We start from the raw sequence: 72089 nt of genomic DNA on the forward strand, positions 1-72089 counted from the left end.
AGCATCTACTATAGTTTTTAAATACTAGGCAATAAGGTGCCATTCTCTATCCGTTTACTTCTAGGAGTAAACGCTAGCTATAATACTATTTAAGGTATCGGTTTCTAGTATTAAGGGCCATTTTAGGTTAAAGTGGGCGAGTAGTAGAGCTAAGACTAGCCGTTTCTTAAGCTCGTTAAAGGCCTGTCTATATATAGCGTAAAAGTAAAAGGGCTAGTCTTTTTAGGTAAGGCGGTTAAGGGGTTTAGTACTCTTACTATAGTTTTTAATAAAGCGCTAGTAGAGGTTATAGAAACCTAGAAATAATTATACCCCCTTTATAGTCCGTGGGGGTACCTACTAGGCAATTATAGCTGTTTTCTCTAGGTTAGTTTTAATTCTATCTATACTAATAATAAATTTTAGGTACTTTATATGCTTAATACTAGACTCTAACCTTTTAATATTAGCCTAAAGGCCAGCCTTTTAGAGCCGTTAAAGGACCCCATAGATATACTCCTTATATTCTAGCTTATTCTTAAGGTAGATTATAATATTATTTAGGTAGGCTATATAGGTGTTGTTAAGGTAGTTAAAGAGTATATTATTTATATACCGCTAGTACGTAGCTAGTCCGTTAGTTAGTTTAAAAGAAAGTACTTTATATTTATATATTCTGTAACGGGTCTAAAACGTAGTAAGATTTTTAGAGCTAGGGTTTATTTTAATTTACTAGAAGGCCTAGCGGATATTAAGCTTTATAAAGACCTTAGCTCTACTTATTTAGGCTAGTGTCTTATTAAATAGGGGCAGTGGATGGCCGTCCTTATAGGTTATATTATTTAGCTTATAGTAATTAATATAAAAACGGAGTCCTCTATTTAGCTTTTTAGTAAAGAGAATAGGTAAGTTAAAGGGGCTTAGCTAGGCTTAATAAAGCCCTTATTTAGGTTATTAATAAGGTACTACTTTAGGGCCTATAATTTAGTAATAGACTGCTAATAAAGGGGGCTAAAGCTAAGGGTATTTTCCTTATCTAGCTTAATCTTAATCTTATAGTTATATAGTCGGTAAGGTAGGAGTCTATTAAATACTACCTTAAAGAATATATCCTTAAACTTTTAGTGTTAATAGGGTAGTTTTATTTTACTAGCTCTTTATCTATAAGCTTATCTTCCTATCCGCTAAATTTACTTTTCTTTTCCTTAATTATTTAACTAATATTATATAAGCTAGTAGTAGAGGTAACGGTATTAGATTAAACTAAGTTCTAGTAAAATTCTATAGCGCTAATATAGTAGATATTAACTAGTAGAAGGTCTATAGGTTTTCTTATAGGCATTTATTAGGTTATATTTTATAGTATAGGGTTTATAATCCTCCTTAGCTTATATTTTATTTTCTATAAGTTATCCTTCTAGTTTATTAGTTTAGTATAACGTCTAGTATTCCTTACTTTTCTTTATAGCTATATAGGACCTAAGTTTCCTATTAGGGGCTTAGCTAGGTTATTACTAACTCCTTAGGTTTCTAGTACGGGTAGCGGGGTATAGGTAGTTTAGGGGTAGTATAGTATATAAATCCGTTATTAATTATACTGTATATCTTTCTTAAAGGCCTAGTCCCTATTTATAGCATTAGTCTAATAAATAGTATTTATTTAAGGCTGTATAAGGTTCATTATTATTATATTAATTTCTTTTATAAAGGAAGGGATTAAGGGTAAAGTTTTAGGCTAAATAAGACGTTTGTTTTATATATCTAGTTATAAGCCTAAATAGACTAGCTATTTTCTCTCTAAGATTATATTATAGCTTTTAAGGTCTGTAATAAGGAAGGGGATATTATATTACCTTTATTTATTAATATAGAGGTAGATATATAGGATAGTTATAATAGATAACCCTATCTGTCCGTTATACCCATAAATAAAAATTAGTTTAGGTAGGTCTTTAAGGGGTATATTTAAAAAATTAGCCAGCTTTATAGAGCACTAGGCATCTATTAAGGTAAAGGAATTTACTTTAGAGTTAGCTAAAGTAGAGGTAAAAACTTGGTATTTATTACGGAATAAAGTATAAGGGATGGTACAACTTCTTTTACAAACTAGCCAACCTAGATTAATATATAATATATAAATTTCTTTTAATCCTAAAGAGGAGTTTTTTCTAAGGTTCCTCTTTTTCTAACTTTATATTATCTTTTTAAATTAATAGAACCTTATTCGCTTTTGCCTTTATTTAGTAGTCCTTAGTAAAGTAGTCCTTTTAGCTATATAAGAAGCAAGCTCCTTAATTACTAAGGGCTTATTTATAGGGGTCGCTATATGTAGGCCAAGTATACACTAGGCCTATAGTAGGACTAGCTATATAGCTAGTGTTATGGGGGTTGTTAATCGTACTAGGGCACTATAGGCCGTTCTTAGAGTGTTTATAGTTTAGTTTAAAGAGCTTTTAGCTTTATACTGCTTAGCTTATACCTTAATTTAATAGAGGCCTTAGTTAATAGCTAGGTAGTAGTCCGTAAGTACCTTTAGCGTCTATATAGTAGTAAAAACTAGTAGTATAGCACGCTATAGGTCTAGGGTAAGCTTGTTAAAGAGGTCTAATATTAGGTCTTTATAGGGAATTTAGGCTTAGCTAGCTAGGTATAAAAAGCGGGTCTAAAAGGCTAAAAAGGTCTTTATCGTTTTTATATTTAGGCTTTTATAACTAAGGTAGGCGTTTTATACCTTAAAGGGGTCCTTATAAATAGAAGATAGGTAGTTAATTATTTCCTCTATAGAGAAAGGGTCTATTAAGTCCTAGGCGTATTACGGACGTAAATACGTCTATATATCCCCGCTAGTACAGCTAAAGACATAGACTATTTTAGCTTAAATAGTAGGGAAGTGGTCTATATTAACTTTAAGCTTATTTTATAGTTAAAGCTTCTAATTATTAAATATAGAATTAGTTCCGTCTATAAGCAATAGGGGGTCTATAACCTTTATGGACCGCAACGATACTAATACTATATGTTAAGCTAGGGCCTTAAGGACTATAGCAAGTCTTTAGGTGTTTAATAACCTATTACTAGGTATAGGGGTATTCCTAGTTTTAAGCAGCTCTTAAAGTCGTTTAATTTTGGTATTAGCTGCTATAAGCTCCTCCTAGGAGTTTGAGTTAGTTAATGTTTTACTATTAGAGGTAGTTAAGGGTCCTATAGCTGCTTTACCAGCTACTCTATTTCTTAGTATAGTAGAAGGGGTATTAGGTAATTTCTAGTAGTTCCTTTAAGGGTTCTAGTCCGTATAGGTCCTTTAGGTTATATTATATATATCCTTTTAATTCTGTCCTATCCTTAGGGTCTTATTCTATTCTTATTATTCTAGTAATATCCTTTAGGTCCGTTTCTGTATCCTTGTCCTATTTGTAGTTTATAGATATATTTAAGTTCCTTTTTAGGAAAAAGAGTAGATAAGCTTTAGATAATATTAGCGACTTAGTTAATTAAGGTATAAATACAGCAAAAGGGACGCGTAAGCCTATATAATTAAATTGTCTATAAACGAGGATCTAAAGCTAGAGAAAGGAAAGGAGAAGAAAAGTAGCGCTAGCCAGAGTAGGGTTCTTTTATGCGGTCCTTTAGTTATATAACCGCAAAGTTCTACTAACTTAGTTCTGCCGTTTTCTGCTAGTGGTATAATAGGTTATTTAGCTCTAATAATGATTATCTAGCTCTAGTAATAGTTATTTAACTTAGTAACGATTATTTAGCTCCGGCGATAGTTATTTAGTTTTAGTAATAATTATCTAGTTCTAGCGATAGTTGCCTACTAGCTATTATTTTAATATCTCCTTAAATAGGGAGGATATAAGAAAGAAAGGGTAAAATAAGGTAGCTACCTAGGTATATATAGGGGGTATATTTAATAGAGATACGTATAGAGGCTATTAGGAATATAGTAGGGACCTAATATAGACCCTTTATATGCAGAGCTTTATATAGAGCCTTATAGAGCCTATAGAGCCTTATATAAAGCTTTATATAGAGCTTTATATAGAGCTTTATATAGTTTTACAGTATTTTTATTATAGCCAAAAATTAGGGTTTAGCAATTTGCTAAATTTGTAACTTAAGCGAGTTATACAGACCCTAATTTTTGGCTACAATAATGTGCCTAAAAAGTTTCCTAATAAAAGCTATAAATCGCGCCGCTATAAACTCTATAGTAAGCTATAGCCTTTTTAAGTCATTACCTAAGCTTAGTAATATTATTTACTTAACTTTATTATAGATATCTCTAAGTCTAAGGCTTTAATAGTATAGAGTATAACTTTATCCTTATCTATATAGACCGTTTTATAAAGCTAGTGCGCTACTATCTAGTATATAAGATAATTAATACTATATAACTTATAGAGCTTTTATTTAGAGTCTTTATATAAATAGGGCCTTTAAATAATATTATCTTTAATAGAGGTAACGTATTTATAAGCGAGTATTAAAGTACTATATACTACTACCTCCGCGTATAATATAGGCTTAGTACTATATTCTACCTATAGATAGATAATTAAATAGAGCGCTAAAACTAAGAGCTTAAGGTATACCTATATATATTTATAAAGAGTAATATAAAGAGAGCCGCTATAGTAGCAGAACACGCCCACTAATTACCTAATAAAGAAATAACCATCTCTAATTAAATCTACGGCATATTATGCCCTAGAACTAATATATACAGCATAGCCGGAAAGGCTGCGCGATATAGGAGGGTTATAGTAAACTTAAAGGGTAGACGCTATATAGAAAACCGCGATACTATAATAAACCTAATAGGGGGCAATATACTCACAATAACTATAAAGCAGTGACTAGAAATGGCAGAAACTTATAGACCTACTAAAAGACATTAAGGAAGATCTAGGGAAGGGAGAGGATAAGTAGCTACGTGTAGGGATAACGTAGGTGGCATAATAAGTAGGCTATATTGCTTAGGAGCTATAGATAAAGCATAATAGGAACTAGAACGCGGTAGAGGATAGGCTTAAACGTATTAAGGACGCTATAAAATTATAGGGAATACTAATAGTATAGGTAGTAAAGCCTTTGTAGGCCAATATCGCTATAAATACCTAACTGGCAACTCTCTAGCACCTACTTAGCGTGGTACCAGTTAGAGCTATAGTTAGAGTTAAAATATTAGAGGTAGTAAGAACGTAACTAAAATAGATTTTTATATTAATTAAAGTATATATACTAAAAGCAGTGGCGGTAAGGGTCCTATAGAGCGGCGATATAGAGATTATACCTCCTAACTAGTAGGCAAAGGACCAGATTATTACCTAGGGTAACACCCCTAAGTGTAAGATCTTTTATTAGGACTACCCAGTTAAAGTAATTAAGGTACCCCTTAGTATATAGGTAGAAAGTGGATAAGGTGCTATAAATATATAACTTATTTAGAGAATTATAGAGGCTAAAAAAAAACTAGCCCTAGGGATTATAATAACTAGAGTTGTATAGCTTAATAAAGAACGTATAATATATATAGGGGAATTACCTAGGCTCTAAAGGGTTAAAACGCGTAGTACTTTAATAATTAGCCTACTAACCTAAGAGATGTAGGCAGCACTAGCCTATAAGGGCGTAGTTATAAATAGCCTTTAGTATAAGGCCTGGCTATACTATTATAGAGTCTAAGTTTAATAATACTTTAGATACTAATAGTAGGGACACACCTAGAGCGTATACGGGAGGTAGGTTAGGTGTGGAGAGTATACTAATACCCACGATACTAAGGAATGCCCTAAGGATAAGGGAACTAGATATATAAATTGTGCCTTCTAGGTTGCCTTCTAAATAGTACTCCAATCTAGCCGTAAGTCCTGCTTATAGTCCGTAAAATGAACTATACAGCCTTTTAACAGGCCGTAAACGTACCGTACGGCCTTCCGACGGGCTATAACTGAACAGTAAATACTCCGTTAGTCTCGCTCTACCCATTTTATAACCTTTAGGTTAAGCTTATTTATATTAATTAGGGTTTTAAGAGCTTAATACGGCTTTGCCTTAGTTATAGCGTCTGCTAGGTTATCTCCGCTACTGATCTATTTAACCTCCGTAATCTCGCGTCGTTTATAGGCCTAATATAAGCACATTAGGTCGACTATAAGCCTCTTCTCCTATGTCGTGCCTAGTTTAACTAGGCAGTTATAGAGGAACTTTAAATCGGTATATAAAACTAGGGGTAGCTGCTTTAATTATAGGATCTTCTAAATCGTTAATTTAATTACGGCTGCTATATTAAAGCTATAGGCTAGTGTATATAGTTTAAAAGCTAGTATACTGCGGGTTACTTACTTATATTTAATTAAAGACCAATACAGTATATTTGCGTCTTAATTATAGTCCGTAAGTATAATTATAAAGGCATAATAGGTCCCTATTATTAGCAAAGAAGGCGTCCGTAAATACCATTATACTAATAGAATTTAGGTCTAGTGGTATAAAAGTAAGTCCTCTTATCGCATTATTAATCTGCTATTAAATGCGCTTATTAAGCTGCTTAATATTTTCTTCTTATAGATCTACTACCTGGGCCGCAAAGGATAAGTTATAGGCAGATTTAGGTTAGCAGACTGTGGTAATATAGGCGCCTCTTACACGCTATACAGCGTATTAGTCCTTTATTAACCCGAGGTACGAATAGTCTATATTTTCGGGTCCTAGATTTTAAACTTTGCCAAGCCAGCTTTTGATTAGTTCAAAAAATGTTACGCGTGGTAAGTTATAGCAGAATCCACGTAACGAACATCAAAATATTATAAATATCAAAATATCCTAGTATTGCGCCTTCCTTTTTGTTAACACCTCTATTAATACCACTATATATATTATAAATATAGCAGATTCTACTGTAATTAAGTGCAGCAAGTGCCATATCTATAAGCCCCCCCTTAACTTTGTCAAAGACGGCCCTTCAAAAAAGCTTTTAAAGCTATACCAGTTATATCAGTCAAAGGCGCGTTTTCCCTATATACTACTTCTACCTCTGCTTACTTTTCTAGGCCTCTAAATATGTTTTAAATAAGCGGAGAGCTCTTATAGAGCCAGGTTCTGCTACTAAGAGTCGTCCTATAAGGCGCTAGCAAATTACTTTACCTAAAAACGATACCGAGAACGCCTTCTTGCCTCGCAGCCAGAATAGCCAAGATACCCCTAAAATAGCTTAACGGCGGAAGATAATTAGGGCAATATAAAGGGAGTACCGCATTTTAATCAGCGGGGTAAGGCTTACTCGCCTACTCCTCCGCTATATACTATAGACGAAGCTCCGTGCAGTAGAAGAGGCACTCTAGATAGCCTAAATACGTCCTTGCCGGGGCTAGCTCCTATGCCTACTCTACCGCTAATACCTACTCCAGCTACGGCCATACTACTACCCGTTTCGGCTGTTAATTAGGAGCGAATTAAGAAGTTTAGGAGTATACTATAGGCTAAATGTATAGAGACGTGTAGTTGTTATAAGGAGCGGTAGTTTTAAATAGGCCTAGCTACAGAGGGTGACAATATAGGTGTATATAAAGCCTGCATTAAGGACGCCGATAGCCTTAAAGATCTAACCCTTTTTTCCCTGTTTAGTAAAAGCAACGGGCTTAATCCGGGGCCTATTCCTGGCTTTCTACCTATACTTACCGCGGTAGAGGAGCTTCTAATTGCGCGCGTATATATTTATCTACAAGTCGTGCGTATACGCGGCCAGCAACATCGCTATACTGGCTACGTCTGCTGCTTTGGCTAGAATACACTAAAGACTTAGAGGCAGCTACTATAGCTACCTACTAAACTTAATATACTGGTCGTAAGGCTTACGGCAGTAGAGGGTGGCGAATACCTAAGTCGGCGGTTTACTAAGCAGTATACTATAAGGCGCTCTACTATAGTATAGTAGCTTTACTTTCTAAAGGTTAATTATCCTAATTATTATAATATTAAAATATGCAGCACCTGGCTTACCAGCTTACCCAAAAATAGCTCTATATTAGATTAGCTACCTTATATTAATAAGTTAGAGTCTAATTCTAGTGGCCTAACGGCTTACCCTACTGCTTCTATATAACATCCTCCTGCTATTAATCCTCTACCTACTAAACTTAGCAGTAATATACTGGACGGCGAATTTAATAATAACGTATTAAATACTTTGGTTCCTAATCTAGTGCCTAACCTTAGTAAATTAGAGCTTTTAGGCCGCGAGGTTTAATACTAATAAGACCTATAAGCGGGCCTAGAGGTTCCTACTATGCGATAGACACCTCTCTCTAAGCGATTAGCTAGTTTTATTATACGCGGCGCCTTTCCTACTCTATTTCCTTATAATAAAGCCGATTTTAACATGCTATAAAGCCGTATGGTTACCCTAGCTGCGTACGCTAAGTATATGCTTAAGTATTAAGACAGTCGGTTTAGCCACCACCCCTTATTCCGCTATTACGTATTTAATTAGATTATAAGAGAGTAAGCCCTTAACGCCACCCGCTTCCTCTGCAGCTAATTAAATAAAAATAGTCTGTCTTTAGATAAGCTTAGTAATCTTATAAATAGTAATAAGGGTGGCCAGTTACTAAATAAGATTGTACAGTATATACGGAACCTTAAGGGCACTAGACCTTACTAGAGGCAGAAAAGAAATAAGCTTATAGCTTATACTAAGAATATTAAGAGCGGGTCTCTATTCTTTATACTTAGCGCTACTAATCTATATTAGCATAATCTATACTCTTATATACCTCTATTTAACGAATATAAGGCTACTAATAAGGCTTAGCGCTACTGGATTGCTTCTTAGAATCTCAATAATAATCCGTATATTGCTGCTTACTGGCTACATCGCCGCTTTAATCTGTTTAGGAAGCACATACTTATAGGCCTATTTAATAGCACTAACTTTTGGTCCTAATATAAGTAGTAAGTATAAGGTAGCGGCTATATATATAGCTTCTTATAGAGTTTAACAGCCCTAAGGCTAGATCCGTTAGCTATTAAATTAAGGGCGGCTTTTACTAAGTACTGGGCTACTTTTATATCCGTAATTAATCCTAATTAATCTAGGCCTCCTAATCTCTAATATCCTTCTACTCTTAGCTATAAAGAACAGCTTAATACTAGTGAGCTTCTTACTACCTACCTTAATCGATTTTAACGGCACCGTAATTACACCAAATCTTACTGCTTATAATTAAAGAAAGGCTCCACTAGAGCAAAGGAGTGCCGCTTCTATTTTCCACGCTCTCTTTATAATAAGGCCGCTATATTAAAGGATTAAAATCTATATTACTAGATGTTCTGTCCATAGCGTAATAATAAGCTTCTTAATAGTTATAATACAGCTATAATATTAGCGTGGATGGCGAATATTAATATATTACCCGCTATAAGTATATTAGTAATAGTTAACTATATAGGCAAGTATTGCAGTAAGGAAGAGAAGAAATTAACTTCCTACCAGGAGTTACTCTAATTAGTATAGCCGCACGCCAATAGCCTTTATGCCTTTAGTTCGGTCGTGGCCAGGTTTATAAATAAGCTTATTGCTAAACGTAATTAGTTAGCGCAAAAGGTATACCATCTACTTCTTAATATTCCCCTTTGCGAAGGCTTTAGGAATATAGTAACTTTAGACTACTACTAGGAGGACGATTAAAGCGCTACGTATAAGCTTAATAATGGGCAACTAAGAGGGTGCGGACTATCTAACTATAAGAAGTATAAGCGCCGCCTAAATGGGGTAGAGGATATTACTTTCCTTAATTTTCTACTCCATTTTAATTACTCTACTTATAAGCGTCGGCTAAGAGCAAGGCCTTAAGTTATATTATACTTTCCGCGATATAACGGCGATTGTTCCTATCTATAGTATCCTAAGTTCTGCCGCGTAAAGCTCATTCTTTATCACCCGTAGAGGGAGTATAAGGAAGTAGCTACTTATACTAATAGATTTAGGGCTCCTAATTATATAGCTTCCTATTAGGCTTATGTTAACTCTTATTAGCATCTACCTAACTACTTCTATAATCGGAAACTAGAGGAAGGTCGCGAAATTATTAATAATATTAATAAGTTTAAGGGCGATTTTGCAGATGACTTAGAGCTATACCAGTCCTTTAAGGCCCTATATGCCCGCATTTAAAATACCAACGGAGTTAAAATTAAGGATTCTGACAGGCTTAGTAATAGGGAGCTTAATTATAACTACGACTAGAGTACGTATTAGGGTACGTACCCGCAGCTTAATAAGAGGACTTATTAGCAGGAAGCACGGCTATAAACTCTACTGTAGAGCCGCCTATCCTAAATAGCAACTCTGTCCTCCTTACAACCAGGTCAGCGTCATATCTATAATATTATAGTTAATTACTATAGGTAGATCTAATTAGGTCTTAGCCTCCCCCTACTATAGATTAATATTAATAGAGAGGCGGGAACCGGTAAGTTATATCTTATTACTATTCTGTCTACTACGCTTTATAATATAGCCATATCTAATAGCAAGCCGTCACCATTAGTTTAAGCCGCCCCTACTAGAGTAGCTGCCTTTAATATTAACGGTAGAACTATATATAAACTATTAAGGTTGCCAGTAAATCGCCCCTTTAAGGAATTGCCTGCTGCTAGTCTTACGCCTCTATAATAAGCTTTTAAGGATATTTACTATCTTATCCTTAATAAGAAATCTATAATCGGGCAAGTATATCTAGCCTAGATTAATCGCCGCCTCTGTTAGATCTACCCTATACGTAATAACGACTACTTTAGAGGCTTAAACATCTTACTAGTAGGCGATTTCCATTAGCTTCCCCCTATAGGTTAGGCGGCCTTATATAGCAATCTACCCACTAGGCCGTTAGAGCTCGCTAGCTATAGAAAGGGAGCCTATAAGGTAATTGACTGAATAGCTGTCCTAGATTAAGTTATGCGGTAGGGTAGTAATAACGCTAAGAGCTCCGTATTTAGGACCGCCCTTACAGAGCTACGTAGTAATTTTATAAGTAAATCGACCTAAAAGCTTCTTTTAACTAGGTGTAAGCAGGGCTTATCCACTAATAAGGTTGCGGGCTTTAATAACGTAATTCGGCTATATAGCACACGCGCTGCTATAGGTAAGTATAACACTACTTAGCTTCGCGACCTTTTACAGCTAGTAGTAGCTATTAAGTTAGTTAATACTGGTATAGGTGCGTAGAAAGTCACTCCTAATTAGTGCGATACTATAGAGAATCTAGCCCTATATATTGGCGCGAAAGTAATGCTAATATATAATATCTGGATTAAACTAGGCTTAGTAAATGGTACTACTGGTATAGTTAAAGATATTATATGGAAGGGACACGCGGATATTAAAAAGGATCAGCCTTAGTTACTACTAATTATAATAGATGGGTATAACGGACCTGCCCTATTTACTCAGTAAGATAATAAGAAAGTCGTCCCTATATTTTCCGTGCTTTATAAGTAAGAGGGTATAAGAGGCTCTTATTTACGGCGTTAATTTCTAATTACTCTAACTTTTACTCTTACCATATATAAAAGCTAGGGCTTAATACTTAACCAGGTAGTTCTAGATATTAAGAAAAAGAATAAAATAGCTAGGCTAACCTATATAGCAATCTTATAAGTTAAAAAGCTTTTAGGGCTTATGTTTAAACGTAGGTTTAATATAAAACGATTTTAGTTATCTATGAGTAAGACTAAAGAGGTATAATAAGAAGATTTTGCACAGAGGCAGCAGTAACTACTTATAAACGACTTTTCCTAATTAGGAAATTATATACTAGCTTGGAGGTAAGCGGAGAATACGGCATTTGCCTTAGTTTCCTAACTTTTAAACAGCTTAACCGCGAAATCCAATTTTCTAAATTTTAACCCCCCTATCCGTCCTACCTTCTTACCGCTTTTAAAGCTATTAGATATATATATAATGGTATATAGAGAGAATTAGCAGTACTGCCGGATTAATATTGCTACTATCTATAGCGTTAATCGATTTTTAGAAAATTTTGATTTTTTTTAAAGGGCGGAAATGTCGCTTATATAAGAAGTTACGTGACCTCTAAGAATACTTAGGACCCCATATTAGCAGCCACGACTTCTCTATACTATAGTTAAGATTTTATATATACCGCACCTAAAGCTACTTATAATAACTATTACCTATAGATCTACCAATTTATAAATTAAAAATTAGACGTAGTTAGAGCTATCAGTAGGGGTTATTAATCGCGCTCCTCATAACAAAATTTTAGATTTTGGTGATCTAAACTGATAAATTAAATTAAAAGTTCAGAACGTCTAAATAAGGTTCTGCTAAAACGCTAGCTAGACCCTAACCTAGACCCTTCCTAACCTATTAAATTCTAAAAATAATAACCTCTATTAAATTAAAAGTTAACCTTATCCTTAATAAGCCATCCGATTGGATTTAATAGTTCTTTATTATCCAAAACACAGCTAAAACTAATAAGGTATAGTAGTATATCGACCTATCTAAAAAGAAAGACAATCTTCCAAAGCTAGAACTACTAAGTCGGCCTACACTAAGGGATATACTACCTACGGCTACATTAATAGTAAAGCTAGACCTAAATTAGCTTACTGCTTATAACTAGCTCTACGCCAAATATAAGGACAATCTACACGTATACTAGAAGCAAAAACCGGCTATAAATAATATTAATAACTACATCGTTCGCACCATATCGGTAGCCTACCTTTTACTTATTAATAGCCTTAGTAGTCGGTTACATTAAATATTTAAGGCGTCTTTACTACTATAGTAGCCACTGCAGTGACAGAGACACCCCATATTTTAGTAAGTAATTAAGCCTATCTTATACAAGAATCTTATACTTATTAGTACTTACTAAATCACGTACTTATAGAGCCTCCTCCCATCTATAAATACTCCCTTCTCTATACCTTTCTCTCTTCTTTTCTTCTTCCTTATAAGAGCTAGAGGTACTCTAATACTCCTTAGTCTCCACTAAGGGATCTATTGGTTAATATAGTAATATAGATAGTATTAGACGAGGAAACGGGCGAGAGAGAAGATAGAAAGGACGGAGGGGCATCTAGTAGGTGTCAGCCGAGCAACATTAACGTCTATATTATAGCTGCCTAATCTCCTATTTACAGGCCTCCTCCCGTCTATAAATACTCCCTCCTCTATACCTTCCTCTCTTCTTTTCTTCTTCCTTATAAGAGCTAGAGGTGCTCTAATACTCCTCCCTAGTCCCCACTAAGGGATCTATTAGTTAATGTAGTGATATAGATAGCATCTAATAAGGAGATAGGTAAGAGAGGAGACAGAAAGGACGGAGGGGCGCCCAGTAGGTGTTAGTTAAGCAACATTAATGTCTATATTATGGCTGCCTAATCTCCTATTTACAGGCCTCCTCCCGTTTATAAATACTCCCTCTTTTATACCTTCCTCTCTTCTTCTTTCTTCTTCCTTATAAGAGCTAGAGGTGCTCTAATACCCCTCCCCAGTCCCTACTAAGGGATTTATTAGTTAATATGGTAATATAAATAATATCTAACAAGGAGATGGGTAAGAGAGAAGATAGAAAGGACGGAGGGGCGTCTGGTAGGTATTAGTCAAGTAACGTTAATATCTATATTATAGCTGCCTAATCTCCTATTTACAGGCCTCCTCCTATTTATAAATACTCCTTCCTCTATACCTTCCTCTCTTCTTCTTTCTTCTTCCTTATAAGAGCTAGAGGCGCTCTAATACCCCTCCCCAGTCTCCATTAAGGGATCTATTAGTCGATATAGCGATATAGACAGTATCGGACAAGGAGATGGGTAAGAGAGAAGATAGGAAGGACGGAGGAACCTCCGGTAGGTGTTAGTCAAGCAACGTTAACGGTGGTTTTCGTCACCTAAAAATTGCGTCACGTGACGATATTTGGGAACGTAAATATCTACCCACTATATCAGATCCTATATAAAGGGCTGTGTATTAAAGCTCTGCAGTCTAAATATATACTAGATTCGTGACTAATATAATCCTTAAGCCCAGCTTAAGTAGGGCGCCTCGGTCACTGTAGTAGATCCTTACCTAGCAGTAACTAAGGCGCCTTAATCTTACTACTACTTCTAAATTAAGTAAAAGCTCTATATAGGGGGGTCCTAGGGGGTCTCCCCCTAGAAAACCTTATCTCTATATATATTAATTAAAGTCTATATAATAAAGCTCTAAAATTAATTAGCTTATTACTTATAAACTTAGATTAAAATTTACGTTAGGGGATTAACGTTCCGTATATTATTTATAGTCTTATAAGTCTCTCTACGGGAACTAGTAAGGTCCGTAGGCTTTACTATAATAAGCTTTAGGTTTTAAGCTTAGCGTTCCTAGGTTAGCTAGATTAAGTTGCCCTTTTATATAATTAAGCCTCCGTTAAACTTAATTAGAGTTTACTTAGTTAACTGCTCTTACGGCTTTACTAGGAACTTAGCTTCTTATAGTTTAGTCTTTTTAGCGTCCGTAAATATCCGGTCTACTAAAAAGAGGGTATTATCTATTTAGAGTCTAATAATACTAAGGCCGTTTAATAGGGTGTATAGGAGGTAAGGGTTATAGGTTAACTGCTCTATCTTAAGTTTACGGACGTAGTGCTAGTGGTATATCTTAAACCAATAGTTTCTAGCTTCTGGCACTCCGTAGAGTGGTTTTATAACCTATAAAATTGTTCCTAGTTGCAAATTAAGCTCCAGCGGTAGTTGTATAAAGATGTTCCTGCTTAGGTAGGTATTAGATTATATATAGGCTTATAAGATGTCCCGTAGGTAAAGAGCTACGGGTTTGCTTTGCTATAGGCCAGGCATAAGTACAAGTATAATCTATTAGCTAACTTATTAGATTATAGGTAATTGCGTAAGGACTAAGTTCTTTCCTTAGTCGTTATAAGCTTATATAATAAGCCTTAACTTTTTAAAGGCTTTATTAGTACTAGGGTGCTTAATTTCGTTAATAAAGCGCGAGTTAAATATACAGACGCCTTGCGGAATATCTCTCTCCGTTATAACCGCAAAGACGCCCTTTTTAAGTAGTCCGTTAATCTCTTTACGTTATAAGTCTGTAAAAGGGGTTTTCTATACTAGAACTAATATATCTATAGGCGGAGATTGCCTTACGGATATACCTACGGAGGTTAGATAATTCTCTATTATAGGGTTCTTATAGGGGCGTCCTCGGCCACGCTTTACGGTAGGTTTAGTAAGTTTAGTAGGTTTTTAGGGGACCTCTAGGGTAGGCAAGGGTGCTTCTAGTTTATTTAATTCGGCGGGTGTTTCTAGTTTACCTAATTTGGTAGGTGCTTCTGGTTCGTCTGGCTTAACATTATAGGTATTTTTAGACCGAAAATAGGGTTTTACAGACGTGCTTCTGAAGCTTGTCGGTCCACTAGGGAGCTATATATAGTAGGTCTTGTCTTCTACAGCTAGTAGACGGTAAGGTCTAGTCTAATTACCGCTTTTACGCTATATAAGGACTTTAGAATTAAGCGGGAGGTTATATACTAAGGTTATATTAGGTCCGTTACGGTAGTATAGGGCGTTATTAACAGTTTGTTTAGCCCGTAATTTGACTATTTCGGCCATTACTTTCTATATTGCAGCTACTTAATCCGTAATAAACAGGGTAGGAGGGTCTAGTTTGCTTATCCTTAGGTAGGCTCCGTAGACTAAGAGGGTAGGTACTAGTCTATTAGGGCCAGCGGTGTTATTAATAGCTTTTATAGCCATCTGTAAAGCTAGTTCTTTTTAAATATTCTTACACTTATCTATAATAATCTAGTAAGCTCTCCGTAAAGCTAGGTAAGCTCGCTTAATAAGCCTAACAGACCAGTACGCCTTAACTAGAACAGCTTTTATTAAAATAGCTATAGCTATAGCGTACTATTGGAATTCCTTACTAATAAAGTTCCTACTGGCGTTGTGGGTAATATACTTAGGAGGTCTAAGGTATGTGTTAATCTAGTAGGTCCGTAAAATATCCTAAGTATATTTTACGGATATATTTTGCAACTAACGGGCGGCTTAATAGCGGGTTGCCTTGTTAATTATATATAATACTAAACTGCCGTTAATATACATAATGTCTACGTATACTAAGTGGTTGAAGTTAAAGTCCTTATAAAGGGTAAACTTAAATCGGCCTAGGGAACGTCCGTATTTCTAGCAAAAAAAGTAGTATTTAGTTAGGTGGTTAATTGCCTTCCTATTAACGTTGTCGTGTCTAGAGCGTTTAAGGACTCTATATAGCTTTTCAGCTAACGGATAGCTAAAGCGGCGGTATAGGCGGTAGATCTTAGTACTGGTAAAGTAGCATGGGTTATAGTTAAAAGATTCCTAAATATAGGTTTATAAAGTCTCTCCCTATATAAGGAACGGGTGTCCAAATTGTCGTACAATTAGTAAGGTAATATACTTACTTCCTAGGGCAGTTACGGGGCCAATTACAGTATCTATAACATTGTTATAGTAAACCTATAGCCTATCTATATCCGCAAGACAGAGTAGAAAAGGGGTGTCCGCTTTTACTATATGGAAGTTAACTAGGCTAATTGGGGTCTTAACTGCAACTAATTTAATTAATGTGGTTAAGCTAATGCTAAATTAGACGTTTACGGCCCTAGTTTGCGTAGTATTAATATCTGTATTATTATTTACGGTAGTCTTATATATAAGGTATTGTCCGTAACCTATAGTAGACTTCTTAAAGGTACCTATATCGATTATAACGCTATAGAATTCTTTGGGGGTATAGCGTTCTATAGTAATATATATAAATAGGTCCTATTCGCGGTCTATAACGTCCGTAATAGGTCTAACAGCTGTACTTACGGGCCAGTTTTTAGGTGTAATTGAGTGTGTAAAGGAGCGGTTGGCTAATAAGGTTGTAATATTAAAGGCTTAACTGTCCGTAAAAGGTCTAAAAGTAGTTAAGAACGTCTCTAAGGTCTTCTGTTCCTAAGTGTCTAAGTTAAAGTTAATTATAAGGGCTTCTATTAACTCGTTAAGAGACTCCTCCACCTCCATTCCTTTATAGTTTAAGATAAACTAGTTAATCCGATTGTTAAATCTCTTCTTAGACTTATTGCGTTCTTTCTAGATATGCCTTATAAACTAATATCCTTCCTTACCGCATATAAAATACTTTTAGCTGGTTTGTCTATGGGGGTATGCTTTTGTATAGGAGTTACTATAGGGGTTATGGGTAGGACCTGGTTAATATAGGTACTGCTAGCGGTAGCGGCGGTCCGTAAAGTAGGCATCTAAGTTAGTTTACGGATTTTGTAGGTCTGTAATAAAGGCTTAAGTACTACTTAGTGGGTTTAAGGCTTTATACGTTATAATAGAGGACCGTAAATCGTTAATAAGGCCAGTTAAGGTATCTGTAGGCTTATAGCAGGTATATTTGCAGGGCTTTACTTCCTAGCAAGCCGTAATAAGTTTATTATGCAGAAAGTTGTCTATTCGAAGCTTAATATTAAGGCCGTGCTATAGGTGCTGAAGGTCTTTAATAAGGATTTGCAGGCACTCTATAGTTGATTTTTTGGTATTCTTATTAATTACGGTCCGTAACTTAGTCGCATTTTATTAGGTAAGGATGTTACGCCTATATTTTAGTCCTTTAAAGTAGTTGCGTATAGCTTTATATAGCTTATTAAAGGAAATACTAAGGGGGTTACTCTTAAGGTTAGTGTAGTAGTGGTTAAGGGCTAGGCCGCGCAGTATAGTGGAATAGGCTTGGCTGAATTCCTATTTAGGAATATTAGCCTTCCGACAGAGGTCCGTAAAGATAGTAAGTTTAAAGTTAAAGTTATTGTTTTTACTGCTATACTTAGATTTATCGGTATAGAGCTTAGCTAAGTTAGCTAGCTCCTTACCGTAGGTTTTTACTTAAGTAGGTTGTGGATCTGTAACTTAGGCAGGTTATAGATCTATAACTTAGGCGACGGGAGGGTTTTAGTCCGTATTTTGGTTTACGGGGGTATTACGGTCCGTAACTTAAGTACTGGGTATGCTTTGGCCCGTAAGATTAATTCTAAAATCGCTTAGGTTTATAAAACGAATTTAGTTAAGTAGATTAGGTATAAGGCTAGTAATGCTATTAAGTTTGGGAGAAGTAAAGAGTTTATTAGTAGCTTTAACCTAGTCTAGGATTTCCTCCTTAGTCTATTCCGTTTGGTTTTCCTTTTGTATTATATTATATAGGGACTATATAATAGTAACTTGTTTATCCTTTTTAACCTATACACCTTAGTAACGTAAAAGGGTTTGTAGGTTATAGATAGCAGTAGGGTTGCAAGCCTTAAGAATAGCTTCTGTAAAGTCTACAAAGTCTTCCTTATATTGCTTCTATAGGTCGTTATTTAGAAGCTTATAGTGTCTGTATTTAAGGATTTTAAAATTAATATAGTCGTTAACGCCGTCTGTAGACGTAAGGTCGACTCCCTAACTCTACTTCTTTTAGCCTTTACTAATTTACTTAGTTATATCTGCCATATTATATAGCGTAGTATATTTATATAAGCTGTAGTAGGTAGTAGTAGCTTATAGCGGGTGGAGGAGGTCTTATAACGGTCCGTAAAATTAATTAGTGGGTCCGTAATAGTTTAAGAGGTCTTATAGTGGTCCGTAAAGGCGATTAACGGGTCCATAGCGGTTTATAGAAGGGTAAGAGGTTTCTATAAGGTCCAAAGAGGTTTAAGGTTTAAAGGGGTTAAGAATAAGGGGTTCTGTAAAGGTCTGTATTCGCATTTATAAACTTCTAGTAAACCGTACTAAGACTTAAATAAGTATATAGAGTTAGTGATAGGTCTATAATCCCCAACTTCTAACCTTCTAGTAGGTTGTACTAGGAGTCTAAACGGGTGGTTACTGTCGTATATCGCTTAGTAGGAGGTATTAAATAATTGCTAATTTATGCGCGCTTACTAATTAGTATTTATACTAACTTAATAGTATAATTAAGTTATATCCCGGGGCACGAAATATATATAGTATCGTATGCTCTTTGGGATAGTGGTGACTGTCGAGTCTATTGAGGTAGACTACATAGTCTATATACTAACGCACCTTCCCCCTAATTAGTTAGTGCTTTAGGGGTGCACCAGGCGCGTAAGCGGGTGGTTAGTGCACCGAACGCGTAAACGCGTACTCGGCGTACCGAATGCGTAAGCACGCGGTTAGTACGACAGGTGCTGTAATTATACATATTCTTTAGGTATAAGAGGTTAGAGGTTAATATATTACTTCGGTTCTAACGCCTTTTTAATATCTTTTAGTATTATAGTAAAGATCTTATAGTCTTGTTTTCTTACTAGTAAATAAAAGGGTGCGACTTGTACTATACGAATTTTAAGGGGTTTTAATATATTATCTTCGCATTATTTACCATAATTAGTAGTTATAACTTTATTATATTAGTTTAAGGTTTATAGTAAGGGTAATTTATATTATATTAAATTTAAATAGTCGTATACGTGTTTATAGGGCAAGTAGTATTTTAAGTAATAACTTCGGCAGTAGGTTATACGGAATTTTAGTATTTCTTTAACCTAGCTAATTAAAGGGTTGTGTTATTTTAGCTATCCGTGTCTAAGTATTACCTTATAATATTTTAAGGGTATTATAAATAAGGAAATATATTTAAGGTATTTGCCTATCTATATCTTTATAAGAGTATAGTACATTAGTTCGCCGTATATTAAAGGCTTACTATTAAAGCCTTATAAGCCTTAGGGCTTATTAAGTTTTCGCGTAGTTCGTATTAATAAAGCCTATACTAGTAGCTCCGCTATCTATAAGGATTTATACTTCCTTCTATTTTCTAAATATTTAAATTTCGCTAAGTATATTAAGGAAGTTATATTATATATTAGCGCTAGAAGAGCCTAGACACTTATACTCTTCTACTTCTTATTTTAAGGCGCAACTTAGCCCTAAGATAATTTGTTTTCTAAGTTAATTAAAGGCGAGATACTTTATAGCGACTAAGTATAATTTATAAAATAAGTATAATTTATAGAATAAGTGCGACTTAAGGACTAAGAGGAGCTACAGCAGACCTTTTTAAAAGGGTAAGTTTGGCAATCCCTTTAAATATATCCCTTTTTTCTATATCTAAACCATTCTCTATTTACGGCTTATGTTCTTTATTTATTAGTTCTTAAGAGTATATAAAATTAAGTGGCGTTAAGGTCTATAGGGTTATATATAAGGCTTTTAGGTTTTAAAGACAGATCGCGCTTTAGGGTATATACCGGTTTTATAAAGTTTTAAATATAAGGTATAGTTAGCTTTAGAAAAATAAGTCTATTTATTATATTAAAGGTCCTTATTAATTCGTTAACATATTATAGCAAATTTAGGTAAGTCCTTTAGTAGTTCTCTACCTACTAACTATACTCTAATTTTATCTAAAATAGCTTAATAAAGAGCGGTAACTTTAGCGGCTTTATTCTAATCTAGTTCGCTAATAAGGCCTAAAAATTCTAAAAAGAAGCTAGTAAAGTCTTAGTTCCGTTATTATAGGTTTTTAAGTTTAGTAACAGCTGTATATTTACGGCTAGCGTTATTATATATTTATTCTAGCAGAGAGATAAAGATTTTAAAATTAATAAAGGTGCTATTATGGAAGAATAGGTCTATAGTTTATATACCATCTTTACTTAAATAAGATATTCTATAGCTAATCTTGCTAGCTTTAGTAGGGTATTAGTTATAGTTTATTAAAAGTGTCACGGAACCTTATAGCAAGTACTATAATAGGCTCGTTGGGCTTCATGAAATCGGCCTCTGCACCTCCACGCGGTGGAGCCCGGGAACCTGGCAGTACTATTGATGTTCCGTTAGGATCGTGTCAATAGACTACCAGAGCAAACGCAGAGACGTCCGTACGGCTGCGCACCGCTGGCGCTGCGACGGGTGATTGCGAAGAAAGAAGTTTCTGTTGGGAGGGTGAGCCCCAACAAGGCTTCAGGAACACGACCAACTCGTCTTTATATACGGTCGACCTGCTTGAATCACGGCATCTAAATCGGCGTCCTCCTTCTACACAGCATGGCACGCTATGCTGCACGACCCTATATAGTATATACGTACCCTTGCAGGCTAAAGCCCGCGATGAGCCTCTTTATCCACCCACCTTCCGAAAGCCTCTCGTCTATTGCCTTTTAAGGCCTCTTATTTACCCGCCTTTATTATTACCTAATAGCTTAGACTTACCGCACGCGGTATATATCCTCCTTTGTGTTATAAAGGACCTAGGTTAGGGCCCTAGGAGAAAACACCTAGCACCAATTACTATCCTGTTATTTTAGTTTTAAAAAAAAGGTTATATAGGACTGGATATAAATGCATTATATAGGAGGGCAGTAAATTATACTAAAAGGTACAATAATAAGATTAGATTATGCTGCAAGTAGGGAAGCTATAAGTAGTATACGTGTATGCATATAGGGCGGAGTAGGGGAAGGGCAGGTATATAATTCCACATAGGTAACAATAGATAGGGAAAGTGGTTCGAAAGGCAGATAGGGCAAGACAGGCATTTAAGACACCTTCCTTAGGGGTCTCTAAGTAGTAACCTGACGGTATTTTTCCCCCCATTAATATAGTACAAATGCTATCTGGAAGTATTACCTCTTACGTTTCCCTTGGGGGTTTTTTGTTTACCTAAAAAATGGGTTTTTCTCAGTATATATATTAAGTTTTTACCATAGGAATTAGTCTGCGTGGACCCATTAGGGAGACCGGGTCGGACGGTAAATTAAATCTATTATTATAATAGGCTCGTTAATAGGCTAGGTATATAGGTAATATAAATTAAAGTTAACAACGTAATAATAACTAGTAGAGTAGTTACCTAATAGATTAACTCTAATTATATTCTAGGAATTACTATAAGAAAGGAACTATCTAGGTAGGGACTGTAGGTCCTTAAATACACAACCATACTCCTATAAAATCCTTCTTATATATAATATATATATACTCCATCTACTCTATTATAGATCTTATAGATTGTATAGATTATATAAATTACCTATATATAACCTTAGTTACTATTCCTCGTTATATAGCTCTATTAGTTCTATCTTGGACTATACCTAAATTAACTAACTAGCTTCTTCTAACTCTTCTTTAAGTAGTTATAATATTGTACTTAAAGCGTCTATAATACTATCTCCCTCCTCTTTATCTTTGTCCTTAAAGATCCTAAATATCTCTAAGTTGTTTACTAGAAGTGTAATATCCGTCTAATTAATTTAGTTAATATTGTTACTTATTATACCTAAAGTAACTTCTTCTTCTATAGCTCGTCGGTCTCATACCGTTGCTATAATATTATCTCTTAGTAAGATTATATTATCTCCATATTCTTACTATTTAAAAGAGGGGTTAGTTTATATTACGTTGGCGAATCTATCTTTATAATAACCGTTCTCTTACTTAGAGTGCACTAAAGTAAATATTTATTTATCCTGTGACATTTGCTCTATCTTTAATACTAAATATACGGAACCTATTACTCTTAATAGTTGTTTAATTCCCTAATTAATTTATCTTAGGGTCTTGTATTTAATTTACTACTACGCGGCTAGATAATAAACTATTAGTAGCGCTAGTAGAACTTTATTAGTTTTAGGACGCTAAGTAAAAGGCTACTAATGCTTAACAGTAGGCCCTTAAGGCTTGTCTTACTGCGTCTACCTAGTTAATCCGTCTTAAGAAGGTTTATAAGAAGGTTTATTTTAAGGAGTAAAAACTTATAAAATAAGGTCTATAGGAACTTAGTAATAAAAGAATAGATTTTCCTTTAACTAAGAAGGAAACAAATTTAAGTAGTTTAACAACTGCTCTTCTTAGGTCCCCCTTAGGTAACTTATTTTTTTATAATTTTTTTTTATTAATGCTATTTAACCTAATCTCTTCTAATACTCCTATACCTTTCCTATAGCATTCTTTAAATTCTTTAGTAGTTTTTAGGTAGTCTTATTATAGCCTATCTTCTTAACCTTATACTATATTTTATTATTAATATCCTTATAACTAATAATCCTTAAAACTTACTATTTATCTTCCTTTTATCCTCTATATATATCTACTTTATAAACTAATAGCTTAATATTCCTATATACTGGCTTTAGTATCGCGATATACTATATAGAGTAAATTCTTATTTTAGCTAGTAGGTTTAACTTAAACGTAACTAGTAAAATCCTCTACTTAATTTTAAAAGATTTTAGTCTAACGTGGTCTAACTTCTTACTTAGTTATTAACTTTTAAAATTTTTATATAGTAGCTATACTTTATCTCCCTCCTTAAGATCTAGTCCCTTAGATCTCTTAGCATTATAGTACCTTTTTATTCTTTGCTATACTGCTTTTACTAATTCTATAAGGTCTATATAAAGATCTATTAGTATCTTTATTCTTTCTTTAGCTATACTACTTATTTTCTTTACTTACTATAGTAATAATAATATTCTTAACTTATATCTTTAATTTGCCTTAAATAGTAATATACTTATCCCTTCTTATAGTGTTATATTATATATAAACTATATAACTAGTAATAATAATACCTAATTATTCTATACGTAATTAATATAATGCCTTAAATACTATTTTAGTATTTAATTTAATCTTTTTATTTAACTATCTATCTGCGGATAATATATAGTGGAAGTTACTACTCTAACTCCTTGCCCCGCTAAGAATACTTCCTAGAATATTACTATAAATCTTAAATCTCTGTCTGATATAATTTTACTTAATACTCTATATCTTATAAATACTTCTTTAATATAGATTTTAGTAATATCTTCTACTAATATTTCTTCTATATATACTATAAAGTATCCCTACTTTATAAGCTTGTTTACTATTACTAAGATCGCGTTATAATTTTATCCGGTAATAGGATTTCTTAACTTTAGTAACTTAATAATAAAGTCCTATAATATAACCTCCTATAGTCTCTCTAGTATTTTAATAGGTTATAGCCCTTTATACGGCTTATATTTTATTAGTTTATTCCTTTAGTAATTTAAATATTCCTTTATAACTTTTCATGCTAAGCCCTAGATTTTATTAATAATATACTTCTCTTAGAGTCTTAATACTAAGCCCCTAGCTCTATTATATCCTTAAGTTATTCCCTTATAGAAATCTTCTATAAAATGCTCTATTATACTTCTTAGGATATACTTTACTTCTTTATATTTATATAGTATTTCTTTTTCTAGATATTCTAACTATTCTTCTAGTTATACTTTAAAGATTCTTTATACCTAAAAGCTTTCTAGTAATTTATAAACTCTATTTAGTTCCTCTTAAGTTGCTATAATTTTTAGATAATTATACCTAATTAGTCCATCTATATCTTTTCGCAGTAAAGCCCCTAATGGCTTTTTATTATTTTATAGTTTAGCCTTTTAACTTAAAGCGTCTGCTTATATATTATTTATATCCTTAATATACTAAATCTTAAAATAGTATTCTATAAGCATCTCTGCCTAGTTAACCTATCTTTAGTTAAGTTTCTTTATTATTAAGAATCCTATTAGGTTCTTATAATCTATCTTAACTATAAATAGTTTCTTTATACCTCACAAGAATGCCCCTTATTTCTTTAATGCTATAACTATACCTAATAACTCCCTACTATAGATGTTATAGTTTAACTCTAGTAGTATTATCTTCTAACTATAGTATGCTACTAAATACCATCTATTTTAATATTTTTATATAAAATACGCCCCTAATATAAAGTCTAATATATCTATTTCTATAACCGTTTTTAGTTCTAGTTAATAAATCCTAAGAACTGGCTCCTAGGTAAATAATTCTTTAACTTTTTTAAATAGTTTTTTTATTCCTTTCCTTATACCTATAGTTCTTCTTTCTTTATTAGTTGCGTAAATAGTTTAATATCCTTTAACTATTACGCTATAAACCTTCTACAGTAATTATAAAACCCTAAAAATAATCTTAACTATATAACGTTCTCTAGTTTTTACTAATTTACTAGCCTTAATCTTCTTTAAATCTATACTAAGTTAGCCTAGTTTAATAATAAATCTAATAAAATCGGTCTTCTTAGTAAAGAACTTATATTTCTTAATTACTACTAGCATCTGTTCTTCTTATAGTCTCTTTAAAACCCATTTAACGTGTCCTTTATACTCTTCCTTAGTTATTAAGTAGATAATAATATTATTAAGGTATACTATAATAAATTTATCTAAGTATTCTCCTAATATATTGTTAATACGCTTCTAGAATATTACTAATGCGTTTATAAGCCTAAATTATATAACTAATAGCTTATATAGTCCTTCCTTTAATTTAAAGGCTGCCTTTTATTTATTGCCTTCCTTAATCTTAATCTAATAGTATGCCTATCTTAGATCTATCTTTGTAAAGATTTATATATTACCTATCCTATTTTAGATTTCGTTAATTAAGGGTAAAGGATACCTATCCTTCTTAGTAATACTATTTAACTATCTATAGTTAATATACAGCCTTAGTTTACCATTTTTCTTTAGTATAAATAGTACTAAATAACCCGCTAATAACTGCGATGGTCTAATATATCCCTTTTATAAGTTTTCTTAGATAAACTCTTTTAATACTTTACCTTCTTTTTTAGTAAGCTTATAGATTAGAAAAAACCTTAAACTTATTCCTAATTCTAATTCTATCTTATAGTCCTATGCTATATACTCTAATAGCTTCTTACTTTTCAGCAACTATAGTTTCTTACTATACTTATAGTATCTCTTTAGTATATAACTTAGTCCTTTTTCCGTTTCCTTATAGGTTGCTCCTACTTAGTATTATATTAACTTAGCTTATTATTATATTTTGTATTATTAAGTATTTCTAATATTAACCTAACCTATAATCTAATTAATCCTTAGATTATATTCCTATAACTAAGGTATTCCTAGTACTGCCTTATTATTCCCTAATAGTAATATATTAAAAGACATCTTAATTTATCTCCCTTTAATAGTTAACTAAATAGGTCCTATTTTAAGATTAATAATACCTCCTCTGTAGGCTATTAGATCTCCTAAAATTATTACTAATAGATAAGGATACTCCTTCTTTCCGTGTAGTAACCTTATTCTTTTAACTACTACTAATAAGATATAGTTTCTTATCGCTCTACTATCTATTAATACTTTAAACTATTAATCTTACTACTTAACTTATAAATTTAGGTATTATCCTTAAATTTCTTTAAGGGTCTAAGGCTTTATTACTAGTTCCCTCTAGTTTTATAGGCCTTTACTTTTTCTAATTATTAGCTACTTAATCCTATTTATACTTAGTCCACTTTTAGCTAATACTTAGTTTGCTTTTTATCTTTAATATACTATAGATATATATTCTCTAGGCATTCCTACTACTATTATCCGTCTAAGTATTCTTTCGTAAGGAATCTTCCTAGCTAAAGTATTAAATCTTTTTAGCTTTGTACTTCTACTAAGCTGCCTAGAAAGGATTTATATATATAAAACTATAGCGCTATAGCCTAAAGGCTATATACGCAGTATTATACGTAGTATAATATAATAGATATATATAAAAAATATATATAAAAAAAGGATTTATACCTCCTTCTATTTTCTAAGTATTTAAATTTTACTATTTATTTATACATCTATTATATTATACTACGTATAATACTATATATACAGCCTTTAGGTTATAGCGCTATAGTTTTATATATATAAATCCTTTCTAGGCAGCTTAATATATACTAGTAACTATATTATAGTAGTTTATAAACCTTTAAACTAGGGATTTACCACTCCCTAGTAAAATACTAGGTTACTAGCAACTATTAGGTAGTAATAAAAAATAGTAAAAAAAACTATAAAAAATTAAGAAACCCTAACGCCTATTCTAATCCTATTTATAATTTTTTTCTATTTTTTTACCCTCTATTATAGTACGGACCTTATATTAGTAATAGTATAACTACTAAGGGAGGGTATAAGCGGACTAGTAGTGGAAGCGCAGGAGGCGCTAAAACTAGTTAAACTATAGGATAAGGGGTAAATAAGTTTATATAGAACAATTACGTATTTATGTACTTAATATACTAAATATAGCGGACTACGGAGACGCATGGGATGGAGAATGGGAATGGACTGAGGTTCGTCTTTTCGCGTGTTTCTCATTTCATTCGGCCAGCGCAGCACAGCGCGATTGTGATTGTGATTGCTGACTCGATAAATAGACTCGACAACCCAGATGAAAGTCCGGGGCCGCATGAAATGCCTGTCACGTCACCGAATGTAGTAACTCCTCGTACAAGCGCCAGGCCCTTCTCCTTTACAGACAGCGAGAGCGGGTACAAAAAGGATGAGGAGCCCGGAGGGACACTGAGGAAGTATATTGTGGATAATTCCAAATTTGCGGCTTAAATTGGAATGCTTACCGTTTTTGAGGACCTTGGTTGAACTTCAAATTGGAAACAAGTACATTCATGGAGGAGTTGGATGCTAGTTTCGGCTCCTATTAGAGTGAGTCCAAATTTGGAGTTGCACTGCCTCAGTAGTTTAGATACGAACCAGCTGTTGAAAAGATAGAGTACCTCAAGGTCGACGACGTGGATGTTGACATGCAAAGATGAAGACAATTTGATCATTTGCAGTCTAACCGTTCTAGGTTATAGTCTGAATGATAAGTTGTGGTGTAAGAATCATGTTCTGGTGATGAGAGGTTTGTGACGCTGATCGAATTCGCATGTAGTAGAGTTTTGCCGTCAATGATATCACTGAGATCAGCTGGAACCACTCACTTTGGAATCATCTTGCCAGGCTAGCCGTTCCTTCGAAAAAGCTTCGTCGGTGACATCCCCCCATTCAAAGTAGGAGCCACGAGATAGATATAGGTCTAATAAACTGGAGCCGTGGCTGTGATGCGAGGTATGATACGAACTGATTCGATTCGGCGAGAAGAGACGAAGACAAGACAATCTTCACAATAAAAGCCCAGTCTTTGAGTCAACCAAGCCATTTTCTCGAGAATAATCGATTTATCTGTACGTTGATAAAACAACTGCAGTGAAGAGGACTTCATTCAGCCATTAGGGTAGAATATGGAATTTGCCGTGCTGAAAAGGTGCATCCCACACAAAATTGCGGAAATGTCTCAGTTGCAACGGGCTAGAACTTTGCGAGAGCAGGGCATTTTGCAGAGGATGAGGCTGTAGATAAATTGTGTGAAAGTAGAATGGCAAGCGAGTCTTCTTCCCATGCAAGTGATTAGTGTGCCAGGACAAGTTTGAAATGGTAAGTTCTTACCTACCAAGCGTACGACATGCCATTGGTACGTATGTAGGCATACTTGACTAGAGAATCGATGTTTGAAGATCACCTTGAGCTTCCACGTAAATCCATCTTCAGCTGCCTGATCCAAACTTATCCTCCGGCAAGACGTTAAGCATCTAATCCTGTCATCCCTTCGGCTTTCCTCAACGGCGTCTCCTCGTCGATTCCTTCGTCTACATCCCCTCCTTCCACAGCTTCCCCTCCGGACTCAACATCGTCCACCCTCTCTCCTTCACCCTTCATTATTTTCCTCCACTTCTCCGCCTGCAACCTCCTCCCCTCCCTGTATCTCCCGTATCCCCCCGGGAAGAACGTCTTGAAGAACCAATGCACAATTGGTAGAAGCACAGTCGCGGTCCAAACCGTTATCGGCATAGTGACCTGGAGGCTCACTAAGACATTCTGCCAGTCGAGGGAGACCAGACCCGTGATGGTGAAGAGTGGGTAGCCGTTAGCAAGGTCGAGGTCTTCCGTGTGTAGGGAGTTGAATTTAAATATGCCGAACACGAAGGAGACGAGGTAGAGGAAGAAGAAGGGCGTGCTGGGACAGAGTACGCTGTAGGGTGTTATTGCCTGCATTCGGGACCGTCAGTATGCTCTTCTGATCTGTGGGGTAATGTGAAGGGGGACAGAAGAAGTGAAGGAAGAGCTTACAATCAACGCAGCACCAATATCTACGACGTCTTCACGCGCGCCATTCTTGCAGATATGCGGCGTCGTCGAATTTGCATCGCTGAGTGGAGTACGTGGGGCAACTGTTCCTGGTACAGCTGATGCGGGGATGGGGTCGCGCTCGGGGCCGTAACGTGAGATTGCGATCGCGCAATAGAAGGTTACGATGGCGATGATGAGTTGGCAGAGGAAGGTGTAGACTCTGGGATGTCTTCCTTGGAAAGCGGCGCCAACTCCGATCCTCTCGTCTTGGGGCATTTTAGCACGGCTGACCAGCTCGGCGGATGGTGAGTGAGAAAAGTGTTGAACATAACGTGGTCAGCGCTGCTAAATTCCGCCTATAACTTAACGCACCAAGCCTCAGCCCCTGGACGGTGAGACCGCGGACGTAGGCTGGGTAAACCTCGGCATGTGCACTCACAACGTTCTACCAACCGCCCGCCTGTTAAACATATCCGATAGTTTTTAAATAGAGATAATAGTAAGTAGCTCTTCGTACGCTACAGACGGTATATATACTAACATTTACAAAGAAACTAATGTATACGATAAATGCATCCGTTAAAACACCTCCACCTTACCACCAATATGCTAAACGTCGATATCCATTAAAGAGAAAAGCTGCCAACCTATAATACCGTTTATTTATATTATATAAAGATCTCACTACGTAAGTTAGTATTTTAGAGGAGATATTTAGGCTATCGCCTATAATATAAGTAGACGAAGCCGCCTTTACTCAGGCCGTCACCGATTATATTCTCGCCCTTAAGTATTATATAGGAGCTAAACATTTTCAACCCTTAAAGTTAAAAGGAGGGTAGGATTGTCCTGTTAAAGATTATAACAGAATTTACTAGCGTCTAAATTTATATTATAAGTATATTAAAACTATAGAGGGGTTTAGGCATAAGATTCTAAAGTATTATCTTAACTAGGATATATACCTGCTATACGGCCACTAATTTAACTCTTCTACTGGTCTTCTTTAATATAAGCGGAAAGCTTATAGTATAGAAGCTTTATTATAAACTTAAATATTTATACCATTTATAACGTATATTAAAAAGAGTACATTATAAGATTATATTATTTTAGAAATACTTACAAGATATAGACTTATAATTAGTAAAGGCTAGCAATTAAATAAAATAAATAGAAGACTTTACCGTTTATACGCCTTATATAGACTCGCCAAAACCTAGCTTTAATAGCGGTGGCTAAGGAGAATCCATTCCTCTAAGTGCTAAAATAGGCCCCTTAACTTTAAAAGCCGAAGATAGCACTTAGATACCTATCCCAACGTCTTTTATAAGAGGAGACTTTAAATTTACTATAGTACTAAGTACTATACTACGTGCGATTAAACCTAAAGTATAAGGGGGTAGGAGGGTGTTTAAGTTCTCTATAGCACCAAGCGCTGCTAAAAAGGGTTTTAGATATACTATAGATCTATCTATAGACGAATTTTTCTATTAAACCTAAAGCTAGAAGGGACTTTAGGTTAGGGTTACTAAGTGCCGCTATAGTTAGGTTTAGTAAAAATAGTACTAAAGGGGATTTTAGATATATAGCTCTATATATAGAGTTTCTGGTAGGTAAACTAGGGGTTATAGTAAGGGGATTTTTAAATTTAGGATAGAACCTTACGCCGCTAACATTCCCTTTAATAATCTTATATTTAGAGCGGGCTAAAGTTAGTAGTTATAGCTTTAGAACTCTTAGTAAAGAGATTAGATAAAATATATCTTATATAATGCAAATAAGTTGCGTCTTACTACTTATTAAATAAGCTTATTTCTATTCTATATATAATAAACTACTATTACTTTCCCTTTTTTAATAGTAGAAGTTAGACTTAATTATCTTAGCTACCTATTTTAAATAATACTAATTTTAATAAGAGCTGGCTTAATTAGTAGGCATAATTACTTATATATCCCCTCCGCATACTTTAATAATAGATATACTATTAGTCTCTTCCTTTTAAAGGGCTAGGTCGTACTATATAATCCATCTCTAATTAATATCTCCTCTAAGGTAATAGCAACTGATAGTAATAATAATAATATTATTAGCTAGCTACTTCTAATCCGGTAATTATCTAATTAAGAGTAGGGTATATTAAGGGAAATCGTGTTCTTTAACGTATAAGACTTAGAAACTACTATCCCTAATAAAACTAATAAGGGCATTTATAAACTTTAAAGGTATTAATAAGCAGAGCTTTTTTTCCTTAAAGAAAAGAAATGTTATAGCACTAACCTGACGTATACTGTTTTATACTATCTCGTACTATTTCCTACTGTTAGCCAGCCCACCACTAGCGACTTAGCGGCCGGCCCTACTATTTATATATAATACCCCCTTTCTACCTTCTTCCCCTCTTTATACTATAACGTAGTTATTTAGTCTACTTTATTATAGCACTATAACAGTTTATAGTATCTTTAATTTACGCCCTATCGCGATTACTAATTCCCTATACCCTAGCTAATTAACCTCCGCCCTAAAGCAATCGCGACCTATACGTACCCCTACTAAAACTAATACGTCCCTAGTATAGTCCTAAAACGATCCTTAGTTTTTACCTAGCGCCTAAATAGGTAATACTAACGACGCCAAAATGGCCGAAACTTAGAACCCCTATGATGTTTTTGCAGACCTCTTTATAGAGATATACCCTAATATCGCGTAGATAATCCGCCGCTCCCTACTATACCCTAAGACCTTTAAGCCTAGTAAAGCTTACCTTACCCTTATTAACTATACTAACGAGTTCCTTAGCAATATTAAAGTAGGACTATAGTATATATATAATATAAACACCGCTAATAAAAAAGCTAATAAAAACCTTAGTACCCTTATTGCTTTCTAGATAGGAACTATTAACTCCTAGATAGAGACTATTACTATTCTAAAATAATTAACCCCTATAATAACGGTAGTAACCTAGCAGAAAAAATAGAGATCTAAAGACCTGCCAATATTTAGTAGAAAAGGCACTCCGCTAGAATAATAAGCTAATTTTAAGACCTAGTATATTAAGATTAAGGGAGTCTTTAACCGGGACTAGGATTACTTTAATATAGTTTAGTCCCAGATCCTTTATATCTTGGATATACTAGAGGACAAGACCTATAAGTTTATTAAGTAGGGCCTAGAGCTTATATATAAGAACCTAAATAATATATCTGCGTATGAGAACACCAAAATCGACGTCTAAAAGTATTGAAGCCTTAGATAATATAATATTCGTATATACAAGCTCAATTCTTAGTATTTAGTTAATTAATATATTCCTGCTAACAGCCTCCTTCCTTATAGAGCGGTATTTAATAGAGCCTATAGCCAAAATAAGTCCTTAGTGCCTGCTTCCCCCTCCCCCTATTATTGCTATTTAATGTCCTCCTTACCATATTATTTAAAGGCTCTATAAGAGGCTTTCTGCGCCNAATCCTTGCGATTAAAGTTATCCTTTTTACCTATAAGCATGCNGAATAAGTAAAAAGCTTGTNNCTTATCCTCTCTGGCTTATATTTATNTTCCACTATAGGCTGCTATATAATTTAACGAGGGACTTAAGGATAATTTAAGGCTTAAATTAATTACTTAAAGAGGGCGCGGATAAGCNTCTTAAGGAAGGCTTTNTAGCTAGCCTTATANAGCTATCTAGGCGTGGCAAATAACGATNATTTATAANAGTTAGCAGTAATTATATTAAGGAGAAAGTTAAATAGAGGCTTCTAAGTCTTCCAGTACCGTCTTAAAGATAAATAATAACACCTTATTTAATCCGTATTATCTATACCTTTAGNGAAGTAATTATAAAGATCTAATAATGTTAAAATAGGTGGTAAAGCTCTTAACTAGTTGCTAAAAAGCTTACGAGTCTATAAGGCTCNANTANCTATTTTAAAGANCAGTTANTAAAGCCTTATTATCTGTTCNAAAGCTAGTAATATATAACGTTATTAGAACCCTAGTAATAGTATTAAGNTTTAACATTTAAATAGACATACTTTTACTAATNGTACTTATAAATAAGACGACTCTAGCGTCTTTTTAAGCAAGCTTTAGCACCTAGCCGTTATTTAAAGGCTCTATATATAGTATACCTTAAGGAATCTGGCCTTTATAGAGTAGTTTAAGGTCTATAAGGCTGGAGCTGATATACTCCTTATATTTTGTTAAGCCTTCCTTTTACTACTTACGTTGTATTCTTATCGTCTATATAGTTTCTGCTGCGCCAATTCCTTCCTTATAAAGCCGTAGTAGTAACTTAACGGTGGTAAAAAGGCTATTAAGCTAAACAATACGCTGGGATAGAGAATAGAAACATTCTTTAGTTTTGGCGTCTTCCTATAATAGCAAGTTAAGCACTACTGCTTCCGTTTTTATAAAACCATCTTTAATAAAAGACGTATCTAAATTATATAGGCCTTTACTAGCGCTTTTAGTATAAAATATCTAATTAAGAACGTAGCCTTAATTGCCTAGTATCTATATCTTAAAGTCCTTAAGTATAGATTTTGTGGGAATATTTATAATCTTACTCGCGTGGCTAGTAAAGCGTTTAATTAATTTATTAACAATAAGGTGGATTCTAGGCTTATAAAGCTTTTAGTAGTAAAGGTATAGGTATTTACTAAGCTCCTTTATTCGCTAGATGTTCTAAAAAGGCTTATCTTATTATCTAGGTTTAGTATAGTAAACGTAGCGATTAATCTACTACTAGTAGTTGTAGTCTATAAACTCCCCAACGCTATATATAAGCCTATTACTTAAGAAGCTATTTTAGTAGTTTTCTGTTAATAGTTTACTATAAAATTTTATATAAAGTAAAACAGCTAGATACGCACGGAGCTCCTTTTTATATACTAGTTTCTATATCTAGAAGGAGTCTTTTAGTTAACTTTCTAGGGGTATTAGATAAAGCTCTACGTTTTTATTTATAAACTCCGCTAGCCTATCTAAGAGCTTATCTATAAAAAAGAGCTTAAATATCGCGTAAGGATCGCTTGCATCGACGTAATCTGGTATATTTAGACGTCTATAGGTGTCATTATTATTAATAGGAACTAGGTTAAAGTTAAGAAGTACTAATAGCGCTAGGGGAGGCTTTTATCTTCGCCTATATTGCCTAATTAGGGTATTAAGTCTACGGGATAAAGTCTTTATTATTAGATTTGCGATTCCGCACCATTTTAGTGCTGTATTTAATATCTAAAGTTAGGTATATCTATAAGAGTCTTACGAGCTTTATATTAGTGTTCTTAATAGAATTCTTACTGCCTACTTTTAATTGGTTATGTACGGACCACAACTCCAAACATATAATTATTAGTGTAAGGGATATATATTTATGCATAGTCCACACTATACAGACATAACAATTTAGGACAAAAACATTAAATTAAAAGGGTAATAGTAGGCCCTATCGATCTTTGTCTAATCCGCCTTCCTTTAATTTATCCTAAATATTTATATTATCTGCTCTAAGCTAAGCTTTTTAAAAACTTTGCGTATTAGGTAACGCGTTTAAGAAAACAGTACGTTACTATTAAATAGGGTCGACCAAAAGACTAAAAAATTAAAAGAATAATAACTTTATCTTATTGCAAGAGGCTCTAGAGCCTCACTATATACACTAAGTAGGTAGTAAAGGCTAACAACAATACTAACGACAATTTAAAAGTGTTACCTTACTACCACCCTATTAATATTGCTACTTAGTTGGTAATAGGTAATAGAAATAGTATAAGTTATAAGGTAATAGGCAATTAGAATAGGAATAGGGCAGAGTTTCTAGTAGCTACTATAAAGAAGTATAGATCTAGAGAATTATAGAACATTTAAAATTGTAGATAAAACTCTATCTATTAAAACGGTGTCTATTATATAAGTATTTACCTATAAGATAAATACTAATGGATATCTAATAAAGTTTAAAGCTTAACTTTACTATTAAGGGCAAATATCTACTACTATATAAAGCTCTATCCTTAGTATAATAACTTTAATAAAGAACTTATTAAATTAGGGCTAAGACCCATTAGTGAGGAACCGTGCCTCTACTATAATAAATTACTAATTATATTCTTCTATATAGACGATATCTATACCGCCTCTACTAAATAAAATTAATTAGAGCTTTAGGGCTTTAAAGAAGCACTAATAAAGAAGTATAAGATAAAAGATTTAAGTAATCTATCCTAGTTCCTAGGAATTTAAATTATAAGAGATATAGGTTAAAGGAAGCTTCAGCTCTATTAAAATTTCTATATTAAGAAGTGTTTGTACCAACTTAATAGTATAAGTGAGTTATATCCCGGGGCACGAAATACGTATAGTATTGTATGCTCTTTAGGATGGTGGTAACTGTCGATTCTATTAAGGTAGACTACATAGTCTATATACTGACGCGCCTCCCCCCTAATTAGTCAGCACGTAGGTGGTTAGTGCACGAACGCGTAATTACGCGTTCGTATACTAGGTGCTATAATTATACACTAGCGGTACTTGGAAAATGAAACCACTTATGTACAGCCTCCGTAATTGCCTTAATAGAACCATAAAACACATAAGGAAATACATAAGAAATCCCTCCTGAGGTGCCTTCTGGGTTGCCTTCTAAATGGTGCTCTAAGCTGGTCGTAAGTCCTGCTTACGGTCCGTAAAATGAACTGTACGGCCTTTTAACGGGCCGTAAATACACCATACGGCCTTCCGACGGGCCGTAACTAAACCATAAATGCTCCGTTAGTCTCGCTCTACCCATTCTATAACCTTTAGGTTAAGCTTATTTGTATTAATTAGGGTTTTAAGAGCTTAACACGGCTTTGCCTTAGTTATAGCGTCTGCTAGGTTATCTCCGCTGCTAATCTATTTAACCTCCGTAATCTCACGTCGTTCGTAGGCCTGATATAAGCACATTAGGTCGACTATAAGCCTCTTCTCTTATGTCGTACCTAGTTTGACTAGGCAGTCGTAGAGGGACTTTAAATCGGTGCACAAAACTAGGGGTAACTACTCCAGTTATAGAATCTTTTAGACCGTTAATTTAATTGCGGCTGCTATATTAAAACTATAAGCTAGTATATATAGTTTAAAAGCTAGTACACTGCGGGTTACTTATTTGCACTTAATTAAAGACTAGTACAGTATATTTGCGTCCTAATTACGGTCTATAAGTATAATTACAAAGCCGATTTGTAATAATAGGTCTCTATTATTAGCAAAGGAGGCGTTTATAAATGCTAGTAAGCTAAGGGAACTTAGGTCTAGTGGTATAAAAGTAAGTCCCCTTACTACATTGTTAATTTGCCACTAAATGCGCTTATTAAGCTGCTTAATATTTTCTTCTTATAGATCTACTGCCTAGGCCGCAAAGGACAAATTATAGGCAGATTTGGGTTGGCAGACTATAGCAATATAGGCGCCTCTTACACGCTATGCAACGTATTAGTCCTTTATATTTACGGTTTTACGGGTCTCTTTATGGGAGCTAGTAAGGTCCATAGGCTTTACTATAACAGGCTTTAGGTTTTAAGCTTAGCGTTCCTAAGTTAGCTTAATTAGGTTACCCTTTTATATAATTAGGCCTTTATTAAACTTAATCGGATTCTACTTAGTTAACTGCTCTTACGGCTTTGCTAAGAACTTAGCCTTTTGTAGTTTAGTTTCTTTAGCGTCTATAAAGGTCTAGTCTGCTAGAAATAGAGTATTGTTTATTTAAAGTCTAATAATACTAAAGCCGTTTAATGGGCTATATAGGAGGCAGGGGTTATAGGTCGATTGTTCCATTTTAAGTTTACTAATATAGTGCTAGTAGTATATCTTAAACCAATGGTTTCTAGCTTCCGGTACTCCGTATAGAGGTTTTATAACCTATAGGATTGTTCCTAGTTATAGGTTAAGCTTAGGGGGTAGCCGTATAAAGATATCCCTACTTAGGTAGGTATTAGACTGCACATAGGCTTGCGAGATATCCCGTAGGTAAAGAGTTACGGGTTTGCTTTGCTATAGTTCGGGCATAAGTATAAGTATAATCCGTTAACTAACTTGTTAAATTATAGGTGATTGCGTAAGGACTAAGTCCTTTCCTTAGTTATTATAGGCTTATATAATAAGCCTTAATTTTTTAAAAGCTTTGTTAGTACTAGGGTGCTTAATTTTGTTAATAAAGTATAAGTTAAATATACGGACGCCTTACGGAACGTCTCTCTCCGTTATAACCGCAAAAACACCCTTTTTAAGTAGTCTGTTAATCTCTTTACGTCGTAAGTCTATAAACGGGGTTTCTTATACTAGGACTAATATATCCGCAGGCGGAGGTTGCCTTGCGGATATTCCTACGGAGGTTAGGTAATTCTTTATTACGGGGTTCTTAGTTATAGGGTGCTTTTAGGGGTGTCCTTAACTATACTTTATAGTAGGTTTAGTAGGTTTAGTGGGTTTCTAGGGGACTTCTAGGGTAGGTAAGAGTGCTTCTAGTTCGTCTGATTTGGCAGTCGCTTCTAGTTTATCTAGTTTAGCGGTTGCTTCTAGTTCGTCTAGCTTAACGTTATGGGTAGTTTTGGGCCGAAAGTAGGGTTTTACGGACGTGCTTCTAAAGCTAGTTAGCCCACTAGGAAGCTATACGCAGCACGTCTCGTTTTTTATGGCTAGTAGACAATAGGGTCCATTTCAGCTGCCGCTTTTACGCTATATAAGGACTTCAGAGTTAAGCGGGAGGTTGTGTACTAAGGTTGTATTAGGTCCGTTGCGGTAGTATAGGGCGTTATTAATAGTTTGTTTAGCCCGTAGCTTAACTATCTTAGCTATTACCTTCCGTATTGCAGCTGCTTATTCTATAATAGACGGGGTAGGAGGGCCTAGGTTACTTATCCTTAGGTAGGCTCCGTAAACTAAGAGGGTAGGTACTAGTCCGTTAGGGCTAGCGGTATTATTAACGGCTTTTACGGCCATCTATAGAGCCAGTTTCTTTTAGATGTCCTTATATTCGTCTGTAATAATCTAGTAAGCTCTCTATAAGGCTAGGTAAGCTCGCTTAATAAGCCTAACGGACTAATATGCCTTAACTAGGACAGCTTTTGTTAATATAGCTATAGCCATAGCATACTGCTGGAATTCCTTACTAATAAAGTTCCTACCAGCGTCGTGGGTAATATACTTAGGGGGTCTAACGTATATATTAATCCAGCAGGTCCGTAAAATATCCTAAGTATATTTTATAAATATATTTTGCAACCAACAGGCGGCTTAATAGCGGGTTACCTTATCAATTATATATAGTACTGGGCTGCCGTTAATTTACATAATGTCTATATATACTAAATGGTTAAAGTTAAGATCCTTATAAAGGGTGAACTTAAATCGGCCTAGAGAACGTCCGTATTTCTAGTAGTAGGAGCAGTATTTAGTCAGGTAGTTAATTACCTTCCTATTAACATCGTCGTGTCTAAAGCGTTTAAGGACTCTATACAGCTTTTCAGCTAATAGGTGGCCGAAACGGCGGTATAGGCGGTGGATTTCTGTACTAGTGAGGTAGCACGGGTTATAGTTAAAAGATTCCTAAATGTATGTCTATAAGGTTTCTCCCTATATAAGGAACGGGTGTCTAAATCATTGTATAATTAGTAGGGTAATATGCTTACTTCTAGGGATAGTTATAGGGCCAATTAGGGTGTCCGTAATATTATTATAGTACACCTATAACCTATCTATATCCGCAAGGCAGAGTAGGAAAGGGGTGTCTGCTTTTACTATATAGAAGTTAACTAGGCCAATTAGAGTCTTAACTACTACTAATCCGATTAATGTGGTTAAGCTAATGCCGAACTAGACGTTTACAGCCCTAGTTTATATAACGTTAATGTCCGTATTATTATTTGTAGTGTTCCTATATATAAGGTATTATCCGTAGCCTATAGTAGACTTCTTAAAGGCACCTGTGTCGATTATAACACCGTAAAATTCCTTAGGGGTATAGCGTTTTATAGTGATATATGCAAATAGGTCCTGCTTATAATCTATAACGTCCGTAACAGGGGTACTTATAGAATAGTTTTTAGGCGCAACTAAGTGTATAAAGGAACGGTCGGCTAATACGGTCGTAATATTAAAGGCTTAGCTGTCCGTAAAAGGTCTAAAAGTAGTTAGGAATGTCTTTAAGGTCTCTTATTCCTAAGCGTCTAAGTTAAAGTTAATTATAAGGGCTTCTATTAACTTATTAGGAGGCTCTTCTACTTCCTCTCCTTCGTATTCTAAAATAAACTAGTTAATATGGCTATTAAGTCTCTTCCTGGACTTGTTATATTCTTTCTAGGTATACCTTATAGACCAATATTCTTCCTTACCGCACACGAAGTACTTTTGGCTGGTTTGTCTACGGGGGTATATTTTCGTATAGAAGTTATTATAGGGGTTGCGGGTAGGACCTAGTCGATGTAGGTACTACTAGCGGTAGCGGCGGTCCGTAAAGTAGACGTCTAAGTCTGTTTGCGGATATTAAATATCCGTAACAAAGGCTTAAGTGCTGCCTAGTGGGTTTAAGACTTTATACGTTACTAGAGTTTATTAAAGGTTTAAGACAGAGCTTAGTTATAAAGGGATATAGGTTATTTCTATTTCTATTAAATATTAGAGGGTTAAGGAGCTTTTTAGATTTTATAATAGGTACTAGGTTCGTTATAAGTATAGGTTAAGCTACTATTACTAGTTTAGAGTTTATATTTAATGGGTCAGGTTTATATATAGTTATTTTAATTTTATTTATAGGTGTTGCTATTAAGGTCTCTAATATAAGTACTTTAGCGTTATAGAGTTCTTTATATATTACTTTAATTAATTACTAATACTAAGCTTCTAGTATAGTTTATTACTAAGCTAAGGCATCTATAAAGGACTATTATATTATAGTCATTTATTCCCTAACTAGGGCCATAATAGTTAACGTGGCGGATTTAAGTTTATTTGCTATTTTAAGGGTATTAGTATATAACGTAATGTAGTATAAGGGCGTAGAGAGACTTTAAGGAAGATTTAAAGGAATAATATAAATTCTATCTAAATCTAAGGGTATATGGCTCTTGCTGGGGGCGGGACGTTATATAAAGAAGAGAAAGGAATTAACAAGAGAATTATATAATTAAATAGTTAGGGGCTTAGTAGTTAATACGTACTTATATACGCACGCGGTCTTTAACAGACTTTAATAATTTAATTAATCTAGTAGATTTTGGTCAAAGCGTCAGAGTTTATCTATTAAGTGTTTTACTAAGACATTCCTACTATAACTAGGCTAGTCCCGTTATAATACGTATCTACTTTATAAACTAATAGCTTAATATTTCTATGTGCTAGCTTTAGTATTGCAATATACTATATAGGGTAGATTTTTATCCTAGCTAGTAGGTTTAACTTAAATATAACTAGTAAAACCCTTTACTTAATTTTAAAAGGTCCTAGTCTAATATAATCTAACTTCTTACTTAATTGTTAACACTTAAAAATTTTATATAGTAGCTATACTTTATCTCCCTCCTTAAAATCTAGTCCTTTAAATCTCTTAGTATTATAATACTTTTTTATTCTCTCTTATACCTTTTTTATTAATTCTATAAGGTCTATATAAAGATTCATTAATATCTTTATTTTTTCTTTAGCTATACTACTTATTTCTTCGCTTATTATAGTAATAATAATATTCTTAGCTTATACCTATAATTTGCCTTAAACGTTAATATACCTATTCCTTCTTATAGTGTTTTAGATACTATTCTAGTATCTAATTTAATCTTTCCGTTTAACCATCTATCTACAAATAGTATACGGTAAAAGTTACTACTCTAACTCCTTACTCCGCTAAGAATACCTCCTAAAATACTACTATAAATCTTAAATCGCTATCTAATATAATTTTACTTAGTGCTCTATATCTTATAAACACTTCTTTAATATAGATTCTAGTAATATCTTTTACTAATATTTCTTCTATACATACTATAAAGTATCTCCACTTTATAAGCTTATCTACTATTATTAAAATTATATTATAATCTTATCTGGTAATAGGATCTTTTAACTTTAGTAACTTAATAATAAAGTTTTATAATATAACCTCCTAGTCTCTTTAGTATTTTAATAGGTTATAGCCCTCCATACGGCTTATACCTTATTAATTTATTCTTCTAACAATCTAGATATTCCTTTATAACTTTTTGCGCTAAGCCCTAAATTCCGTTAATAATATACTCCTCCTAGAGTCTTAACACTAGGCCTATAGCTCTATTATATCCCTAAGTCATTCCCTTATAGAAATCTTCTATAAAATATTCTGCTATACTTTTTAGGATATACTTTACCTTATAATTCTTATATATATCTATCTATAGATCTTCTAGCTATACTTTTAGAATTCTTTATACCTAAAAGCTTTTTAGTGACTTATAAACTCTATCTAGTTCTTCTTAAGTTGCTATAATCTTTAGATAATTATATCTAATTAGTTTATCTATATCTTTTTATAGTAAAGCCCCTAATAGCTTTTTATTATTTTATAGTTTAGCTTTTTAACTTAGAGTATCTGCTTATATATTATCTATACCCTTAGTATACTAAATCTTAAAATAGTATTCTATAAGCATCTCTACCTATCTAACCTATCTTTAATTAAGTTTCTTTATTACTAGGAATCCTATTAGGTTCTTATAATCCATCTTAACTATAAATAGTTTCTTTATACCTTATAAGAATGCTTTCTATTTCTTTAGTACTATAACTATATCTAGCAACTCCTTATTATAGATATTATAGTTTAACTCCAGTAGTATTATCTTCCGACTATAATATGCTACTAGGTGCTATTTGTCTTAATATTTTTATATAAAATACGCCCCTAGTATATAATCTAATATATCTATTTCTATAACCGTTTCTAGTACTAATTAATAAATCTTAAGAACTAGCTCCTAGGTAAATAATTCTTTAACTTTTTTAAATAGCTCTTGCTATTTCTTTCCCTATACCTATAGTTCTTCTTTCTTTATTAATCGCGTAAATGGTTTAATATCCTTTAACTATTACGCTATAAACCTTCTATAGTAATTGCAAAACCCTAAGAATAATCTTAGCTGCGTAATATTCTCTAGTTCTTACTAATTCACTATAGCCCTAATCTTCTTTAGGTCTATACTAAGTTGGCCTAGTTTAATAATAAATCTAATAAAATCGGTCTTCCTAGTAAAGAACTCGTATTTCTTAATTGCTACTAGCATCTATTCTTCTTATAGTCTCTTTAAGACCAATTTAATATGTTTTCTATATTCTTCCTTAGTTATTAAGTAGATAATAATATCGTTAAAATATACTATAATAAATTTATCTAAGTATTCTCCTAATATATTATTAATACGCTTTTAGAATATTGCTAGTGCGTTTATAAGCCTAAATTGTATAACTAATGGTTTATATAGTCCTTCCTTTAACCTAAAGGCTGCCTTCTATTTGTTGCCTTCCTTAATCCTAATTTAATGGTACGCCCATCTTAGATCTATCTTCGTAAAGATTTACGCGTTACCTATTCTGTCTTAAATTTCGCTAATTAAGGGTAAAGAATACCTATCCTTCCTAATAATGCTATTTAACTATCTATAGTTAATATATAGTCTTAGTTTGCCATTCTTCTTTAGTATAAATAGTACTAGATAACCCGCTAATAATTACGATGGTTTAATATATCCCTTTTATAAGTTTTCCTAGACAAACTCTTTTAATACTCTACCTTCTTCTTTAGTAAGCTTATAGATTGGAAAGAACCTTAGACTTATTTCTAGTTTTAATTCTATCTTATAGTCCTACGCTATATACTCTAACAGCTTCTTACTTTCTAGTAACCATAGTTTTTTGCCATACTTATAGTATCTTTTTAGTATATAGCTTAATCCCTTTTCTATCTCTTTATAGGTTGCCCCTACTTAGTACCATACTATCTTAGCCTGTTATTATATCTTACGTCGTTAAGTATCTCTAATATTAACCTAACCTATAATCTAATCAATCCTTAGATTATATTCCTATAACTAAGGCATCCCTAATACTGCCTTATTATTCCCTAGTAGTAATATATTAAAAGATATCTTAATCTATCTCCCTTTAATGGTTAACTAAATAGGTCCTATTTTAAGGTTAATAATACCTCCTCTGTAGGCTATTAGATCTCCTAAAATTGTTACTAATAGGTAAAGGTGCTTCTTTTTCCTGTATAGTAATCCTATTCTTTTAACTGCTACTAGCGAGATATAGTTTCTTATCGCTTTACTATCTATTAATGCTTTAAACTGCTAATCCTGCCACTTAATTTATAAATTTAGGTATTATTCTTAAATTCCTTTAAGGGTTTAAGGCTCTACTATTAGTTCCCTTTAGTTCTATAGGCCTCTACTTTTCCTAACTATTAGCTGCTTAATCCTATTTATACTTAGTCCACTTTTAGCTAATACTTAGTTTGCTTTTTATCTTTAATATACTATAGATACGTGTTCTCTAGGCATTCCCACTACTATTATCCTTTTAGGCATTTTTCTATAAGGAATCTTCCTAGCTAAAGTATTAAGTCCCCTTAGCTTTGTACTTTTACTAGGTACTAACTATATATATACTTAATATTTTTATATTTCGCCTTATCTAGTACCTAATATATCCTTACTAAGTACTTCTAGTACTTATCTTTTGGTACTCTATATATATTACACGTATTATTTATATACGCAATCTATACTAATATATAATATACTTAGTATCTTAGGTTAACTTTTAGCCCGTCTTTATTCTTAAGTTTAAACCTTTCTTATATTAATCTAAGCATTACGACTTTATTTACCAGTATTAAAATTTGCCTTTTACTTCTCTAGTCCTCTAATTGCTCCTTTAGATCCTTTAATGTTATAATTAAGGCTCCTTTAATATAACTTATAGCCTTTTCCGTAATTAGGTGGTCTTAGATAGCTTTTTTTATCTAACTATATATAGAAATCTTCCTACTTATTATTATATCGTTGTCTATACCACTTTTAGTACAACCCTTTAAGTGTATACGGCTTATCTATAAGGAAGTATCTTCTTATTACTATATTGTAATAGCCTTTAGTATATCGTTCTTCGAACCTAGTTAAAATTCCTAAATCCTCTTCTTATTCTAGTTCGGTAAGCTACTTAGCTCTTAGTATACCTGGAAATGGCCTACTAAGGAAGATATGCTTAAAGACCTTACTACCTACTATAAGGTCCTTAACGTAATCTAGGTCACAAAAAATAAGCTTAACTATTTCCCTTAGGGCGAGCGTAATTACTAGTCCTAAAAGGGAGAGCTTAATAAGCTAATAGTTCGCGCTAAGAAGATAAATAAATAGAAGGTAGACTTACTCTAAAAGTTTATTTCTCTAAAGATAGAAGAGCTAGTACTTAGACTTGCCTATAAAATTAATAATAGCGACTATATAGGTTAGAGTAAGTAAATAGATATATTTACTAAAAACCTTATAAACTATATACACCAAGCTAACCTTAAAAAGAACCCTAACTACTATCTACCTGCCTAAGCCCCTGCCCCTATATTAACCCTAACCCTAGTAGTAACTAGAGAACCTATAAACCTTAATAAAATCTTAGATATAGAATATAAGCGCCGCGTTAATAATAGACTATACCTTACCTATAGCCTACCTAGCTACTAAAAGGATGCCTATAACCCTATTAAGATAGTAAACCTAGTCCTAATACTACCCTATTAAATAACGCGAACTATTAACCGCGGATACGGCGATCGTAAAGTCTATTATAGACGCGGCGACCGCGAAGCCTATTATAGCCGCGGCGGATACCCCCCCCTTTAACCCTATAGCTTAGTTACTTTAAACTATACCCTATATAAGAGCCTAACCCGTTAATAACGCCTAGTATTAGCGACTTTGCGCTAGCAAATATAAACACGGCTACGTTATTAGTAAGGTATTATCTTCCTATACCCTAACTAAAATTAAGACTAATACCGCTAGTTAAACGAATACTGGACCGCCCTACTAAGACAGCCTTATACCCTAGTTATTAAAAGGTAGACCTTTAAACTAAGTTATATCTAAGGGTCTAAACCATATAAGAAGGAAGATAAGAAGATTAGGTCCCTATTACTAGATTAATTAGTCCTTTCTATTAATAAACTACTACTTAATCTTAGATTAGCAAATAGTAATAAGAAATTAATCCTTATTTAAACCCAACTCTCCTTATTATATAACCTATACCCCTAAGTTTATATTAATATAGTAAGCCTAGTAGACTCTAGTAGTACTATAATGGTATTTGCTAATATAGAGTCTATTATAAGAAAGTATAATATTATAACTAAGAAGCTGCTGGCACCTAAGCCACTATGCCTCGCAGATAATATCCTAACTTCGTTTATTATAGACTACTTTACCGCCTAAATATTAATTGGCCTCTATACTAAAGCTATACTCTTTTTCGTTACTAAACTCTCGCCTACTACCCTAATTATTTTAGGTATACCCTAGCTTTAGAAGTATAAGCCCTGTCCTAGCTTTAGGAAACTTAAGATCTACTTTAACTTAGACTACTACTCTAGGCACTACCTCCCGTAGGGGATAACTAACGTTAGTAGGGACGCCCTATATAGATACTTAGTACTACTAAGCCTAGTGCTTAGAACTATATATAAAGCCCTAATAATAGAAGACGTTTCTAATAAAGGGGAGCCTATATAGTTATAAAGAAATAAAATAGTAGAAGACTAGACTACCCTAGCACTTAAGACTAAAATAACGGGCTAGCTAGCCCTACTAAGACTAAGGAAGAAGGTCCGCTTTATACCGCTACTATTAAGAATCTAACCCTAACCTAGGCACTATTTAAACCCTAGCCGCCTAGCCCAATACCTAAAACTAAGCTATATGCTATATACGCATACTATAGCTCGTATTATAGTAAGGATTAGCTATAAAACTACTAAGACCTAGATAATAGAAACCGCGCTATTATAACGCCTAACCTTATACCTATCTCCCGCACGTACCGTATAGGGCCGCCGCCTTATTTCCGCCCCCCTAGGCTAACTAAGCTATACTAGCCTAGCCGTAGCACCAGAGAACTAAATACGCCCTAACCTGGATAATATTAAATATATTTATACTATTAATTTTAGGCCGTCAAAATCGGACTCTGTACCTGTACGTGGTGACGGCTACAAACCTGGATCTTATCCAGAGCCAACGCAGAGACGTCGCACAGCGTGTTGGTGGGCCTGGTGGTGGTTATATACGTTATGGGGCGTAGTGAAAGGGTTTTACATAGGATGGTAAGATCTTGAAAACCACTATAGACGGTACCCCTTTACACAATACGGCCATTACTGTTCCCCTAATAAGCACCTATATAATCCAACATGGATACGCGGCATTTAATAGCATCCCCTAACCCCTAATAGAAAGCATCGACGACCTCCTATCGACAAACAAGCTATTGCGAACGGACGAGCAACGAGTAAATATACGGCCCCTCCTAACCCCTAGGGCGATCGCCCGCGGAGCATGCAGTTACTCGCCATTAACTATTAAATACTAAAAAAAAACCTAGCAGCCTGGACGACACCGTACGGTTTTCCTATCTCCTCTTAAGGAGTGGTGACCCTTGGCGAGGGCCTAGTGACTAGGGCCTAGGCACAAAAGATACCTAGGTATATACGTCCCGCTCGCCTTATAGTATGGTATAGTGGTAGTTTATAGATAAATCCCCCTTACGCCTTTAATAGGCCTTAGGGGGGGGGAGGCATGGCGTATATAGTAATGGTTAAACAAGAGATAGCATATAGGGGATGGCCAAGATATAGGAAATAATAGTATAGCGATCAAATTAGGCAAGGACTGTATGTCCTAGTAAAGGAAGCAGTGGTTCCTAAGGAGTTCGAATTATCTAAGGAGGACAGGACGTAGCCGTAGGCCCGTAGGGCCGCCGCTACGGACGGACATGGCAAAACAGGGGTTTTTTATCCTACTGAGGTGGCTCATAGGGTTTTTCCATCCCCTACATTAACAAGGGTTTTCTTCTTGTTAATTTATAAGTTTCCCTTGTGTACAGAGTAGTCTGCGTAGGCCTAGATAGGATCCGTATCAGACGTTAATTAAAGAACTTACTACTACTATTAATTTTATCTAGTTCTATAAATAAAAAGATATAAAGGTAATAAGGATCTATATAGCAGAGCTAGTAGAACTAGTTAAATAAGATAAGCACCGATAGCTGCTTAAAGAGCTACCTATAGGCCTAATAGAAGTACTAAACCTATTAAAAAGGTCTTTCTGCTAGCTAGTGGAAGGCGACTATACAATAAAGGAAGCCCGTAAAGTGCTTCCCCCCTATTTCTATAACTTTTTTAAGATAAATTTAAAAACTAAACCTAAGCTTTTATATCAGAAGATAGTTAATACCGATATTAAAAAAATCCTAAAAGGTAAACCAGGATTAACCTGTAAAGATATTCTATAACGCCTACTAAAGGAGTTTAGTAAATATATTAAGCACTTCCTCCCTAAAAACGTAGATAAACTGCCCCCTTACCAACTATGGGACTATAAAAATAAGATTACCCCTAGAAACTAGGCCCTATATTATAAAAATAGACCACTCTTACCTACTAAACTTAGGTATATAAAGAAGTAGATTAATAAAATACTAGATAAGGGTTTTATCCGCGAATTAACCTTACTAACTACTATATCACTCCTTCTTACTGCTAAGCCCGGCGGCGGTATATAAATCTATTATAACTACTAAGGCCTAAATATAGTTACTATTAAGAATTAATACCTATTATTACTAATCCATGAGATATTTAACGCACTTTATAGTGCTAAGTACTTTATTAAACTTAATATAATTACTACGTTTAACCGGATCCGGATTATAGAGGGCTATAAGTAGCTTATAGCATTTATTACCCGGTTTGGACTCTATAAGATACTAGTTATACTATTTAGCCTCTATAACGCACCCGCTATATTCTAAAACTATATTAACCATATTTTATATAACGCCCTTAATAACTACTATACTGCCTACCTTAATAATATCCTTATCTTTTCTAAAACATACGCTAAGCACACTAAGTATATAAATAAAATTAATATTAATAAGTCTAAGTTCTACTCTACTAAAATAAAATACCTTAGCTTAATTATTTTAACTAATAGCATAACTATAGACCCTAAGAAGGTATAGGCCTTATAGGAATAAAAGGACCTAATATTAATTAAAGAACTATAATAATTTCTCGGCTTTACGAACTTCTACTAATAATTTATCTAAAGCTACTCTGCTATTGCTACATCTATAATAAAACTCCTAAAGAAGGATATTAGATAGCTATAGGGACTAGAATAAGCTAAATCGTTTAAGGCCCTTAAGGGAGCCTTTACTTCGGCACCAGTACTAGCATACTATAACTATATAAAGAAAATAGTAGTAGAGATAGATATATCGAATTAGGCTTCTAGCGAAGTCCTTTCCTAATATAATAATAATGGAAAATTAAAACTGGTTATATTCTTCTCCGCAAAGCACTCTACGCTAGAGTATAACTATAAGATCTATAATAAAGAACTCTTAGCTATTATTAAGGCTTTAAAGGAATAGCGTCCTAAGCTATAAGGGACTAAAAAGCCGTTTAAAATTATTACTAACTATAAGAACCTATAGATGTTTATAACTACTAAGCAGCTAAACTAGCGCTAAGTCTAGTAGGCAAAGTTCCTTTTATAGTTTAACTTTATAATTATATATAGACCTAGTAGTAAAGCCACGCTCCCTAACGCCCTAAGCCAGCTACTAGGAATAAGGCCTAAGGATACTAATAATAAACACCTCCGCTACTGAGCCTAAGTCGTTATACCGCCCTAGAAAGTTAACTCTATAATCTTAGAAGAATTACTATATAAGTCCCGTAACTCTAATAATATAGAGTTTATAGTTACTCTAGACCCTAAAATAGCTAAAAAGTTACTAGATAAGTTAATCTAGCTAAGATACTAAGAGAACAAACTTATAAGAGATATAGTGGCAGCTATATATAATTAGAAAGCTCGCCGTTAGCTAAAGAAGATTAGGAAATTACTTTATTATAATAAGTTAGAATATAGTATTATTGATAAACAGATCTACTTCCACTAATATCTCTTTATCCCTAACGCCCTAGACCTCTACCTAGAAGTTACCTATTACTCTTATAGCAGCGGCCCCGCTAGTTACCCTAGCTAGGTTAAAACTCTTAACCTTTTAAACTAAATATACTAGTAGCTAGGAATATCCTAGTTTACGGCTACCTTTATTAAAGACTGCGCCCTATACTTTTATACTAAGACCTTTTATTTTACCCTACCTGGTTTTCTAAAGCTACTAAAATTACCCGCTCGCCTATAGACTAATATCTTAATTAACTATATTATAACGCTGCCGGTATACTAACGCTATAGTAAGGTATATAAATATATCCTTATTATTATAGACCGCCTAACTAGAATATAATACCTCGTTTTAGTAATAGGACTCTTAATAGAGGAGCTAGTTAATAGCTTTATTAACAACGTATATAAGCTCTATAGTATACTAAGCATAATTATCTCCAATCGCGGTATATAATTTATTAACGACTTCTAGTAATAACTAAGTAAACGCCTTAAGACAATTTTGTAATTAAGCTTAGCCTAGTACCTAAAAACGGACGGCTAAACTAAAATTATTAACGCTGCCGTAAATAAATACCTTTATACTTTTGTTAGCTTTATATAGGACGACTAGGTTAACTACCTACCGCTTACTAAGTTTACTACAAATAACTAAGTTAATAAGAGCATAGGCATCTCCCCATTCTTTACAAACTATAGCTTTAACCCTTACCTTAGAATTAAGCTTATTGGCCCCTACCTACTAACACTATTAGTATAAGCAAAGAAGGAGTTCTTCCGCGTAGACTTTATAGCTAACTACTTTAAGCGGATATTAATATAGCTTAAGGCCCTAGCCTAGATTTCACAGTAACGCTATAAAGATAATGCCAATACCTATAGGGACGAGAGTGTGTTATTCTACGAAGGCGATATAGTTATAGTTAGCTTAAAAAATATAAAGATAAACAGACTTAAAAAGAAATAGGACGATAAATGGGATAGCCTATACCCTATACTCGTAGTATACTAAGGGGTAGTTGTAATAGACCTCCTAAACTATATTTAAGTAAATAAATCCTTTTATATATCTAAGGTCCGCCTCTAGGCTGCTAAAGAGATCCTTAGCTAAGCAAATATTAATACTATAGAGCGCCGTAATATATAAGGACAAGTAGTAGAGAGAGATAATAATAGCAACATAGAAGATAAATAGGAGTTTAAGAAAATCCTTAATATACACGATAAAGACCCCTAGGGCCTAACTTATAAGATTAAATGGAAATATTATAAGGATATAACCTAGTAGTTAGAGGAAGACCTAAAGGGTTATAAATAAGCTGTATAGCGCTTTTATAAGTAATACCCTAAGAAGCTAAGACCCCTAGACTAGGTATAAGATAAGGAAAAGTCACGCTAAGGTCGCGGCCGACCACTGTATTAAAATTTGTAGTGGTTAAGATGTTATAAAACTTTAACTAGCAGTTAAAGTTATCTAATTAGCTAAATTCTCGCCAAGAAACGCTATATAGATTAATTTAGGTGGCGGTGTAGAGTTTTGCCGACCTTACTTACTAAACTAACTAATTAGGATTTTCTATGCCCGGTATAGAAAATTGCTATTAGCTTAGTTAAGGGCAGTAAGTAGAATTAATATCTTTGCGGTAAAAAATAGGCAACCCTATATACTGCCTGTTTTTAAGTTATTTATTTAGTTTAGGGACTGAACTATCTAGGGGAGAGAAGTACTATTACGGCACTGACCTAACGTATACTATTTTATACTATCTTATACTATTTCCTACTATTAGCTAGCTTACTACTAGCGACTTAGCGGCCGGCCCTACTATTTATATACAATACCCCCTTTCCACCTTCTTCCCCTCTTTATACTATAACGTAGTTATTTAGTCTACTTCATTATAGCACTATGATAAGAAAACTGGTATAACCTTATTCTCGTTAATTTACGGCTACTTTAGAATGGCATTAGTTGCGCCTTTAAGGACTATAATACTTTAATTTTATAGAAGCTATAAAATAAAACGGGTAGAGTTTTTATTAGATAGGTCTGGCGACTACTTTTCCTAGTATTTATAGACTTTAAAGGTAAGAGAACTTATATCTTTAACCTTTATATAACGCGATTTAAATTTAAGGCTAGTTACTTTACTAATACTAAGAGAACTAGAAGACTAAGTATATAAATAAGAGCAAAATTTAATTAAGAAATAATCTATACCCTAATAAAGCTTTATTTATCTAATAATAAGGCACTCCCTATATACCATATATTTAGCAATATACTCTTAGTTCTTATTACTATATACTAGGTATATAACTACCTAGTATATTATATCTAACTACTAGAAAACACTTACGGCGGAGTTATTTATTACTATTTAGAATAGCATTTTCTAGTAATTAGCTTAGTATTTCGTAATTATCTAGCTATATATATATTACTAACCTTATTTTAGTTCTATAGTACATTTAGTTAATCTAGGGTATTAGTATAATAGAGGCTTAATAACTAAAAAGCACTAAATTTATTATTGTATCTACTCTATATATATATACTTAAAACGTAAGTTAGCCTAATAGTACACCTAAAGAGGTGGACAGCTTTTATATATATAACGTACTCTATAAGCGAGCCGCCACCCCAAGCGAGCCGCCACCCTCAAAAACACACCAAAAATCGGAAAAATCGCACCTTAATATCTTAACAACNACTTAATAATAAATTCTAAAAATTTAAATCCAGACTTTTATATGCACTTTATAGCTTCTATTAAAGTTATATAGTATATAGTTAAGTAGTTTTTAAGATATAGTGATTTNGGGGCCAAAATAGGGCCAAAATGCTATATCTTAAAAACTACTTAACTATATACTATATGGCTTTAATAGAAGTTATAAAGTGTATATAAAAGTCTAAATCTAAATTTTTAGAATTTATTATTAAGTGGTTGTTAAGATATTAAGGTGCGATTTTTCCGATTTTTGGTGTGTTTTTGAGGGTGGCGGCTCGCTTGTGGAGTACGTTAAGGCAACTATTAATAGAACTTAGCCTCTAAGCCTTACACCTAACTTATTATATACTAATTTAACTACTTTTTTATTTTTTATTTTTTATACCCGTTATATTATACTATATACAATACTGCGCATGCAGCCTCTAGGCTATAGCGCTATAGTTCTATATACATAAATCCTTTCTAGGCAGCTTAATATATACTAGTAGCTATGTCCTAATAGTTTATAAACCCCTAAGGGTTTATAGCTCCTTAGTAAGATACTAAGTTACTACAACTACTAAGGAATGAGAAAATGGTAGGAAAAACTATAGGAAATCCTAACACCTATCCCTATCCTTTTGCAATTTACTTCTATCCCTTTACTCTCTACTGTCGTTTTATTAAAGGCCTAATAGGCTTTTAGGATCTTATTTGTTTTTATTCTTCTATAGAATCTTCTAAGCTAGTATCTACTAGTTTAGCTGCTTTAAGATTCTTACAGTCTTTACTATTAGCAAAGTATTTTCCCTTACAATTAATGCAAAGAGGGGTAGTATGCTTGCAAGCCTTGCCCATTGTTAAATAAGTAGGACAGCAGTGGTCTTTAGATAAATGTACAGCCGCATAAAACCTATAGGCCCTAGTAGAGCATCTATCTCCTATATAGCCAAATTTTTAGCAGCTAGTACACTACGTAGTAGGAGAGACTTTTAGGTATTTTACTACCTTAGTAGCTGTACCCGCAATTAAAATCTCTTTTTATTTAAGGATTTCTTGTCTTTTCTCCTTATTCTCTATAGTAAAAACTATAGAGCCAAATCTGGTCTATAGATTATATCTTTTTTTACTAAATAAGATCTATCTAGGTAGTCCTTGTATCCCTATAGGATTAAAGGTCTTAATTTCTTCTTTTAGAAGCTTAGAGCCTCCTTCTCCTAGGAAAGGTAGAGTAGGAACCCTATAGGCTATAATTTAAACCTAAGGTTCTAGTTTTTGTTCTCTTTAAAAAGTAAAGTAGTTATGCTATATTTCCTTATATTTAACTAGGAAATCTACATTATACTCTTCTATAGTTATAAGGAGAATATTTTGTTTTCCTTTGGTTCTACCTATAGACCCTAGAACTGGCTTTTCCACTTATAGTTTTAATTCAAATAGTTAATTGACTTTGTTCCGTATAGAGAAGGTATCTAAAAGTTGGTCCTTTTAGTCCGTAATTAGGACTAGCTTTTTTTTTAGAGCTGCTTTCTCTTACTTCTAGTAGAAGTAGAAGGGGTAGGAGATAGTAGTGATAAGAGTAGAGAGGATAGAGTAGGGAGGTCCTTCTTTAGCCTTTCTGCGTAGGTTTCTTTTATAGGAGCTACCTCCTTACGGAGAGCTCTTACTTCTTTAAATAGTCCTTTTAGGACATTTTTTGTCTTTTCTTTCCCTTTTATAAAAGGATTTTCTCCTACTAGAATACTACGTGTATAGTCTTCTAGCTGTTTAACTTATTCCTTTTTATCTTCTTCTTTTTCTTCTAGCCCTTTATAGGCCTGGGTTAGGCTATCTAGAGCCTTTTATAAGTGTTATTCTGGAGAAAGGGGAGAGAAAGATATACTAGGTATACCAGCTGTAAATATTATTAGTTTAGTTATCTTTTTTGCAGATTTTGGTTTTCTTTTTCAGTAGAAGACTAAGGATGTCCTCTTTTTTCTCCTGTCCCAAATAGGCCAGGAGAAGGAGAAGGGCTAGAAAAAGTGAATGTAGATATAGACTTATTATCACTTATTTCTATAGGTTTCTTTTTAGGCCTACCGGGCCTTGGCATTTTGTGTCTTATAGGGGGGTTTCCTAGTTTTTACAGTAGATAATAACCTCCTTAGGTCTCTTATCTCCTAGTCCTAGAGGTAAAAAACTAGGCAAAAAGCCATGCTAGTTTTTACTGTCTTTTTATGCCCTTTCTCCTTACTAATCCTACTAGAAGATTTCTAGGGAGATTAGGCTAAAAAGGTAGTAGAAAAACTAGCTCAAAAAGACTAGTATAGTTATTTTCTTTTTTTATTAAAAGTAGAAAAAACTACTAAAAAAAGGACTTGTTAGGCTTTTACTAGCAGTAAAGCCCTAAAGGCGATCCTCCTCTTACTTAAAGAAAATCTGACTAAAAGAGATATAGAAAAGTACCTACACCCCCTATTTTATTAGGCTTTTACTTTCTATAGAAGAAAAACCTAGGAAAAGTCTATATTTAATAGTTTTGGTGTTTCTACCCCTGCCTTACTTATAAGCTAGGACCACCCTAAGAAGAATTTTCTCTTTAGATAAAGGGGGTAAAAAGGTAGATTAATCCACCTCTAGCTTATTAGGTAGTAGGAATTGGGTCTTAAGAGTTGGAAAATCGATTGTTTTTGGTAGTAAGATGGGTATGCGTAAGTTAAGACGTGCGGCGCTACCTTTTAGTAAGGTTGCATGTGTGGTAAAAGGTTGGCTTAATTAACGAAGGTATTTAACTACTTAGGAGTAAGGCGGCGGCTTATTTTTATATAACCTTTTCTACTTAATAGTAGCTATCTAACCGTGTCTTTAACTAGTATTAATTAGTATTTCCTAAATATTATAGAGTTTTATCCTAGGCGCCGGATTTAGTTATAACTTAGTATTACTTTAATATTTACTTACAGATTTTAATCCTTGTTTATAATTACTAGCTTATTTAATTTTTAATTAAGGAATAATAACTACGTTAAAGCTATAAATTTAGATTCGAATATGCTTAGCTAAAAGAGGTAGTAATTACTATGTCGGCCGTAAGTAGCGGCTCTAATTTTCAGCATATTTATAATTTGGTGGTCGTGGTGCAAAGGTATCTATAATTTAGTAGTCACGGTGCAGAGGCGTCTATAATTTAGTAGTCGCGGTGTGCTACGTCTAAGATTTAGTGGTTACCGCGTAAAACGCCTCCCTTAGCCCCCTAAAGTTAGCCTATCCCGCCTACCCTAATATATCTATAGTCTTATACTAACTTTATTTACCTTAAGAGATAGTATATAACCCCCTAAAAAAATATTTCTAATATTATATTAGTTCTTCTATAAGTCGTAATAGGATATCTAAGGCTACTGCCCTATAAGTTTTAGTATCGCTAGTATAAATATAAGAGCGGTAGATTAACTAGGGCGAGGATATAGTTACCTTTTCCTTTTACCACTCTTAGTTTTTTTTTGTTTTTTTTATATCCATTATATTATACTACGTACAATACTGCGCATGCAGCCTCTGGGCTATGGCGCTATAGTTCTATATACATAAATCCTTTCTAGGCAGCTTAATATATACTAGTAGCTATGTCCTAGTAGTTTGTAAACCTCTAGACTAGAGGTTTACCGCTCCCTAGTAAAATACTAGGTTACGACAACTATTAGGTAGTATTAAAACAGTAGAAAAACGGTAAAAGAAACGGTAAACGAATCCTAACGCCTGCCCCTGTACATTTTATAGTTTATTTCTGTCCTTTTGCTCACTACTATCTATTTACTAGAAGTTTAGTAGGAGTTACCTCCTTCTAAAGCTTCTGCTTCCATTAGCCACTCTTTAGTAGCTATTTTTGTCTTACTTAGGAATAGGAAAAGCGCCCTTCTTCCTTTCTCTGTACAAAAGAGCTTCTCTAGGGAGAGAGAAGAGCTTAGTTGTCTTTGCATTTCTTTTCTCTCTTCCTTATATAGTCTACATTCTAGTAATAGGTGCTTAGGAGTCTGTATAGCTCTACAGCCCTTAAAGCATCTACCTTCTTTATCCTTCCCTATTGTCTTAGAGAAGGATTTAAAGAAGCCTTTTCCTAGTTTTAGTTAATAGAAAGCTGATTGTAACCTTTTAGGATATTTATCCTTAGGGGCTTTAAGAGATAAGGAGTAGTTTCCTCTAGAGATCCTAGTATAGTATTTTCCTTTATTTTTCTTCTGTTGCTAGCTGCTTTTCCACTATCCTAGTATTTTTTTCTCTTACTGCTCTCCCTATATAGGATAGGGATGTATAAGAAGATTGTATTTTTCTTCTAGAGAGGCCCTTTTTAGCTAGCTTATCTGCTATTTCGTTTCCGTAGATTTCTAGGTAGCTAGGAACCCAATAGAAGTTAATAGAGATATTCTTACTAGCTAGATAAGAGCAGCTTTGCGTAATTTTAAAGACTAGTTCTTGTCCCCCTGTAAGAGAATTAAGCTGTAATCTTTTAATAGCTACTTGGCTATCTATAAAGATATAAACTTGTTTCTCTTCTAGTCTTTATTGCTTTAGATATTCTAGGGCCCTATAGACTGCATAAAGTTCTACGTACCACTCTTAGTTGTTTTAGTTACAAAAATGCATAATTATTAGTTTGCCTACGCTACGTATTTCTATACATAGTTCTTTTATTACTTTATACTATTCTATATTATACTTTATTAGTACTATAAGCTAAGCCACTTCTAGGAGCATCTTTTACTTTAGGTGCTCCTCCTTTTTATTTTTCCTAAACTTACTATTAGGCTTCTTATTTAGCAGTATAAAAAGCTCTAAAAAGTCTACCTACCCTAAGACTTATTATAGCCAATAACTTAGTTACTAGAGTCTCTATTATTACTTATATTAATTATCTAGGTTTATAAGGCTATTATATTAAAGAAATCTACTAATAGGGAACTAGGTTATAAGTCTATAGAACTCCTATAAGCAATACTACTAAAGCCCCTACCTAGCACGCTAGGTGCTTATTATCGCTATTTTATTCCCTTCCCTACTCTAGCCTTCTAGTATAGTGCTATTATTCTTAATATTAAGCCGACTTTTAGTACATGTCTTAACAGCTTTAGAAAGCATCTTAGTGTAAGTTCTATTTACTGCAGCCCAACTTATTATAGAGTGGAAGTAGCGTATACGTCTAGACTGTAATATATCTTCCTAGGTTATAGTAAAACAAATTTAGTTAGATAAAGTATCGCGGATAATTATACTTGGTGCAACTATTAGCTTTTTTCTAGCTATAGTAAGTTTAATTCTTCTTATCTTGTCTTAGACGGATTATTACCTCTTAGTAAGTAAATTATCTAACCTTTAAAGAAATCCTCTAATATAAGGTAGTGGGTGTGCGTTATAACGTTTAGAGTAATATCTTTATCAGAATATATAGGTTTTTAAAATTATAAATTATAGGAAAGTAATAGGATTGGAGATAAAAACTCTAATATTTAAAGCCGTTTAAGTATCCGCTTCTTTACGCTAGTACTTAAGCTAGGGTAGTATCTATTATGGCGTTTATAGCGTTTATGGTAATTAGTTAAAAGCATTTTATATTAAAACTGCACTTATCCCTTAACCCGTTAATTCGCGTTTAATGGTTATTAATAAAAACTAGCTAATTAATTAAGATAAATTTAACGCTCGTATTGTTATAGGGCTATAATTAGCATCTTAACCTCTATAGCTTAGTTATCCCTTATTTATAAGCATTAGGGATATAGGAAGGCGTATTAAGGCGAAAGTTGCTAGGGGCAGGATTTTTATACTAACTTAAGGCTTTGTTGGTGGCGTCTGGGGATAATAAGCGGGTTATACCAGTTAGAACAGTTCGAATAGTATCACGGCACTGACCTGACACGTTGTTATAACTTAGTGTTGTTATAACACGAGCACAGACCTGACCCCTAAGCGACGTATATATATACCGCCTTACCTCCTACATAGATCCTCACACGACATCGTTTATCAATCATATACAGTCACCTCGTACATCGTACCTTGACAGTCGGCACGTACTGTGACAAATAGTTAGAATGGTTAGGATAGTTAAAATAGTTAAATTAATTAGAGCGATATAATTGGTTAGAATTGTTAGGTCTTCGTCTTATAACCCTATTTAAGTTATATTACATCGTCTTAATCTTCCGTTTTAACGCCACTATATTTTATAGGTCCAGCCTAAACGTATATACCGCTATAGGATATATAGAGAAAGAATGGAGATACTTCTTAGTAAGCTATATATTATATGCACTATAAGTCTTAGTTAATACTAAGCAGCTCTTATTATATAATAAAGCTAAGGATCTTACTAAAATCTATAACTTTTGGTTATGGGTTCCTCTACTTATCTAGGGGGAGGTTTAAAACTATATAGTAAATAAGCTATAGGAAGCGAAGATATCCCTAATATATAATAAGGTTTTTTAGTAGCGTATATTACAGGCTATTAAGAGCAATTTCCTTAGGGTATAATCCTAAGGCGTAATTCCATCCGGTTAGTTTTAATTATAAATAGTTAATATAAATACTTATTTAAGTTTTAGTATAATAAGAGGTAAGCTAATTAAATAGTTAATCTAAGATACTGGATAAGCCTTAAGATCCTATAAACTAATTAAGTATTAAACCTAAAATACTATATAAGCTGCCTTAGGATCCTATAAAGAGCGGGAATAAGTAATAAATAGCTAGGGTAAGAATATATAAGGTGGGTAAAGAACTAATATAAAGCGGGTATTTAGTAAAAGGGGGATTCTATCCTAAAGTATTAGATTAATACTACCTAATACTAGTTTGCTATATAGCCCTCCTCTATCCGCCTTATTTTAACTCCCCTAACGCATATAGAATCTACTATATACGCCTACGCTCTACTAAATACTAATTAAGAGTTGCCACTATCCTAGTCCCTATTTGTTGGATAATTTCGCTCTATATATATTCTCATTTGGTATCTAGGCCCTAATCTAATATTAGGTTTTAGTAGCAATTTTGTCTTATTTTTAATTCTTTAACTATTTAGGGCAAACTAGGTGTAAAAGGTCTAGCAGGCTATCTTACTTAAAAAATTATAATAGTAAATATATCTTATTATATAAAACCATAAATTATGCAGCTATTTAAGACTATTAACTACATTTATTCCGTCCTTCTAGTTATTTCTTTCCTTTCCTATACTATGCAATCTATAAGATTACAGTTATTACTAATTATACGTAGAAAGCGGCCAACTTAGGTATTGTAGATGGTGGTAGGAATTGTAGCCAGCTATATAAGTATCTAAATTTTGTAACTATAAGCTTATCTAATAATAGCTAGGGTATAGAAGGTATTCTCTAGGCTGTGTACTAGCAAATTACTCCATATATATATATATATATAACGTCCCTATATAAAATTTTTGTTCTATACTAATTAGATGTTTAGGTCTTTATAGGAAGTTTAATACTTATATAGAGTACTATTTAGATCCTTTTTTAACTTAAATTAATTTACCTAAGGTATTTTTATTTTAGCTCTTACCTAATCACCTATACCCTTAAAGTCGCCCGTTTTATCGTCCTCGCCGTTAGCTAATTAATTAACGTCTATTAAGTTATACGCCTTATAATACTAATTCTAAGGATATTCCTATTAGTTAGACTCTTTATCTTATATAGAATACCTTACCTAGTAAGTAAAGTGGAACCGCTACTTAAGCAGCCTTAAGCTAGTGACGTTAAAAGCTAGCGGGATTGTATAGAGGATTTCTTAGTAGTTATACTATACCTTATAGTCTTAGGAGAACGGTATATCTATCTTATAGACAGTCTAATCCTCAATTTAATACCTTCCGTAATTAATATTATTACCTTTATAGTTTATTTCTTATACTTTATTAATATATATAGGGCTTATTATAATAGATGTAATCATTATTTATATCTGGACTAAGCTTATTAATAATCCTAAGCTTTTTTAAATATATTAAGACTATAGTATAAATAGGTATAAGGAAAGCTAGATTAAGTATAATATAGTTATATACTAAGATCTAGTAAAAACAGCTAATTATTAAGATTAGGAGTAGCGCGGATATTCCTCTATATTAGTAGATAGCAATAAACTAGAATTACGGATAAAGTATCTATAACTTTTTACTAGTCTATTAGGGGAGTGATTAAAAGTAATTAGCCTAGTAAGCTTAGTACTAGTCTTACTTCATTGCCTTATATAGGATACCGTAAGTATAGGCGGCTTATTAATTTTAATTAGTTCCTAGCTAAATATATTTACGTTTATAGACTATCTTATATAAACGTATAATATACTAATAGGTCGCCTTAGTGTAAAAGAACGCTTTTTTAAACTTCTTTAAACTTAGCCATCTATTGTTAATAAAGAAGGAGTAATATACCTTAAGGTTACTACCAGTCGCGTTAAATTTAATAATATCTTATTTTCTTACGCCGATGACGAGCTAGCGGTAAAGAAAATTAGTTTTATAGTTAAGGGCAAAAAGACTATTATACTTATTGGATTAACTAGGAGTGGTAAGTCTATACTTCTTAATCTTCTAAAGCGGTTTATTAACCTTAGTAAAGGGAGCATTAAAATTAATGGCTAAAATATTAGCAATGTTATACTAAGAAGTCTACGAGAAAATATAGTAATTATACCCTAAAATCTTAAAGTACTAAATAAGTTAATTAAGGAAATCGTATTATATGGGCTTTATACTAATAATATTAAAATTATAGAAAGCTATAAAGCTGCTTCTATATATAAACGGATTATATATTATAATGCTAGATATAATATAGTAATTAGGGAAGGAGGCATTAAACTCTTAGGCAGTAAGCGTTAACGTATTACTATCGCAAGGGCCTTAAAAATTTAAAGATTTTGCTTCTTAATAAAGCTATATCTGCTATAAATAATATAACGGAGAAATTAATTCGCGAATCGCTTAAAAGTTGGGGGAAAGGTTAAACAATTTTAATTATTACGTATTGTCTTAGTATAGTTAAGGGTGCTAATAAAATTATTTTCTTAGAAAACGGAGAGATAAAAGAAAGGGGAAGTTATACTAAGTTGCTTAACTAATATAGATTATACTACAAAATATAGATAGTACTAGATAATATAGACGGAACGAAAGGGGTTAGAAGCTAGTATATACACCTTATAACTCTTCGCGTTAGTAGCTATAAAATAATATATAGCCTGCTAAATAAGAGCTTCTATAATATGCCGAGACTTCTGCTTTTTAGGCTGCCCTATATATCCACCTATAAATTCTAAACTTTTAGCCCTCCTATTCTTAATCCTAGTAAAGAATATCTAGTATAGAAAATTATACGCAACTATTAGAGTAACTTAAAAAGCTTAAGCTTAGTACCGTATTTAACAAAAAAAAAACACACTTGTTAAATTTAACTAGAAAGAAAATATACCCGTTAAATTTAACTAGGAAGAAAACACGCTCATTAAACCCGCTAAAAAGATTACTCTAAGAGTTATAAATCGCTATAGCAACGTTAGATTTGCGTATATATCCTTCTATAATAATATTAAATGGTCTAATAGAAGGTATAGCACTATTATAACTAATTTATACTTAGAGCAAGGTGCCCTAATTATAAGCATTTAATATACGTATAGTGTAAACCTATATAGGCCTTAACTACTGTTGCTATTTTAGTAGTACTAATATAGACTATATAGATTTCCTGTAATAGAAGTTATAGAGACTAGCTACTTCTAGCCTCTTATATTTAGCTATCTAGTCTAGTATTATATAAGTCTAGCCTTTTTAATTATTACGCTTATTATAATCGCTACTAGTGTTACTATAGAGATAGTTTACTAAAGCGTGGAATAATATATATATGTAAACATAAAGCCTATAAGAAATGTCCAGTAAAAATAAAAAAAGAGTTAAATATAGAGTTAGATATAAAAACTCTATATTTTATAAGTATACTAAATAAAGAGTTAGATATATTGGATATAGAAGCTTAGTACTATATAAGTATACCTAATTATATTTATATAGCACTGCTAATAGTAAGAGAGTGTTAATATAGAGCTAGATACGGACCTATTATAGTTTATAAATATAGAGCTAGATATAAACCTATTAAAGTTTATAAATATATACACCTTTATTATTCTAGGTGCGAATATAAGTTTTATTAGGGAAAGTAGCTATAATACTAACACCGGGAGCCGTAAATAAGAGACGTAGTAGCGATAAGGATCTAGTTATAGTTTATCTTTAGTCTTAGAGTTAAAGAGCACTATATATTCGGCGCAGTTTATTAAATTAAAATTAAATAGTGCTAGCTATTAGAGGATAAATTTAATACGCGCTTACAAATGCTCCTATATCCATGTTTTATTACTCTAACTATTATTCCTTACTTCCTTTATAACCAAATCCTTTATGGCACTATTAATTAATTAAGGAATTTTATAAAAAGAGCGAGCTAGGTAATTAGGTATAGCGCCCTCTAAATATATATCTAGGATTTTAACGGATTTAGCAGCTATAGCTTTAGTCCTATAAGCTAGGAGGTTATAGGAGCTAGGGGCTTATAGGAGCTAGGGGATCCTATAAGGTAGGTAATTATATAAGTATAGTAGTCTAACTTAGCGCCCTTTAGTTAATGCCCAGTATATAAATAGGGTATTAATAGGTTTAATAACTTCGCGGCTTTAATCCCATAAGCTAGGCGATTATATAAGCTAGATACTTATAGAAGCTAGCCGATTTTACAAGCTAGGTGATTATATAAGTATAGTGCTCGTAGGAGCTAGGCAATTCTATAAGCTAGGTAATTATATAAGCTAGATAATTATACAAACTAGGTAATTATACGAGCTAGATACTTATAGGAGCTAGCTAATTCTATAAGCTAGGTAATTATACAAGCTAAGTAACCGTATAAGTATAGTGCTTATAGGAGCTAGGTAATTGTATAAACTAGGTAATTTTATAAGCTAGGTAATTATGCGAGCTAAGTAATTATATAAACTAGGTAATTATACAAGCTAGGCAATTATACAAGTAGAGTAATTATATAAGTAGGGTAATTTAACCTAGCGCCCTCTATTAACGCCTAGTATATAAATAGGAAGCAAATATTAGGAAAATACTAGAACTATAAAAAAAAAAGAAATATATAAGTCCTAGATCTAGAAATATTAAAGAAGTTCCTATATAAAGACCCCTTATATATACTTAGAGAAGTTCCTATATAAATAGCCCTATAAGCGTAGCCATAAGCCTAAGCCCCCTCCCGTAACCTAACTACCCCTCCCTACCACACTAAAATAGATAAGTAACCGCTGTATACTATAAGCAGAGAAATGATTTAAATAAAAAGAAAATACTATAAAAAAATGTTTATATCCTTAAGATATAAACCTATAAGTACCGTAGTCTTAAATACACCTAATAGTTACTAAGGTGGCATACGTCCTAAGTCCATAAAAAATTCAAAAAATCCTAGGTTATTAGTATAGATTTACCTTCTATTATTGCTTTTAAGGTAGTAAATAAATTCATCTAAGTAAAAGTATAAATTATTATAAATATTTTATAGCTCGCTATAAGTTAAGCGGGTAGAGACTCCGGTAGGAATAGTAATATTTTATTTTATTTCGTAATAAGCTAAATAAAAAGTGGCCAAAGTTTTAACCCTTTTACTAGCTTTTATTAGAAATCTTCTTTATATTTATATTCTATACTTATAGATTTAAGACTGTAAAGCTAAGGCTACCGTATTTAACCGTCGCCTATATAGCCTTATCGCTTAATATTTCTTTATTGCTATCTACCCCTATTTTTTAATCTTTAGTACTAAAACCATTTTCTCCGTTATATAATATCTCTATATCCTATTCTTAATCCTTATTGCTAAAGTTACCTTTTTAACCAGCTTACGCCTCTACGTTGCTGTTATCTTTAAAGTCGGTTTCTTTATTTATAAACGCCTATTTACTAACTGATAATTTAGGGACGCTGCGCTTATAAGTACTTAGGGTTATAGATACTACTTAAGGAGAAATTTTAATTAATATTGTTAGGATATAGAATAAGCCTATAGACCTCTAAGTACCGGCTACTTAGCGCTTTAAGTAAAAGATCTCCCCTAACGTAAGGCAGATTAATAAAAATTAATTACCGCCTATATAAAGCGGAGCGCTTATAAAGGGCTTAGCTAGAATGGTAATTAAACTACCCTAAAGGCACTAATAGCTTCTTTACTATAGATGGGGGGTTAATATATAAGATTAACTAGCTAGGATAAGTCTACTGCTTAGGTAGTATCTTACCTTAGGAAGGATAGGCGTTGGAAGTAGATTATATAATGCTATTCCTGCTAAAAGAGGCGTTATTAGGGGTTATTTTTAACTTCCGATTTTAGTTTATAACTTTATATAAACGCTTTTAAACTCTATTAAGGTATACGGCGTCCGTTAGGGATTATTAGCTATTTAAGTTTAGCAGCAGCTTAGCTAATAGCTACCCCTAATAATGCCTTACTTATGGATTACTTTAGGTACCTATAGTCTCGGGCGCAAACGATATATAAGCTAAGAGTAATTATAGCCACTAAATATTGTACTATAGACACTATATAAAGTAGAAAGGGGCGGTTAGTATACTCCGCCTTTCCCTTTTACCTTCTATCCTAACTCCGTCTTAGGAGAAAAATAGAATATAAATATTATACTCCTAGTTCTTATATACTATTAATTTAACTTACCTTTAAATCTAATCTCTTAACTATATATCCCTTACCATCTTTATAAGAATACTAAACATTATATATATTACCTTAACTAAGCTTAGATATATTGCTAATATAACCTATAGGTCCTTAATTAGTGCTTATAAAAACATTATAATATACTATTGCCCTAAAGATAATATACCTAATTATTAACCTATTAGAAACCTTAAATTATTCTAGAATTATATTAACGATAAAAATACGGCATCTAGTAGCGGGGAGGAGAAATAATTATAGCTTTCCTACCCTATATAGAAATAGATACCTTATACGCCTACTTAAACACCTAATAAGGCCAATTTTTACAAAAATGATAATAATATAAAGGGCGATATATAAGAGGATACGGTTTAGGGAGGTATATAAAAATATACCTTAATTATCTTAGGGGATTAAAAGGCCATAGTAAAACTAAAATAGACTTACCTAAGCTAATAGAGGACTATAGCGAGGCTAAGATAAACTTACCTTAACTAAAAGAGAACTATATTTGTCGGGAATAAGGCAAGCGGTCGTCACGTGACGCCGCGGCACTAGCGTGGCGAGGAGTCTTAGGCTCCTCGCCCTCCCTCATTCTAATTAATAAGCTTTATTAACCAACATTACTATAACCTACTTAAGTAGTCGTTATTAGTAAGTCACCCTATATAACTAATACTAATTAGTGGTTAAATATATAGTTAACTATAGAGCAGCTAGGTTTTTAAATAGAAGAGATAGTCTTATATAGGGGTGCTATATGCGCTTATATAGAATAAATCCCAACGATACTATACTACCTTAAACTTACGGAAAACTAATAATAGAAGTGTTATTAAGTACTAGGAGATACCAAGTTGCGTCTATTACGCAGAACAACCGCATTTATAAAGATTTGGTTAAGTACTTTACGTTAGAAGTATTACTAAACCTAGGGTCCTAAGTTAACGTCCAAAACGCGTTAAATAACTACATTAATACCCTCTATATACCTTCGCAGATCTTAAGATTATAATTAATACCTAAATCCACCTACGCACGTCCGCTATTATAGCGTTAACCTATCTAAAGAAGTACGAGAAGGATATTAACCTGGAAATATAAAATACTAATATAATCGACTTTATAAACGCTAAGCAACAGGACCTAAATGGATTCTTATTATACCGTATAGCATATTATAAAGACAGCGAATATAATAACATTATACTATAGTACTATATAAGGGAGGACTTTATTAAATAGATAAAGGAAATATAGACTTCTATAAAGAAGGATATTATATAAGACTTCCGTAACTTCTTACGGGAGTATAGAGTATTTATAACTATAGACGGGGGTACTATTAGAGATAATATTCAGAAGTAGGTTATTAACGTAAAAAAAGAGCACGAATAGACTCTATAAGAGATTAAGCACCAACTATACACGATAAAGAAGCTTAACTTACGATAGAACCTAAGTAATATACCTCTAAAGACGAACCTACCTCCGCCTTTAACTCCTCTATATCCAATTTAACCCGTAATTAAAATATTAGATACTATACCCTAATAAAAGCAGGCATAGGATCCTATTACTTTATAATTTAACGACCTTTAGACTCTACCGACTAGACCTATATCCCTACTACAGCCTATAATGCAACTCCCACCCTCTCTATCTTAATCTTAAATTAAAGGTAGTTTAAAATTGCTTATAGAGCTTACGAAGCTCTACTTAGATTAGAAGAAGAAGTTTAGCGGGGAATTATATAATATTCTTAATTCGAAACTACATATCTTCTATAACTGTTACCAAAAGATAGAAATAGAGTTTAATTAATACTATAACGCCTATTCCGTTATGCTTAAGGGCTAAGCTAGTACCTTCTATTATAATCGTTTAGTAGGAAAAGGATATAATTTTAACCGTATAATATATATATTAAGATACCACTTTAAAACAGAAGAGAATAAGTAGCAGTATATATTAGAATAAAGAGAGACTACCTTTTTAAGGATTATTGCTATAAACCCAGGTATCCCTCAGCTTAATTATCTTTAAAAGCTTTTTAATTAACTTTAAATAATTTAGCGTGGTTTATCCGAATTATATTAAGAGGATTTTAGCCTATATAATTAAGTTATTAGCGTATACTAAGGCGTTAAAGAATGCAACCTTACTCTCTTTAATCCTGTAAATACTTATAAAGGAGTATATACTTAATTAAGATCTTTTATTAGCACCGCTCTACACTCTTAAAAAGTATAGTTATTTAACGCCTAACTTTAACCTACTTTAATTAACCCGCCTAACTAATATAATTATAACTAGACTAATTAAATATATAGTAAAGGGTATAATTAACGACTATAAGGTAAAGGTAGAGGTCCTTATAAAGGTTTATTTTAAAGTAATTGCTAGAAGAAGTGCTATATTTATAAGAAACCAAATTGCTAGTTAATAAGGCATTCTCTTAATAAATAAAAGGAGGCATATAATAAGTTTCGCCAGAGTATAAGAAATATTAGAAATTATAAAGTTACTATAGCCTACTTTTAAAGCTTCCTAGTTTAATATAAAGGTATAAAAAATCTTAAGAGTAAGGTTAATAAGGCTAAATAACTCCTTATAGATATAGAAATTAAGGACTACTCTCCCAACTAATACTTTACTAAGTATAGTAAAGTAAATAGCATATAAACTATTGCTATTCTTAACCAATTTACGCTCTATTTTATTATAAAGTTAAATATCTTTAATAAGCTAAAGGAGAGCTTCGCGTTCTCCTTTAATAATAAATACTTAGCGAATATCTTCTATAGTATTATACCAGATAATAGAGCCATAGGAGTATCTATAGTAAGAGAATCTTAAGTTTAAGCTCTTTAATAACTTAATACTTCTATTTAAATTAACTAATTAATAGCAGGCTAATATATAATACGTTTTAGTAAGGGTACTATAATCTTTTTTAGCACAATTAGGGTCCAAACCTCCTTAGGATATATTACTTTCCACGTTATTCCCGCAAACACTCCGTTTCTATTCTATATTAGGGATATAAATAAATTAGGCGTTAAGCTTAATAACCTTAAGAATATACTTATATAGGGAGATAATTAGGTGCCTATTATACGCAAATAGAGTTACTCTTAGCTACTCCTTTAATAACTAGAAAAGAGTATTACTTAGAGCCATTTAACTAAATTAAAGTTACGTTAACTACACCGTTGTTTTAGCCACCTATCTATTTACTAATTGCTTAGGGTTTTTTAGTAAGTAGGCTATAAAGTTAAAGTTAAGGCAATTAAGCATCTTATAAAGTACTGCTACTACTACAAAATATACTAGAAGTCCCCTAGCCGATTTAAGTTTACCCTTAAAGATAACTATAACTATTGATTACACAAGGTAATATTATATAGCTACGGTTTATAGATAGTATAATAATTATTATTCTGTTTTTCTTTATAAGGGAGGGCAAGGAGCTTAAGGCTCCTCGCTACGCTAGTGCCGCGGCAATACATAACGGCAACTTACCGTATATAACGGCAACTTGCTATACGTAACGGCAATATACCTTATATAGTGACCATTTGCCTTTATTCCTAATACTAGCAACTCTTTTTTTATAGTTGCCATCTATATATATATATATATTTTTATATCTATTATATTATACTACGTACAATACTACGCATGCAGCCTTGGGCTATGGCGCTATAGTTCTATATACATAAATCCTTTCTAGGCAGCTTAATATATACTAGTAGCTATGTCCTAGTAGTTTATAGTTTCCTAGTAAAGCACTAAGATACTATAACTACTAGGGAATGAGAACATGGTAAGAAAAACTATAAGAAATCCTAACCCCTGTCCCTATCCTTTTGCAATTTATTTCTGTTCTTTTGCTCTCTAATATTTTTTTAAGAGTCTAGTAGGAGTTGCCTCCTTCTAGAATCCTATCTGTTTTATTCTTCCATAGAATCTCCTTTACGTACTAGTTTAGCAGCTTTAAGAGTCTCGCAGTCTTTACTATTAGCAAAGTGTTTTTCTTTACAATTAATGCAAAGAGGGGTGGTATGCTAGCAAGGCTTGCCTGTTATTATACAGGTAGAACAGGAATGGTCTTTAGATAAATATGCAGCCGTACAGTATCTGCAGGCCCTAGTAGAGCACCTGTCTCCTATATGGCCAAATTTTTGGCAGCTCGTGCACTACGTAGTAGGAGAGACTTTTAGGTATTTAACTACCTTAGTAGCTGTACCTGCAATTGATATCTCTTTTTGCTTAAGGATTTCTTGTTTTTTTTTCTTCGTTCTCTATAGTAAAAACTATAGAGCCAAATCTGGTCTGTAGATTGTGTCTTTTTTCGCTAGATAAGATCCATTTAGGTAGTCCTTGTATCTTTATAGGATTAAAGGTCTCAATTTCTTCTTTTAGAAGCTTAGAGCCTCCTTCTTCTAGGAAAGGTAGGGTAGGAACCCCATGGGCTATAACTTGAACCTATAGTTCTAGTTTTTGTTCTCTTTAGAAGGTAAAGCAGTTATGCTAGATCTCCTTATATTTAACTAGGAAATCTGCATTATACTCCTCTGTAGTAGTAAGGAGAATATTTTGTTTTCCTCTAGTTCTAACTATAGACTCTAGTACTGGTTTTTCTACTTGTAGTTTTAATGCAAATAGTTAATTGACTTTGTTTCGTATTGAGAAGATATCTAGAGGTTGGTCCTTTTTATCTGTAATTAGGACTAGCTTCCTTTCTTATAACTGCTTTTTCTTACTTCTAGTAGAAGTAGGAGGACTCCTACTAGAAGGAGGTGGTAGTGAGGAGGATAGGGAGGACGAGGAAGGGAGGTTCTTCTTTAGTCTTTCTGCGTAAGTTTCTTTAGTAGGGGCTACCTCCTTACAGAGAGCCCTTACTTCTTCTACTAGCCCTTTTAGGACATCTTTTTCCTTTTCTTTTCCTTTTATAAAGGGATTTTCTCCTACTAGAATACTCCTTATATAGTCCTTTAGCTATTTAACTTATTCTTTTTTTTCTTCTTCTTCTAGCCCTTTATATGCCTAGGTTAGGCTTTCTAGAGCTTTTTGTAGGTATTATTCTGGAGAAAGGGGAGGAAAAGGTATAGGTGTACTAGGTGTGCCATCTATAGTAGTTATTAGTTTCTTTTTTATAGGTTTTTGGTTTTATTTTTCAGGAGAAGTTTAAGGATGTTCTCTTTTCTCTCCCTTCTTAGATAAGCTGGGAGGAGAAAGAAAAGAAGATAAAAATAGAAACCTATTATTATTTCTTTCTATAGGGGTTTCGCCTATAGACTCGTTGTCGTCACTTGTCTCTATAGGAGGTTTCTTTTTAGGCCTATTAGGCCTTGGCATCTTATAGGGGGAGTTTTCTAGTTTTTACTATCCTTATACCCTTTTTCCTTACTAATCCTACTAGAGGATTTCTAGGGAGATTAGGTTTAAAGGTAGTAGTAATACTANACCCCTNGTATTNGTNGTNGTAGTAGTAGTAGTAGTTTTAGTNTTCCTNTCCGTGCCTCGCTTANAAGCTAGGANNACCCCTAAGAANAATTTTCTNTTNGGGGAAAGGGGGTAAAACGACAATTAAATCCACCTATAGCTCGCTAAGCAGTAGGAATTGGGTCTTGAAAGTTGGAAAATCGATTGTTTTTAGTGGTAAGATAGGTATGCGTAAGTTTTGAAGTACGGCGCTTCCTTGTGGTAAGGTTGCATGTGTGGTAAAAGGTTATCTATATATATATACCGCTTAACTAGCAAAATAAAAATTAATTCTCCTTACTTACTATTGCTATTATAACATAAGTCTCGCTATCCTAAAATTTACCTCTTAGTATATAGTGCTTTCTTACTTATAAGTTATAGGTAGGTATCTTATTAGTAGGGCCGCTAAGGCGCTAGCGATAAGTAAGCTAATAGCGATTTTCTATCCTAAGGATGGAAAATCCTAATTAGCTAGTTTAAGTTAGGGTCTATAAAATATTATACTCCCCCCTCTAAAAAAGTCTTAGCAAGAGAATCTAACTAATTAGATAATTTTAACCGTTGGTTAAAGTTCCTAGATATCTTAAGACCTTATATAACTAAGAAATTTCTAGGGACTCCCTTTTAACCCAACCTTTAACTTATATATATAGAGTATTTATATTAACGAACGTCTCTAATACCTTATTTAGGTTCGCCTTTATTATCACATCTACTAGGTTATCTTAGCCATTAATCTATTAAATCTTAAAGAGTTCTTAACGCTTATAGGATTGCTAAAGTGCTATAATATTAATTATAAGGCGCTTCTCCTTTATAGTACTAAGCTTAATTAAATACTTATAAAGGGAATATAAGTTAGTGTATACAATTATAGGGATAACAAAAAGTTTAAGTTAATCTATAATTATCTTTAGGGTAGTTCCAATTATAATTGCTATATTAACTCCGCTAACTATTCTATATATCTCTAACGCTAAAACACTTTAGGTAATACGCTTACTTTTAATTAAGCTCTAATAGATAAGATTGCTATAGATTATAAAGTTATTCTCTCTAATAAATTCGTTTATAATAATAATCTTATATTCTAATTAAGAGCTAAAATCTTTATTATTTATAAACGATCTATTAATAAATATAAAGAGCTTAGCGGTAGGAAGATTAATAAGTATATAAAGTAGTCCCTAATTAAGATGATTTATTTACTAGAAAAGACGTTTATTTAGGATAAGAATATTATCCTTAATTAGTTTCTAATATTAGGTAGTAATAAAGAAATTAAATAAAGCCTTAGGTTAATAGATAGAAGTAATATAAGCTCTATAAGCGCGTTACTCTACATATCCTTACTTTATAGAATTTACGTTAATAACGTTAATCTTCTTACCTTAACCCTTTTGGCGCAAAGCAATAGAATCCTTATTTAGGGAGAGGATATATCTATTAAAAAGTAATAGTGTTATTAAATTAAGCTTTTTCTTTAGCTTTACTATAAAATTTGCCTTTATTAGCTTATCCTCTTTAAGAGCTAAGAATTAGTTGTCTTCTAAGATAATTATATTATTAGTTTATATACTAACAATTCTAAATAGGGTTCCTATAGTTATAATAAGGAAGCAGGGATTAAATATAGAAGTAGTTATTAAAAGCTTTTCTTTATAGTATTTGCTGTAGGTAGCCTACTAGTAAATTTCTACCTCTGTAATTCTATATAATGGCTTAAGCATAACTATAATTATATCTTTAGGATAC

General features: G+C 33.2%; 3 protein-coding genes across 3 annotated transcripts; 2 read left to right on the forward strand and 1 right to left on the reverse strand.

Annotated features, from left to right (window-relative positions):
• Positions 1-20892: 20892 nt before the first annotated feature.
• On the forward strand, positions 20893-21075 carry K441DRAFT_659281 (uncharacterized protein; the record flags this gene model as incomplete). Its single annotated transcript, XM_067648495.1, has 1 exon — positions 20893-21075. A coding segment is annotated over one exon (183 nt), but the record flags the coding sequence as incomplete, so codon positions are not given.
• A 7250-nt stretch (positions 21076-28325) lies between these two features.
• Positions 28326-29408, reverse strand: K441DRAFT_89946 (uncharacterized protein). The gene is made up of 2 exons (XM_067654523.1): positions 29052-29408; positions 28326-28970 (listed from the first exon to the last, which is right to left on the reverse strand). Exons 1-2 carry the CDS (start codon positions 29325-29327, stop codon positions 28506-28508), a joined length of 741 nt encoding a protein of 246 aa, XP_067504350.1. The 5' UTR covers positions 29328-29408; the 3' UTR covers positions 28326-28505.
• Positions 29409-60475: 31067 nt separating this feature from the next.
• K441DRAFT_558431 (uncharacterized protein) lies at positions 60476-60685 on the forward strand (the record flags this gene model as incomplete). The annotated part of the gene is made up of 1 exon (XM_067643410.1): positions 60476-60685. A coding segment is annotated over one exon (210 nt), but the record flags the coding sequence as incomplete, so codon positions are not given.
• Between the last annotated feature and the right edge of the window lie 11404 nt (positions 60686-72089).

Source organism: Cenococcum geophilum (genome assembly GCF_001692895.1).
Source record: "Cenococcum geophilum 1.58 unplaced genomic scaffold K441scaffold_19, whole genome shotgun sequence".
NCBI lineage: Eukaryota > Fungi > Ascomycota > Dothideomycetes > Gloniales > Gloniaceae > Cenococcum > Cenococcum geophilum.

What these genes read in the sequence shown, in the direction of transcription:
- K441DRAFT_89946 (XM_067654523.1), bottom strand. Translation starts at nt 29,327, where the DNA reads ATGCCCCAAGACGAGAGGATCGGAGTTGGCGCCGCTTTCCAAGGAAGA. An exon ending in ATATTGGTGCTGCGTTGATT is followed by an intron (nt 28,971 to 29,051) that starts GTAAGCTCTTCC and finishes TCCCGAATGCAG; the next exon opens with GCAATAACACCCTACAGCGT.